Here is a 72,089-nt window from a genome sequence, read left to right as displayed (position 1 = left end):
TAACCATAAGATCCGGAGTGGGACGGAGTAGTCAAAAGTGTTTCCACCTCTCGTTCATCAACGGATGCGCTTTACCGTAGACACTTGTATCTGTCGGTGGCAAGCGGTAGGCTGGGGAAGCCTTAAGTCCCCACGGCACTGTCCGTAGACACTTGTCGCTCGAAGAACAAGCGGTAGGCTGGGGAAGCCTTAAGTCCCCACGGTATTGCGGTCTATGATGGGTTGCAGCTACCGGCGTAGGAGTGTATGGTAGAGCCCAGCACTGTCGTCGTGGTCGGGGTCCACCTTGAAATCTACAGGAATAATGGGACCGGCGTGGACCCAGGGTCGGGGCATGCAACAACGGGTGGGTGTTCGAGGTAGCGGAGGAACATGATTGGCTAGACCTTATACCGGGCCTCACACCATAGGAAGTGTGGACGGGGAAATTGCCCGGTTGGCACCAAGGTTAAGATCTCTTATGGGTAAAGCAACACACCTCTGCAGAGTGTAAAGAACCATGACCTGTCACTCCCTGTTCCGGGATATGGAACTGCGAACGCGGCCGGAAAGGAGCTCCATGAAGTTCTAGTAAACCGGTGAAGGCTGACGGACATAGTTCTTCTGAATAAAAGCAACCTTTTGAAGAAATGGTTATGAAAACCTGCATTGGTATTAGACTTTCTGGTCTAATGCGGTAGCTAGTGCATTAAACACCTCTTTCCTATAATGAACTTGTTGAGTACGCTCGTACTCATCCCACTCTTAAATCCCCTGCTTAGATATGAAGGCATCGAAGGAGGATCGACAGTGCAACTCGAAGGCCGAGGAGTCAACAACTACTTCAAGAGACAGGACCCTGTCAGAGGATTTAGATACCACATCCAACAAGGAGAAAACCTAGTTTAGCCATAGAAGGGAACTAGCTTCCTAAACCTAGCTCCTACTTAGCTAGAATCTATTCATAGCCTCTATAGCTAGTCAAATACTCTACAAATAGAGTTCGTGATAGTATTAGACTACGAGTCGTTCTTCTGGAGTTTATGTGCAGATTTACCTCATTGTAAAGTAGGAGGCTGTGATGATCTTATGTAACAGAGTCAATGTTGTAATTCTATAGACATGCCTTGGACCCGCATATGTTTCACATTTGTACCACTCTGAGCGATATAATACTAGTGGAACGGTGTTTCATTGGTGTTATATCAGACTTGCATACTACACCATGCAGTGGTATGCCGGGTCACCACAGTTGGTATCAGAGCAAATGCTTTGACCCTAGGATTGAAAACCTTTAAAGGAGACCTATAGGATTGGTAGTGTCTATAGGAAGTTGTCCTAGGTAAACCAAATAATTCTTATGACTTGAGATGGATATTCACTTGAGAATAATCCTGACACACTTGAGTCAACATTTCATACCTATCTTTCCTAAGTAAAGTTAGCTAATCCCAGACATGTAGCACACCATTACATTCTTAAAATAATAGATGAGTAGATCATAGTTGGTATACAATACATGGTAGTCCAAAGAGAGGATACAACCATAAGGAAGATATCCTATTGGAAGATGTGTACCAACACATGTTATGGTCAAGTAAGAGATATCCAGACCTATAATAGGAATAATATCAAGTGATGAAGATAATTAAGATATCCTAATAGAAGATGTATACCCAGACAAGTAATAGGGTAAGCAAAATTTATCTAAAATTGCGAAACAACTGATAGTAAGTAATAAAAACAAGTGATTTGAGGTAGAATAGATCATGATGAGTCAATCATGGGAGATGAGGAAGAGAGATAGGAATAAAATATGCCTACTTACAGGGTAGAGATAGAAATCATATATGATTCACCTGAGGATCATTATGTGATGAACATTTAAAGTAATTAGGAGAAGTACAATCAGAAGTCAAGTGCGAAACAATAGTGCAAGATTTGTGTTCCAAAACCATGGGAAGTGTGCCAAGCACATCAGAACCATAGCCTTATAGTACAATAACTTGGAAGTATAGGAGCTATATTCCAATAAGTTATGTGTCTAGGATAATGATGTTAGAAACAGACATATCATGTGAGGTAGTCCTCAACAAAATGGAAGTTAAGTAGTACTTCCAGAGAAAATTAGGTTAACTTTAACTATCCTAGACCACTATGTTTCAAGTTTATCTCATTGCAATTGTGCAATTAAGGTAAAGGGTGAGACAAATAGTAGAATCCCATATACTCGTGCTAAGTATCACGAAATAAACCTATCTTATGTGGTGTTATATACTACACATCTCAGCCTGATGTTTAGAGATGTCATACTCAACTAGTATATTCAGGCTTATGATGGTGTGTATTATATGCACAAAGCTGAATCTTCTTGGACTTTATTGGATTTTCATTGTTTGACTAGATCCATACATGAAGTTTGACGTTGATATGCAAATGCATGTTGCAATATCAAGTCCTTACTTGGTGCTATAGATCTAGAGGGTAATGGTAAACGTGTGAGGAAGTGACGAATTCGGAAGATTCTGAAGACAAGATGAAGGTTCATCAAATAAAGGAAACAAAGTTGTGGGAAGTAACCACAATACTCTGAAGGAAGTACCAATTAAAACTCATGCTTTACCTCAACAGAGGAGTACTTTAGTACATGAGAAGCATGAAGGTAAGAAATCTGGTGATTATGGTGAAGCTCAAGCAGATCCATAATTATAATAGAAGAGGGAATGCATGGGAAATCACTTAGGATATTATATTCATAGTGTCAGCTAGTGGTTTTCTTGCAACAATAAACCCTCGAAAAAGGAAGATGACCTATGTAACCATAGCAGATATAAGAAGACCATAGTTGATATCAGAAGACCATAACTGGTATAGCATCAATACTACGAGATAAAGTAGAAGATGTCTCGTCCAATTGATCAGAACCTATAATAGAATCCATTTTTAGATAACAAATAGCCACAATTGATATCAAGTAGTCCATAATTGGATTATTTGTACCAAGAAGTGGTTAATAAACAATGACCTATAATCATTCAGTCGAAGGATTCATGTCGGATGTCCACAATTGAGTGGATATACCACAAACATTCTTCGTGAGACCTTAGAAGAAGTGCAAACCCTAAGCTAGACCTAGACCAATATTCTAATCATAAGACCAATAGTTGGAAGAAAAGGAGTTGAAGAACATAAGTAAACTCTAAGGGGTAGAGTAAAGATTGAGTTGGATGTATAATGACTCACTACTTTAAGCTTGATAGAAGCAGAAGGTCTGAACTGAGAGGAAGTTCGATCTTATTTTCATAAGATTATCGAACACTACTTTCAGAAGGATGTCAGACCAGAAGCCGAGGTTTATACCTCAAGGAAGTAAGAAGTGGACTATAACTTGAGAAAGTGAGTAGTATTTACTCAGAAGTACGAAAGCTCAAGTAAGTTAAGCATAAAGAAGTTGGACGAAGAAAATACCATATACCAAATACAGCTCAAGAAGGCCAAAGACAGAAGGAAATTGACCATACCAGAACCACGGACTAACAGAATGATTCCTTTCATGGAACATAAATAACCCAAAATAGTTATAGGTATCAACTATAAACCATGATTGGATGGACTAAATGAGTCTAATCCATTCTTAGGGAAATAAACCATCATGACCATTCCCATGTTAAGTACCATACTTAGTACCATTATTGCATTTTTGGTAGTAAGGGAAAGCAAAGACCTATTTATCAATTAGTAGTTTATTATCAAATTAGTCCTCAGTAAGTCTAGCAGCACCAGAAAAAGTCCCATCATTGATTCTTCAATGAGAAAGGAAACAAGCATATAAAGTTGAAAGAAATCAAATAATTAAAGTTAGAAGCCATGGCTCAGAGACAGGTATTATTAGATACCAGAAAAAATCATAGAACTGGAATAAGAAACTAATGTTCAGAGACAAACCATAATGGATTCCAGGAAGAATCTGGACAAGGGATATATTCAATTATATCCAGTAAAATCCCCATGGAGTTCGAGAAAAGTCGTAGTCTGCACAAGTCAGATCCACACTTCGGAAACGTGAGAGAGAGCAAACTTCGAGGACGAAGTTTAGTTTAAGGGGTAGAGACTGTAATATCCCAGGTAATGGGGTTACAAAAATAGAGGAAACATATGTGTGCATTGCATTCATGCATAGAAAATCTGGGGAATTTTCGCGCTTTAAAGTAAAACAGTCACAGTAACTGAAGTTTCACTTGACCTTGGTGGAATTGAAGTAGCTCATCAAGTCAAGCGCTATAAACCTCAATGTGACTTTGATAAAACCTTGTTTTGGGTAAAGAATATTTGATCTAAGGGGTTAGATCAAATGGACCTAATAATCAACACAACAACACTTTACTCAATGATCAATTGCTTGATCTTATAAAAGATCATAACATGGAATTCCTTGCCATAACATATGAACCTACAATTAATTGGAAATCAAGTAACAATAATTGGAGAAACTAATCTTCACTTATTTTCTCCATGTCTTAAACTAATCCATGCTCATACCATAAACCCTATGATACCCATTCTACTTTAATCTTGAAAACAAGACAAGGAGATCCAACTAAGGAATATAATTCTTCTTTAGTTCAAATTATTATACATCAAACCCAGAGAGGTGAGAGCTCTATATTATTTATTAGAGAAGCAATAACAAACCTGGAGCTAAACCTTGGATATACATCCAAGTATTCAAATCATCATCTTTAAGAGGAACCCTAAAGTATTATTCAAGACATTCCTTAGAGAGAGACAACATTTATGTGGAACATAGAAAATGGTGATCATATCAATTTCTATGGAGCCTAAACCTAGGTTAGTATTAAAGTCCTTCCCCAAATAAGAGAGAGACCACTCATATCAATCTTAGTTTTACCTATTTAAGAATAAAGGATAATCATTGAACTAAAGTATTAGGAGATTAACCATTTCATCTTGGAGTGGTGAGACAACCTAATATCACATGAAATAATACCATATCCAGGAATTGATAAGGTGAGGAAGAGACTAATCCAATTAAGCTAGACAAATGGAACCTTAGCCTAGATACCTAAGGAGATATTAGGAGTACACCATAAACCCTAGAATAACTGTTCTTAAATGAGAGAGCTCAACCTATGGTGTTATACTCAAGATAATTGAGACAACCATAACCATGCCCATTCAAGAAACTATAAAAGAAAGTCTATATTTAGTTGATCAAGACAACACTTGATCTTGGGAGTGGGAAACCAAATTCATCAGAGATACCTTAGCAAGCCAAACCTTGATCATTATAAATTGAGTAATGATCATAAACCCTAAGAACTTGAGGTAAGGATATTAAGAACAAGTGGATCATGCCTAATCCATGACCATGCTTTGGAGAAATAGGATAATAATCCAAGTGCTAACACTTATATGATTAGAAGATATTATTCACCACATGAAATCATAGGGAGATCACTAATAAGCAACCCTAGGCTTATATCTCAATTCCAACTTGTGAATCACTTGGTGATCATAAGTAGAACCCTATCACATCTATATTCCATTTATTCCTCAAATTAAGTACCTAAGACAACCTTAGAGTGAAACTCCATACTTTACATGGTGAGAAACCATTAATCCATATGACCAAAGTTAACTATAAAAAGAACTATAACCAATGTAGTTACCTAAATGATGAATTGAGGTTAATAATAGAAGCCAATTGGTAGAAGATAAATCTAATTCTCAAACCTTAGTAATAAGAGAAGCACATGAAATATTAAGCAAGTAACCATCTTGTCTTGGTTAGGGGAGATTAAACTCTAGCACATGCAATATGTTGTCATCTCATCTTTACAACCTAGAATTATATCTCAACCTTAGTTTATCTATCACTATGGTGATCATAATATAAAGCTAGGCCCTAATTGAGAATTCAAACCAATTGCCATTAGGAGAATGTGATGTGCACCCTAGAATTGCTCATTAGCTAAATCCTATGCTTCACTAATTAAACCCAAGAAATATCTAGTGCTTAAACTCCCAATTAAATCCATGTGTGGTGATCAACCACTCATATCTGTAAACAAAGCCTAACCTTGAATAGAGTAATATCTACTCTAGTATCTTTTGGGTGTCATTAAAAATACAATAATAGTGCTAACCTTGAAATAGGGCTATAATTAAACCTAACTATCAATAGGTACTTAAAAGGGCCTATTTGAAAATAGTTTGGACCACCCTAAATCGATATTGAAAATTATACCTATATAGATGCTCATTTCCAATCCCTAATACCATTTATTAAACAAAGGTGTCATACACATATAAAATATTTTTAAGATCTTATAGGAAGTTATGTTATTATCTTTATATACTCCCAAAAGGATCCATACATTTAAAATCCTGCAAAACAGATTCAAATTAAAAACAGAATTCAAATATAGCAAATACAAAACAGAAAAACAGAAAACAGTAAAGAAAATAAGAAAAAGAGAGACATACCTATTGGGCTACCACAACCCAAAGAAGAAATCAGAGGAGCCCAAAGACCACGGCCCAACCGCCCCAGCCCAGCACAGCCCAAAGTGGCCCAGGTACCTCTTCGTTGGATAAGAGCGAGGACGAGGTCTCCACCTTCGTCTTCGTCTCTGCACGCGCGGGAGAGCGCCACGGCGACGGTGAGCTCCACGTCCCGGCCGTCATCTTGGACCGCGCGACCATCAACGACCACCCTGGACCCTATAAGTACTCGTCCGAAGCCTCCCGCGGCCCTGTTCTTCCTTTTTCCCCAAAATTGAAACCCTAGCCGCCCGGCCGATTCCCGTCGCCGACGTTTGGAGCCATCCCGAGCACCGCCGGGAAGCCCTGGAGCTCCGCCTCGTCTCCAGCAACCACCTCGTCGACGCGCGCATGCCGGGAAGTCACGAGGACGTCGAATCGCGACATCAAGTCCGCGCCGGTGACCACCAGACGTCGACGTTCACCATCGACTAAGGCCTCCCCAAGCCTTGCCGAGCACACCAACACGCTCCTGGTGAGCTCGTGGTCCTCCCAGTACTCCTATCTCCCTTAATTGTGCCCTGCATCGCCTTCGCGTCGATGGTCCGTGTGCGCCGCCGCAGCACATTGTCGCCGACCACGCTCCGGTGGCCATCTCCGAGCGGCGCCGCCTCCATATTGTTCAGCGCACCGAGCCGAGTCTCCTAAGCCCACTCCATCGCCCTCGCGCGTCCAGCAGCGAGAGCGCCGTCGTCGGCCACCTCGCAGGCCACTGTGCCTCTGGACATGCCACCAATTTGGACTTGGTCCACGCCTATGTGGCAGATGAGGTGGACACGACCCCGCTGGTCTGTGTCTCTGTGGGTAGATAGCCCGGGTAGATTTAGGATTTCTTTTGTTTCTATTTCAAATTCAAAGATTGCTGCAACTTCAAGTAAATTTAGAAAATTCATTACAATTCAGAAAAATACAAATTAGATATCAAAATGTTCCTAAAAAGAAAATCTATCCAATAAAAATATAATCTAGAATTTTTATTTTTAATAAAAAATTAATTATTTTAAACTCATTAATTAAGTCTTTTCTTTTATACTTGACTAGATGACCGGTTGCGCTATCGCGCAAACGGCGGAATTAGGTCAGGATTAATATCATAAGTTTTAGCTTATTTTAATATTAAGAATTAGCCAAAAAAAATCACTGGTTTGGTATATCACAGAAACACTATTCCATCGAGGTGTTGCAGGAAGATATGACAATTTATTACGCTATCACACTATTTTTTCAGCTATTATGCTTTTGTATAAGCTGCTCCACCATATTATGGTTATTGTACCAAAAAAGGTAGCATCACAAAATAAGCATAAAAGGATAATTACTATTGCAAGAAGTCGGTTTGAGATTTTAAGCCCCTTAACCGATAAACAATTTCCATCACTATTCTCAGCTGATACCCCTCACATCCATCGCGATTTGCGTTAAAACGGCTCTTCCTCTTAACCTATCTCTCGACCACCTCCCTCCATTCCCTCCACCCATCCACGACATCCGTTGCTCGCCACAAGGCTTACCTAACACTTGATAGAGGACAAACCATATTGAACATTTAAGAATCCTAAGATAACAGTAGGAAATTTTAAAGAAATGTCAGATCATCCTCTTCGAGGAGCCGCTTGACACGAGGGCGGCGACGCATCAGGCGGTGGTCAGCCGTTCCATGAAGGCACGCAGCTACAGGGAGATGTTGTGGAGGGAGACACCATGGTGGCGACATGCAGGAAGATGGCAAAGCTTCTAAAATCTTCTATAACTAAAGCCGATGTTTGTTTACTTCAAGTTTCCTCACTTTCAAACTGAGGCGATGGCATCGGCAGCGTATCCCCGCGCACTTTCGAATGGATTGACCTCACTTTCAAACTGAGGCAATGGCATCGGCAGCATGTCCCACTCACTTTCGAACGATTGACCGCCACAGATTGACCATATCTTTTTAGATTAATCGGTTTATTAGAAAATCCGTTTTAAAATATATATAATCCACCAATAATTTAGTGGCCACGGAGAACTAAACACGATTGAATTTAAATGGTTCCCACGATGTCATAGCTGCAAATTAAAATCTATTACTATATAAGTGAGTGATTTTGTTAATTCAACAGAAAATGGAATAGAACTCAAGGAGATATTAAGCACAAATTATAGGAGAGTGCAGTCTAAACACAATATCTTTAAAAAACACTTCAGAAAGGCCATAAGTTGAGTAAAAAAGTTTAACAACAGGCCAACGGTGCATAATCAAGCAGACCCCAAATAGTATAATCATGAGCTATGAATAATACATTACGCAGTTCACCACATCTCTTGTATCTTTGGAGAGTGAGGCTCAGCCGCTTCTCAGCTCCATCACGATAACCCCTGAGGCGAATGTGTTGAGCTAGACGTACACGACGCCCGTCGAGAAGCCCTATGTCGACAACAACATCGACAACATTAGAGCTGTAATCAGAGCATTCTTTGCTGTAACAGATTTACAGAGATCTTTGTCAAAGTTATTAGGCATTTTGATGTAAGCATCATATGCTCACAATGAGTCTAAAGCAATCAGGATAATTTTTTAAATTGGTAAGCACAAACAATGAAAACAAATAATGCGCTGTCCCTACCTCGATTCCATCCTTTGTCACTTTATTTGAAAATTTACAATATTGTCTAAAAATTGTGAAGCACATGCATACATAGCACTGATTAGCAATATATACAATATCAAGTCTACTCAAATAGAAAATCAGCCGCTGATAATTAATATTGCACATGAACCAGTTCCATTAGTGTACACAAAGATTGAAAACACAAGTGGAGGAAGAGCAAACTGACTCCGTACATCGGCACAAGTGGAGGAAGAGCAATGACGGAGGCTAACCATAGGGTTTCGCTTACTTTAGTACCGAAGGTTGGAGCAGAGCTCTTCCATCGAGTACAATAGTATCCGACGGGGCGTGTTATCGCATTGCTCAACGGCCCTTGTACTCTCATGTGGGTAATGCTCTCGATATCTCTTCCACTTTCCTTTGCGTAATCCACTTGCTATCACGGGAATATTATGGTTAAGTGGCTGCGATTTCTTATTTCGTCACTTGCACATTTGTCTTTCATCGCAATATTTAAGTGCTATGCACGGCGTTTTAATAACTTTCAAATAATACCCATTGCGCTATCGCGCAAATGGCGGAGGCTAACCATAGGGTTTGGCTTATTTTAGTACCGAAGGTTGGAGCAGAGCTCTTGCATCGAGTACAATAGTATCCAACGGGGCGTGTTACCACGTTGCTCATCGTAACCGTTGGTTTATTTCAATAATGGAGGCTATAGAGCATGTAGCTCTTTCGATGGCCGTCCCATGGCGAGCTATAGTAGTATTCAACGTGTTTTGTTGGAGGAAACGCCCTCGACAGCCCTTGCACTCTCATTTGGGTAATGCTCTCGATATCTCTTCCACTTTCCTTTGGGCAATCCAGTTGCCATCACCGGAAAGTGGTTGCGATTTCTTATTTCGTTACTTGCACATTTGTCTACCTATGCATGGAGTTTTAATAAGTTTGAAATAATGTTTTGCTGTGTCGTTCTTATGTGTAAGGTTCGATGGGAGGAATGTTCCCTAAGAAAAAAAAAACATTTAGGCCGACGTTTTTTTTTAAATTAGACGCAGCACGTCCCCTAACATGTCAGGTCAGACCCGGTGCAGAGGCAAAAGCGAGACAGTTAATCATAAGGTTTACACGGCTGATGTTTATTTAGTTGTCCAAGAATTCATTAGGTCGTCGTGACCCCTTAAGCCTATATAAGCATTTTTTATTAAAAAAAAACATTCAAGCAATTATATAAAGATAACACATGTATGCTGCAGAAGCGACAATTTTTTTTTTCATCCAACCATTTGTTAATAGAAAAGAGAAAAAAATGTGTATAACATAGAAGCCAATCTCATGTTTTTTGTGCCATCAAGACATTCAATAAGTACATATAAAGTGGTGTTATTTTCTTCAATTTGAATACACCAAGATCATAACTAAGAAGCAAAGAACAGATGTGAGCAGGCCACAAAAAGTGGTCTTTATCATACTCGCATACCAGAATTATTATACATCATAACCGCAGGTTCCTCCCATACTAAGCCTAACAAACAAAACAAAAAAAATTACGATCAAATATACAGCTGAGAAAATAGAACATACATAGTGACTATAAAAAAGGTGAGAATTATTAACCTTGCTATAAGGGCATGCGTGTGATCTAACTAATATGCACATGACCTATAGTTAATATAGCTTGTACTTTGGGAAAGGGGAAAATGCTAACAGTTTTCTTTTGGATCAAACAAATGCCAGAGACAACAAACTCAAATAATTAACTAAATTGGATTAGAACCTGTAGAAATGAAATTGTGAGGCAAAAAATGAGTCCTTTGTAGACGGTGACCTGCAGACAATAAAAACACGTTTTTGTCACAACTTTCCTCTGCTCATAAGAAAGAAAACAATCAACAAGTTAAGCAAAATTACAGCTAACATTGCAAGATGATAAAACCATGGACAATCACTTGATGCTGCAAAGATGTGAAGGAAAAAGGGCTCACCTTGCTGATGTGGCCTCAAAGATGGCCTTCTTGGGGAAGGCAGTAGTTGTGGACCTGGAACAGGAAATCGAGGATGTGGTTCTTCATGTATCATGTATCAAGGCAAGAAATTAATTTCAGGCCGATTAATTGTCGCAGCCCATTACTATGTCGAGTTTTGATTCTAGTACCATGTGTGTCAACTAATTAATTTGGGCCAGAGGGGTACTATTAAAAGACAAACCATTTTTTTAGCATACATCAAGTATTAAAAAACATTGGCAATGTACTAATATATTGTATCTCATCTTGTCAATTAATTCCTTTCCTTGATATATTCAGTTGAAACGTTCCAATAACGAAAGATTTCGTATTTAACTGAAAGGTGTAAGTACGTGAGAACCAATATTTTCAGCGGCTTCATCAACAAAAAGAATTAGTTATTTTCAAATTTCATGGTACAATAAGGACTATCTATCCCACCTCCCGTCTTAACATTCAGCTGACCCAACTAATAAAACAAACCGGTCTGATAATATGAATCAACATCGATGTTAAAGAGTATAAATGCTTCTTTCTACTCACCCTCCTTCTCGCTATTATTTTCCTTTCTATAATTTTTCCTGTTGATTCATGCCTTACAGGCTCACTACTAAACCATTCTGCAAAACAGCATTTCAAGAAACAAAGTTATAATCGCACTTAAGCATGGGACATAAAGCATAATGTAAAAAAAAAGCATGAAATAAATAATAACCTGGTCTTGGACCAAAAAGGAAGCTGTTTGGACTCAGAGTGGCAGCGATAAAGGCTCCTTGTGTTGGGTCAATTGGCATCATTGTCTCACCCTGTGATATTGGAGTAGGAGAGCTTAAATATGGCATGCCAGGTTGTACTGGTTGCTGGTAGTAAGGAGCCGAGAAGGAGAACTGCTGAGGGGAGTAGAGCTGACCATCTCGACTAACACCAGCCGGTACCGGTGTCGAGATAGGAGAATAAGGAGCATAAGGATCATAGCCATAGCCACCATGGTACATCATTGAAGGGTCCTCGTTGTATACAACCTTCAAGACAGGACATACTGAGAAAAGGAACACTTCCCTGATATTCCAGAAACTAAGCAAATCAACTTACTGCTGGACCCACTTCCAATCCTTCAGCACTCGCATAGGGAGGATATACATCCCATTCATTTGGAGGGTTCTCATATCCTGGACCTGCTTATATCATGCCAGACCCAACAATATCATTCACCAACTCAAGAATAAAGTTTCAAATTTTAGAAGACATTAAAATCGTCACTGCATCAGATACTCTCTTTAAAATAAAATTAGTGAACTTAGTCCAACACTATGTATACATCAAATGAGTATAAGTTTATTGTAATTATTTGTTCACTGAAGAGGACAACTGAATCTTAATAGGTCACAGGCAATTTCATAGTTAATACAAATAGATCTTCCAGTCAATCTATGCCCAGAGAGCATCTGATGGTACATTTTTCAATTATTATTCTTCTTAGTTTTGCCATAACTATGAATGTCACATACTTTCCTTCACATACAAGAGAAAAGATGTACAAATGAACATTAACAGTCAAAAAATGCAACCTCACATATGCAGCAATATTTTTACCTCACCTTGGTAATAGAATGGCTGTGCCTGAGGGGAATACAAGTGTTGTGGATATGCAGCATTATGTTCCCCACCTATGTTGGATGTTCCAGCTTGGCCTTGTACATCACTTGGTAGATTGATAACACTTGAATCGAGTGAAATGGTGGGTTTAACAGCTTGCTCATCCTTTCTAGGAATGGCCTGAGGTAGAAAATGAATTACAAAAATCAGCAATAAAGAAGAAATGGAGTCAAAGGGTTGTACTGAATATCTTTAAAAGCATCATCAATAATGACCTGCTCGTTAGTGTTACCAACAAGAACAGGTTTTTGCTCGACCTCCATTCTTGGCTCCGGTGAACTCATCGAGCCTAAAGCAGAAAGATTAAAAAAAATAGCTCAAGCTTCAAGAATGGTATTAGTGGTATCCTATGTAGGTTTATTCCAAAAGCAGTGTTGCACTTTGTAGAGTGCCAAAACAGTGAAAGCTCATTCCAAAGAACATGTTCTGTTAAATACCTTTTTTTTGGCTCTGCAGTTTTTAAACAAACGCCTCAATCCAAAAAAAAATACTGAGGCTAAAGTAAAGCTAAGCTTGCATAAATGGCTCAAAGCAGCAAATACAGATAGCATCTTCCCAGCATATTTATATACACATACCACAGAATCCCGTTATTCAATGAATGAACAGACCAAATGTTTTACGGAGTCACATGCATCACAGATGAATATTAATACAACAGTTATAAACACCGGCACTCCAAATTCGTGCAGTTAATCATTGGCTTCCTATTCTAGCCTACCTGATCATGAGGCTAATGGAAACAATCATGCATAATAAATGTATGTCATGTCCATCATTCAGTGTCGCTACTTGTTTTTTTGGTCAAACGACGCTATATCGCAATTGAGGCCTCACCAGGCAACTGGGCCTCTCACACTTGGATCAACGGGTTTCTATAGTGTGAAACAGACATCCTACCACTACCCTCAGCTTTAGTCAGACACGTACATCTATCAGGCATAACTGTGTATCCCAGTCATGTACATAAATCATGCCCGGACCACCGGAATTAAGTGCAGACCGCTACAGAAACCATGGACACCTGACACGATTTCCACATGATAGCAGCATCGTACCCAACCAATGGAGTGCTCATCGGTAACACATACACGCGAACCACAATAGTCAACACTCAACACATGTGTAATTATTCTGGTGAATGCACGAGGTCGAAGCTCAGGCAATTCATGATGGTCGAATTCAACAGCTGACTACCGATATACTATGGCAAGAGCTTGGCATGGTACCCGGCCATCAATTACGCATGAATTCGCCCACGACAAGGTGGCAGCTGGCAAAGAGCTCGCACATCAACTCAATTGCAGCAAGATCTATGACAGGGAATGGCCGTAACACATATATCATCAAACCAAGCAGCGGCACTGCAGCGGCGACCAGCGGCAATTGCACCAATACCGCGCAGCATCCAAGATCAGCAGGCCCGGGCACAAATCACCGGATCCAAATCTCACCCGCCAACGAACGAGACGGCCGACGAGCACACACAATTATATTATAAAAAAAGAAAACAATTCCGGCAAAATGAAAGCACTCACCGCCGGCCCTCTCCGATCCAGTGTGCGCCGATTCCATGGAGGATCCGTACGCGAGCGGGAAGATAAAACCGAGAGATCGACCAACCCAAATATGGGCTGCATGGTCAAAGCCTCAAAGGCGGGGACAACCTGGGTGCGTTTTGGGGATTGGACGACCAGATTGAAACACCCCTCAGGATGGTTTTGGGGATTCATTGCATAACCAAATATTTTAAACCTGTAAAAAATGTATAATCTGAAACGCCCCTCAGGATGGTTTTGGGGATTGGATGACCAAATGGAAACGCCCCTCGGGATAGTTTTGGGGATAGCAATTGGTTCACTGAAGCCACATTTTCTTGGCAAAGTTACATAGTTGAAGAAATTGATATCCAAATATTTTCAAGTGACCAATAATATATACCTTCCTAAGGCTGGATCTCTTCCATCTGAACCAAATCCAGTAAACCTGCAAAATAATCAGCAACACAAAAGGTATATAATTTTCACTGTTTGGATCAAATGTACAATTTTTGGAAGTGAACGTTCTTTTATGGATCAAATGCACAATTTTGCATGGTAAAGTGAAATCTCAAACTTCAGTGAGAAAGGAAAGACCAAACTTCAGTGGGAAACGTAACATATCAATATACAATTAATCAATCAAAAGCGCACCTTTTACAACACAAACAATAAATAAGATGGCTTAGAATTTACATGGATACATCCATACTATGTCTAGACGAAGGAAAAAAATCACCAATACAATAATACAAACAGATAGGCAAAGATAATAAATAGAAGCAAAAAAGTAACAGGGAAAACACAAATTTCCTGGCAAACATTACCATAGACATCATAAGCTGCTGAAGGTAAATCATCATAAGCTGCTGAACCGTAGGCATCTTCAGCAATATAGCTTCTGTGTCAAAAAAAAATCAGATAAACATTTTTTTCTAGAAGGTATTACAAGCCAAATATCCTATGAATAAAAAAATAAAGGTTAATCCAAATTTATGAGTATCCCGAAGGAGACAAGATGAACATTGTTAATATTTGGCTTAATTACTTGCAAATGCTTCCAAAACGAAAGTTGGAGAAGGGACCATAGCACACGCACCAGCAACGAATGCATTCCCTGGCCGAGTCCTCCTCAACCCAGGGGTCCTTGAATTCTCAAGATAGAGCTCTTCTATTCAGCAGCCGCTACGACACAGGGGTCAAGCCAATCTCAAGATCAATCACAGCCTGCCTTCTGTCACCGCCGTTGCAGGCCTAGACCGACGCCTTGCTGCTAGACATAACATGAGCAATGGATATTATCACTATGAAATTTAAGAAGGGGGCGAAGAAAGATGCAAAACCACAAGAAAATGGCACTGGCCTAAATGATTAAGCACAAAGCTACAGATGTAGTAACCACCTTTTCTATAACAGGAGGATCACATGTAGGAGCATATGCTGATGGCATGTGTGTGAAAAAAACTTCAAATACACACGAAAAAATTGCGATTAAGGAGCTTTTCATTCCATAGCAACAGGGTTACAATCAACGGAAAGGCAATTACAGATAAAATCAGGTGCATATTCAGTCCAAATGTACTTCTCCTTTCCTTACCATAGTATGAGCACAGAGATGTGCGGCAACATTGCCTACTCTTCAAATAAAAACAATAGGGAACCAAGAAAACCCCTTGCTAAGCTCCATTACATCATAGAGAATAGGTGCAATTTCCGAACGCTTAAAGTTACCATTGCTCAGCAGCTTTGAGAGCACCAGAGAATCAGTTTCAATAATTACTTTCTGAAACTTCATATCCCTCGCAAAGTCGCAAGAATCACACCATCTCGAATAGCATGAGCCTCCATAGAGAGGGCATTAGCTGCATTTGGGTAGAATTGGCCCTGGTGATCACAAGCAATGGATCCATAGGCCGCTTCCCAAGGCCCAGAACTGAAAGCCCCAAGCCCCCAACACCATTTGTTTTTGTCCAGCCAACATCAGGAGGGTGCAAGAGTAGTATTTATGTCCAGAATGACATGCTTGTACCCACTAAGTAGTTTGACCAGTAAAACTGGTTGTGAATTTGATGAGAAAATATTAACAACCACATTTAGGTTGTGAATTGAAGGAATCATAGAAAAAATAAAAGGGCAGAAGCACCTACTGGGCAGTTGGCTGCGGTGGAACTGCAACCTTCTTGTCCCTAGCCAACAGCTTCATATTTCCGTCAGCGGCAGCGGGCCAGGGGCACAACCAGATCACCTACTTGCTGATATTAGAGATGAGTGTGAATTTTATCTGCTAAAAACACATGTGAATAAGGACATGACCAATGAACCAATGACGCAAAGTAATGCAACCATAATAGAAATACTTTGAAGCAACGTTTTTCCCATTTTCAACCGTGCTAACACAGAATACTCATGTGACCCGTACCGAACAGCAAAAAATTAACTCTGACTCTGAATGCTAGTACTTTAAATGTATGTGTAACTTACTAATAATTATTATTTAATATCAAATGTAATAACAGTTACATGAACTTAATCTATGTCTGTACTTTGCGCATATGAGCCAAATACATTGTCAATACCATGTAAAATTAGGTTCATTACGATGCTGACAGGAAAAAAGCTTCATATATGAAGGCAGAGTTTTATTGTTTTAACGCTAAATCTAATTGATAGAAAGTGGCACCTCAAATACACTGTCAGCACTTCAAAATCATCGTATATGCAGCAAAGAATTTTTGCTAGACAGTAATGCTATTTTTTATTTCGTTTTTAGCAGCATACAGGGAATAAGGAACTATACATAACTTTCTAGGTACAGTTTGGAAGCAGACAACTACATGTACAACTTCATACTTGCTTTGACATCACTACAACCAACAAGAGAAATCAGATATACAGAAAAATAAATGACCAAATGTAGAAGTGCTTACTTCAGGTACCTGTCTGCAACGGCATCACCTTTGCTACGAAGAACAGATCCAACTCATCCTACTGGCCACCCTCCAAAAGTCCTCAGCACTCCATTCAACCTTTGCTACTGGATGTAGCAACTGAATCAAATGCAAAATACAAAAAATAAATTGGCACACACTCAAGATTTACCTATCAAATTCCTTATTATTGAAGCTAACATGCCAGAAAAATTATTTATCTTCTGCAATTGTGCATCGACCAAATTAACACGATCTTTCGTATTAAAGCGACCATGCCAGACAAATTCTTTATCTTGATATTAGTGAAAAAAACCTGCAAAGCTAGAGTAAGTAAACAAGTAATAATGAGAAAATATTCCATGGCAAAATATTTCAATACAATAATTGCATATGAACAAGACAATAGTATCTCAGAGGGGAAAATCCAAATAAATTACATAAATGGTAATTACAAATATAAATCGCTTAAAATGAGCCTATGAATTAGTAAATCACCTAGAGGGTGGAGAGGCCTGCTGATTGGCTGACAACCGTCTTGTACTCTAAACCTTCGGCAGCTAGCCGGGACACTGAGATTGCAGCAAACCTGGAGAAAATTGTACATGTGAGTCAGTAGCTTCTCACATATCTGATCAACTTGGCAATGGTTTTTAGGAAAGGGCGGAGTAATGATGAGGTGAAACTCCAATATACTACTCAATGGAGCGACTGAACCAAATGCAGATTAAATTATAATACACAAAGGAAAATGGGAAGGCTCAAGATTTACCTGTCCAATTCCTTTCCTGGTCAAGCGGATAGGTGTGATGAAGGTTCATCCGTGCACATCTCTTGACAGTAAAACAGAAGGAAAATATCATATCAAGATCTCCATCAATGCAAGGCAAACAAAGAGGCAAGAAACAAAGATTCGTTATTGATGCATATCCACTTTCAGTACATGGAAACAATATCACAAATGAGGTAGCCACAACATGCATGTATGTATGACAAATAACCATAAAACGCCATCCAACGGCTAACGAACACTTGCCGCTGGGAGTATAGAAATAAAGGGCAACCGCATAGCATGTCACTATTGCTGAAATAAGGCTCCCATTTTGAGTAAGCATACTTACCAAAGATGCAGAAAAGATAACTCGGAATAGACCTTCATTACAGATTGAAGGATAATATTAGCTTTAGAATATAGCAAAAATAACATATCCGTGCTGAAAGAACAAGACCTTTTTTTACGGTAACACTTAAAGCAAGAAGACAAGAACTAAATGGGAACCAAGCCTGAAGAAAGCATATTAACAAAACACGAAAAGATGAAGTTAGTAAAGAACTTGAGAGGATTCGGAGGCCCTTTGAAGATAAATAAAGTCTTGTCAAACCTGCCGATATCCCAAGATTGCTGCTCGGAAAATTGCATCATGTCATTCCCAGAAAAATAAAGAAACTCACTACTAATTGGCACCCTACATAATTCAATAGCAGGTCATTCCCAGACTTCCCAACAGTAGCAAGAAACATGTTTGCAGTCAGACCTATGCGTATATATCCAGCCAAAAATATTGTATATACAACAAATTGGTTTATCCATAATGAAGTGCACAAAGACCTCAGGTTTCCATCCAATAACTAAGCAAATAGCACCTCTCAGTCTCAATCTCAGTCCAAATCTCACACTGAGCCTGCACTACAACCAGAGAAAACGCATTAGCCTATGTGAACAATTCATTGAATCAATTATACAAATTCAAAGCAGATCCAAAGCAGAATACATCAATCACGTCATCTCCTCCCAGCCAGGAAGAGCACACCCCCTGCGTGCCATCCTCCTTGTGCATCTTCTCCCCATCGCCAACTCCGTCGCCATAAAGAAAATTAAAGAATGCAGTAGAATAAACAGGAGCACATACTTGTTGAATAATACAAATCGACATTAACAAGTACTCACTCCGGCCCTTTTTAATTGACTCAAATTTAGTACAAAGTTGTACTAAATCCGAGTCAATTAAAAGAGACCGGAGGGAGTATGCAACAATATCAGTGCCCTGCGGTATATGATCAAACTGAAATACCTAAAAAAAGGATAAAGTTCATACACCGAAATATTATCTCTAGAATACCACCTATTTTTTCCACGTGTATAAAGGTCCATCAAAGTGGTAACAAAATGCAAGAAGCCATTTAGAGAGCAGAACTTGGCACATGTTAATTCAGTGCCAAGGTCGCCATAGATAAAATGAGCTATTGCTTTGCCTGCAAAAGAATTTAGAAGTTTCAGCCAACAAAACATTGATAGGTGAATTTATAAGATAACGCAGAAGCTCATAGTCGATGGAAGCAAATGCTGGAGTACAAAGTTACTACTGACCATATTAATTACTCAAGTGTGACAGGTTACTTTTAATGCGATAGAAAACACAAGCAATGAAGGAAGCTCTGTTCAAGGAAGCATATTTGTGAGGAAAAATAACCAAAGATCATGACCTTCTCTGTTTTCCTAAGAAGGTTAACACCATATTTATGTACCAAGTATAAGGAAGGATGAAACGCTTACAGTCTGTTCAAGGAGAGATTCACTCTCACTTAAACCTCATTGCTATTCATTGTCAAACATTATAAGCAACCAGACCTCGGTAGTGTGTTTTTATTACTATATATGTACATGAAATAAAGATCCACATTAAGTATATAAGGCTTAACCTTTATGGTGTCTTGTTATTACTATATTTTACCTTCTTACTTGGTGAGGAAGCCCTTCCTCACCAAGTAAGAAGGTAAAATATAGTAATAACACGACACCATATATGGACAGAGGTAAATGAAGCAGACATGATGCATTATACTGTCTAAACACTGCCATCGAACCCCCAACCGCCCACGAACCTGTCCCCAATTGGCCGGAAACAAGACCAACAACAACACCGACCACAGATCTCTCGCAGCGACAAACATCTCGAACAGGAATACCAAAAAAAGTGTGTGAGGAGCAGGAGATTCTGACCTTGACATCGGCATCGAGTCCCATTCTCCCATATCTGCATGTCTGCTCCCTACCTGCTTCACCAAGCACAAAAATCTAATCATATGAGGAAGAAATGATGATTAGAACGATCTAGATTGGCAGCAAACCACAAGACAAATATATAGGGATTGCCTACCTTGCCGCTGACCACCAAACCCTCCACGAATCGGAAGGAGCTCAGCTTGTGAGGCCAATGGGAAGAGGGAGATGAGACACAACCCTAGACCATGGATATGCCATTTCTGCTCTAATGGCATCACACCTTGCAACCTCATCCCCATGGACGCCACCTGCCTCCGCCCCGCCTCCTGCTTCGAGGCTCATCTGCACCGCGGAATCGGCTCATGGACGGCGGCGAGCACAGGAAGCGGCGACGTTGAGGGAGGGGATCTCTCCTGGGCCGGTGAGGTGGAGGTGCCGGCGAGTTGTCCTGGCCGGTGAAGAGGGAGGAGTCAACAAGGTCACCTGGCCGATGGGGAGGAAGAAGCTGGCACCGGCCGTGGCGGCTACGCCTCACGTCGCACGAAGCGGCGGCGGCGGCGCTCCCTCTGGCGGCGGTCGTATTCACGTATTCTGCTCCCGCGCCTCACGTACGAGCATCCAACAGCCGCCGCCACCCTTGTGATCCCTGTCGTCGCTCCGCCGAAAGACGACCTCGAGAGCGGAGGAAGAGGATGGGGACGGGGACGAGGAGAGGAGTGGGCTTCGCCGAGAGGAGAGAAGAATCGGGGATTGGGGAGGAGAGGCCAACCCCGATCTAGGGTTTTCACCGCTTCACGCAACACGACCGAAACGAGCGACCGAAATGAGCGCCAGCCGCTGTCTCTTGCTGCCGGTCCCGCACAAAAATGGGCCCAAGCGTCATAGACAATTTACGAACAGCGGCATGTAACAGAAAAGTTACTGCAACGGACGGCTGAGGGGAAAAGTGGGGGAAAGATTTTACTGTGTGCGGTGAAATGGACGGACCAGATTGGTTTGCCCCTTTCAGATGGCCTGGTTGGCTGGGTAGTCTAGGGACATTTATAGGAGAAATTGAATTAAAATTTAATAAATAAGGAAAACTTTAAAAATTAAATAGAAACTAGTAAAGAAATAAAGAAAACTTTAAAACTAATTTCTTTATTTATTATTTTGTTAAATACTTATTAGAGGGAGTTAAACCCTATTAATAAATCTCTTAATTATTAATTCATTAAAAATAATAAAATGTCAAATCCAACATTATTTTTATTTCAAAGTTATTAATAATTTCAACTTGATAATGAAGTTCTTAACCTAAGAACTAAATAGTAATTATGAAACCTAGTTCCATTTTAAATAACCTTATGGTTTCATAATTCCATGTGAACACTAAAACCCTAATTCTATTATGAAACCCTAGTTCCACCATTTTATGTGTGAACCCTAAATGGTTTCCAAAATCTAAACACTAGATATAACATGAGATCATGTACTTCCTCTTGAATTCATAGAACCTTAATTAGCAAATTAATACTTGCTATGTTCACATAAAATCTAGGAGTCCTATTATCAATAATTTAATGTATGCATACCTACTCAACCTAGTTGATCAAGTAAGATCAACCAAATCTAAACCCTAGCTTCCATTACCAAAACCCTCATCTTTAATTATCCATGCCTAGCATCACACCATTGTGATGAACCCAAATAGCAACCATGCTTATTATCTTACATTACCTAACCATACTCCACTAAACCCTACTAGTGTGAAATACTTAGGAACCATCCCATTTAAGAACCAACCATTCTTTACTTAGGGAATTAAATAGCAAACCTAAACAACCTCAACCTAATTGTAATACTTCTTATTACTTAAGAAGTATGTTCTTCAAAAGTTATTCTTTTGAAGTAAATAAGGAGTAGCCATCAAACCTGCTTCATAGGATCTATAAACCCTAGCCAACTATCACCAATAAGATATACCACCTTGATAGCAACTATTGGTAATTAAGATGTTTAGGCTTAATTCAACCATACAAGCCTAGTAGCTGATGAATCCAACCAGGTTGTGATCCATCTACTACTTACTCCAGAAAACAATTAGAACCATAGAAAACCATAGAACCCCACCAACCTAATTACCATACTTGTTCTTTATCAAAGAACATGTTCTTCAAAAGTTATTCCTTTAAACTATATGATAATCCAACATTAACCATGTCATATAGTACTAAAACTGACCACTGTTCTTTACTTATTAACATTATGCCTATTATCATTCTTTGTGTGCTCCATTGATTACTATGCTTTATTATCTACCTGTTTATGATACCCAGTAATCACACCTGAATAAGAACCTTGTTTGTGAATCACTCTAAAAGTGCAACACACCCTGAACCAATCATTACAACTCACTGATCCTAAATCATCGGGGTTAGGTCACGCTTAGAGCGATTGCATCTCATTCTTATGCATTATTGCATCCTTGCCAATCTTTTAAACATCGTCCTTACCGGATGATGATGCTATTTCAGAATTTGGAGTTATTACGTATCGAAGACCTTGTCTGCATAATCTTGCAGTCAAGAAAGGCAAGTTCATCACTTGCTCATGTCATTTGAGTATTTCTATCAAATTACTTGCAAAGTACTATGATTATCACTATTGCATAAAAACCAAAACCATTATTTTCATAACTATGAATATGACTATGTGGTGGGCAATGGAACCATGGAATGTGTTGATATGGTGGAGGTTCCATTGCAAGGGTTTATATCCATCTAGGATTAAACAACAAATGTCGCCAGTGATTCTTGTGCCGTAATACCCGTGTTAACCATAAGATCCTGAGTGGGACGGAGTAGTCAAAAGTGTTTCCACCTCTCGTTCATCAACGGATGCGCTTTACCGTAGACACTTGTATCTGTCGGTGGCAAGCGGTAGGCTGGGGAAGCCTTAAGTCCCCACGGCACTGTCCGTAGACACTTGTCGCTCGAAGAACAAGCGGTAGGCTGGGGAAGCCTTAAGTCCCCACGGTATTGCGGTCTATGATGGGTTGCAGCTACCGGCGTAGGAGTGTATGGTAGAGCCCAAGACTGCTGCCGTGGTCGGGGTCCACCTTGAAATCTTCAGGAATAATGGGACCGGCGTGGACCCAGGGTCGGGGCATGCAACAACGGGTGGGTGTTCGAGGTAGCGGAGGAACATGATTGGCTAGACCTTATACCGGGCCTCACACCATAGGAAGTGTTGACGGGGAAATTGCCCGGTTGGCACCAAGGTTAAGATCTCTTATGGGTAAAGCAACACACCTCTGCAGAGTGTAAAGAACCGTGACCTGTCACTCCCTGTTCCGGGATATGGAACTGCGAACGCGGCCGGAAAGGAGCTCCATGAAGTTCTAGTAAACCGGTGAAGGCTGACGGACATAGTTCTTCTGAATAAAAGCAACCTTTTGAAGAAATGGTTATGAAAACCTGCATTGGTATTAGACTTTCTGGTCTAATGCGGTAGCTAGTGCATTAAACACCTCTTTCCTATAATGAACTTGTTGAGTACGCTCGTACTCATCCCACTCTTAAATCCCCTGCTTAGATATGAAGGCATCGAAGGAGGATCGACAGTGCAACTCGAAGGCCGAGGAGTCAACAACTACTTCAAGAGACAGGACCCTGTCAGAGGATTTAGATACCACATCCAACAAGGAGAAAACCTAGTTTAGCCATAGAAGGGAACTAGCTTCCTAAACCTAGCTCCTACTTAGCTAGAATCTATTCATAGCCTCTATAGCTAGTCAAATACTCTACAAATAGAGTTCGTGATAGTATTAGACTACGAGTCATTCTTCTGGAGTTTATGTGCAGATTTACCTCATTGTAAAGTAGGAGGCTGTGATGATCTTATGTAACAGAGTCAATGTTGTAATTCTATAGACATGCCTTGGACCCGCATATGTTTCTGTTGTACCACTCTGAGCGATATAATACTAGTGGAACGGTGTTTCATTGGTGCTATATCAGACTTGCATACTACACCATGCAGTGGTATGCCGGGTCACCACAGTATTGGAACAACTCATTTTTGGAATGAATCCAATGCATCTCCCGGAGTTCTCTCTGATTTCTCCGAGGATCTTGAATGAATCCCTAAGCATAGTATACCCTTAAGCATGCCACTCAATGTTTCGGGAATTCGTAGACATGATCGAGACACATATCTGATCAATGACCAATAGCTGGATCTAGAAACCCACAATGGTCCCTACGTTTTCCATGAAATAACCTTACCGCTTGAACCTTAAACATTGATTTCTATTCCCTTTGTCTCACGGTACTTGGTTTGTCCGAGATCGATCTTCAGTATATTTCCATACCTAGTTCGATCTCATTACCAATAAACACATTTACTCGTCCTCGTGACATTACATTCCCGTGACCTATTCACATGCTTGCAAACTTCGTATATGTAATCTCACCGAGTGGATCCAGAGTATATATCCGTCATGCGGACGGACAAATTTCAATCTTGATGCGTACGCCTTAACATACCCCTTCGGAATACCTGAGAGACACATTTATGATCACCCTGTTACAATGTGATGGTTGATGCAGTCAAGATAGCTTCCGGTGATAGTGATTATAAATGATCTCATGGTCTAAGGAGTAGGTTACTACGCTTGTAGTTATCGCAGTGTTAAACTTTGTGACAGGATCTCATTGCAATACTTATGTTGGGTCTGTATGTAGGGATTCGTTGCATAGAAAACAAAAAAATTCCTACCGCGAGAACGCAATCCAAGCCAAGATGCAATCTAGAAGACGGGAGCAACGAGGGGATGATCAAGACTAACCCTTGAAGATTTCCAAAGCCTATAAGAGTAGGCTCTTATTGCTGCGGTAGACGATCACTTGCCGCTTGCAAAAGCGCGTAGAAGATCTTGATCACGGTGCCACGATCGGGCAGCACCTCCGTACTCGGTCACACGTTCGGTGTTGATGAAGACGACGTCCTTCTCCCGTTCCAGCGGGCAGCGGAAGTAGTAGCTCCTCCTTGAATCCGGCAGCACGACGGTGTGGTGGCGGTGGTGGTGGAGAACTCCCGCAGGGCTTCGCCTATGCGCTGCGGGAGTATTATGTGGAGGAGGAGAGGCTAGGGTTTGGGGAGAGGGGAAGGCTAGGGCGCCGGCCAAGGGCAGCCCTAGGTGGTGCGTCCAAGAGTGGGCAGCCCCCTCCCTCTCCTCCTCATTATATAGGTGGAAATCCCCAAGTGTTGGTATCCAAGTCTTCGAATAAGACCCCAACAATGAAACCTCCCATAGGTGGGAAACCTACTCAAGGGGGGAAATCCCACTCAAGGTGGGACTCCCACCCCTTCCTTGGGGGGTTGGCCGGCCACCCTTTGGGGAGTCCACCTTGGACTCCTCCCCTTTAGGGTTGGCTGGTCATGCAAGGTGGAGTCCCTCCGGGACTCCACTTTCCATGGTCATTTCTTCAGGACTTTTCTAGAACTTTCTAGAACCTGCCATAAATGCACCGGATCATTTCCAAACTTGGAATATGACTTCCTATATATGAATCTTATTCTCCGGACCATTCCGGAACTCCTCGTGATGTCCGGGATCTCATCCGGGACTCCGAACAAATATTCGAACTCCATTCCATATTCAAGTTCTACCATTTCAACATCAAACCTTAAGTGTGTCACCCTACGGTTCGCGAACTATGCGGACATGGTTGAGTACTCACTCCGACCAATAACCAATAGCGGGATCTGGAGATCCATAATGGCTCCCACATATTCAACGATGACTTCAGTGATCGAATGAACCATTCACATACGATACCAATTCCCTTTGTCACGCGATATTTTACTTGTCCGAGGTTTGATCATCGGTATCACTCTATACCTTGTTCAACCTCGTTTCCTGACAAGTACTCTTTACTCGTACCGTGGTATGTGGTCTCTTATGAACTTATTCATATGCTTGCAAGACATTAGACGACATTCCACCGAGAGGGCCCAGAGTATATCTATCCGTCATCGGGATGGACAAATCCCACTGTTGATCCATATGCCTCAACTCATACTTTCCGGATACTTAATCCCACCTTTATAACCACCCATTTACGCAGTGGCGTTTGATGTAATCAAAGTACCTTTCCGGTATAAGTGATTTACATGATCTCATGGTCATAAGGACTAGGTAACTATGTATCGAAAGCTTATAGCAAATAACTTAATGACGTGATCTTATGCTACGCTTAATTGGGTGTGTCCATTACATCATTCATACAATGATATAACCTTGTTATTAATAACATCCAATGTTCATGATTATGAAACTAATCATCCATTAATCAACAAGCTAGTTAAGAGGCATACTAGGGACTCTTTGTTGTTCACATAACACACATGTATCAATGTTTCGGTTAATACAATTATAGCATGGTATGTAAACATTATCATAAACACAAAGATATATTATAATAACCATTTTATTATTGCCTCTTGGGCATATCTCCAACAGTCTCCCACTTGCACTAGAGTCAATAATCTAGTTTACATTTGTAAAGATATAACACCTTGGCCTTCCGGTGCTTTATCATGTTTTGCTTATGGGAGAGGTTTTAGTCAACGGATCTGACACGCTCAGAAACGTATGTATTTTGCAATTCATTTGCGTCTTAACGCATCACTCATTTTTCAAATGAGTTGGCATTAAATATGTTTGGTCTTCTGGTGGAACCTTAATTCCGCGGTCTGAAATATGTCACTAATATTGTCACACACAATATAGCTTCAAAGTTCAGACACTATCGGAACTACACCAAGTTCTCAATGAACTTCTTGACTTAACATCCTCAGTCATTGTCAAAACAATGACATACTCTGCCTTCGTTTGTAGAATCCGTCACAATATTTAGAACTCTTCTAAATCTAGCATAGACAACTTCTAGCTCATCGTGCTACCTTTTAAACAATACTTAGTCTAATTTGAGATTGAAATTTTATTTTCATATGTGACAAAACAAATATCGGTGCAACATCTTACAGCGATTTGTTTGTCATTTCCCATACAAAACTATATATATATATCCTTGGTTTCTTCTAAAGTACTCAAGGATACTCTTACTGTCGTCCAATGATCATCATATGAATCATTCTGGTATATGCTTATAACACTTTATAGTACATGACATCTGATTGTGTACATATTATTCGTGATCTATAATCACTCATGTGTTTTTACTCATTGAGTGTCAGATACACTCAAGTCTTGTTAAAACTTAACATGACAAGAATATTTTCTATATTGAACTATTCCAATATCTATTCTATGTACTTTGACTTAAACATATTATGTGTTTTAATCTATCTTTATAGATCTTGACACAAAATTTGTTTCTGTCTATATCCTTTCATTGAAGTTAATTTCTTCAATGAAACCTTTTAATCAAGTATATAATTACATCATTTATAACCAACTATATGTCATCTACATAAGTATTATAAATATGTCTCAGCGCTCCCACTTAATTTCTTGCAAATGCAAGTCTCTTCATCGTCTCTGATGAAATCAAAAACTCTTTGACTATTTCATCTGATGAAGATTCCAACTCCGTGATACTCACTTCATCCAATTGAAGTTCGTATACCTATCTAGTATTTTACGGACTAGCAAATCAATTGGTTGTATCTTGTATACACCTTTAATACACACTTCTGTTAAGTAGTGTATTATGCCATCCTACTACCATATCTCATAAAAGAAATATGTGGTGATTACTAGAATAATCCACATAGACTATAAGCATTGCTACGGAAGATATAATCTTATCGTAGTCAACTCTTTGAACTTTGTTTTAAACAACTTTTCAACAAGTCGAGCTTCTTCAAGGATATTTCATCCAAGTCCATTAATTTTATAGATCTATTTACTTTCAAAAAGTATTCATCTATCTTGGATTTCATGGCGTATAGCCATTTTAACGGAGTCAGTGCCCATCATAAATTCTTTGTTTGTAGTTGGTTTATCATTGTTCAAAATCAATCCTTTGTCCACAAATCATTTATTTGATCACAAAGTAAACCATACCTACAAGGTTCAATATGTACTTCGATCTCCATGGCTAAAACACTTTGTAGTCATGGGAGCCATGATCGTCGTGGACGCTTCCGAAACCAATTCCGATGCTGCGCTACTCTGATCATTATGCTCAAGTTCATAAACCTTATCAAATTATATTGTCCTCCCACTCAAAAACTTCACTAGAAACAATTTCTTGGAAATAAGAAACATTGGCAAACACTTTTGTCTTTGTCTTCATAGTGGGAAGAATTCCCAATCAATTCTCTGGGATAACCAACAAAGACATTTATCCAATTTTGGTTGTAAACTTATTTACTTATGCTATGCATACCAAAATTTAAGAAAGGACTATTAGGGTTCATACCCATGCCATAACTCGTATGGTGTCATTTCTACGGATCATGATGATGCTCTATTCAGTGTAAAAGCGGTAGTCAGTAAAGCATAATCCACAAAATATAATGGCATCAATATTTTATCTCATCATTGATCCAACAAGGTTTGGATACATCTCTCGGATACTATATCATCATTATGATACTCCAAGAAATGTGATTTGTAGAACAATTTCATGACTCTCTTAGATGTTCGCTAAAACTCGTAATTCAAATATTTCCACCATGATCCAATCATAGATATTTGACTTTTCTATTACGATGATTTCCACTTCATGCTGAAATTTATTTGAACCCATTCAAATGTTTCAAACTTCTTCCTTATCGAATATATCCACATATATATACTCAATTCATTGTTGAAAGTTTTCATGAAGTAGAAGAATCTTCCGCACACAACTATGCTCAGTGAACCATATACATCATTATGTATTTTTCCACTAAGTCTGTTGCCCGTTCAACTCTTGGCCTATGAACGGTATTTTAATCATTCTCTTTAGAAAAGATTTGCAAGCGCCAAATGATTCAAAAATCAAATGACTCCAAAAATCCATTTGTATGGAGTTCCTTCATGCGTTCCTTTCTAATATGACCTAAATGGCGGTTCCACAAATAAGTGGAATTCAAATCATTTGCCTTATGGCATTTTAGCGTCAGTGTTATGTATGTGTGTTTCACCATTAAGATTTATAATAACTTATCCATCATACATGGAGTAATGTCATAATTTGAACAACTCATTGTTTTCATTTGACCAGAGCAAAATAACAATTATTAAGTTCTTTATTATAAATTCTAAGGGCTAGATAGAATGCCAACGACGAACATAATAACACTTTATTTTGTTCTAGACGTGCATTCCTATCATATTCCTTGTCAGTCACTTAGGCCATTGTATTGTTGTATTGCGTTGTTTTGTATGACACTTCATACCAACCAATATAGTACTAATACCCAAGAATTTCATAGTGTGACCTAACTAGGAATACAACCATAACATGTATATCATTTATATACACCTGAGCTAGACTTTCTAGTCTTTTCTTTCTTTCTGCCAAAATATCTTTTGCATTTTCTCTTTTAGTTTTCCTCATTATTCAGAAAAATACTTCAACATCAATAACTTCTAGGTTTGTTGGTCTAATACCAATAACCTTGAGGTTCTTATTTTGAAGTTGATCATCATATGACAAGTGTTCTAGATTTCACTATTAGTAACTTTGTAATACGATGAACAATTTCACTCATAATTTTATCCATCAATTCATGACAACTTTCTGAGACCATGTCTGTACATGCTAGGCTCATAAAGTTTAACCTTAGTATTCGCATGTGCAAATCTGGCTTGCACCCGTTGTATGCACACGTAGAATCTATCACACCCGATCATCACGTGATGCTTCGATACGACGAGTCTTAGCAACGGTGCATACTAAGGATGATAACTTCATGGATATGCGAATATCGTTAGTGCCCCAATAGTTGGAGGATTGTGACGCCTGGCGTCTTCAACCTTCATACATTCCCATAAAACTTATGAGTTTATGTAGTCTCACCAAATTATATTCTATCATCTTGCAATAAGGTCTTAGATATCACATATATCTCATACCTTGATTATTTCTGAAAACTAAATTTTCAGCTCCTTACTTTTCAAACAGATTTGAACTTCAAGTTTTACGGAGACAAGATAACTTTAGTTACTAATTGAAACCATAGCTCTTTGAATCAACAATGTGAGGTTTACTAAAAGTTTGTAGTAGGACTTAATCAATTCTTGATTCTTTAACAATACGGTATCAATCCGTAAAGTTTCTTGTCAGATTTTAACAGTATTTCTATCTCAATTACAAGACTAGCGCATAGTAGTAAACGGATGCCAATACTACAAAATAAATTCAAAATACTACTCAGACTAAGTTCATGATAATTAGTTCATGTTTTAATCTAATTACTAATGAACTCCCACTTAATACAACATCCCTCATAGTTGTTAAGTGGTACACGATCCACATCCACTACACCAAAACCGATCATCACGTGAGATGATGTAGCTTCAATGGTGAACATCAACATGTTGATCATATCATCCATATGACTCGTGTTCAACCTTTCGGTTTCTGTTGTCCCGAGGCCATGTCTGTACATGCTAGGCTCGTCAAGCAAACCCAAGTATTCCGCGTGTGCAACATGGCTTACACCCGTTGTATGTGAACGTTGAGTCTATCACATCCGATCATCACGAGATGCTTCGAAACGATTTAACTGTACAACGGTGCATACGAGGGGAGAACACTTTATTATCTTGATATTAATGTGAGGGATCATCTTATAATGCTACCGTCGCGTTCTAAGCAAAATAAGATGCATAAAGGATTAACATCACATGCAATTCATATGTGATATGATATGGCCCTTTTGTCTTTGCGCCTTTGATCTTCATCTCCAAAGCACGGACATGATCTCCATCATCAACGGGCATGATCTCCATCATCGTCGGCGTAGCGTCAAGGTTCATGGCGCCGTCTTCATGGTTGTTCACCTCATGTAGCAACTATTACAACTACTTTGAAATACTACTCAACATGAAATTTAAAGACAACCATAAGGCTCCTGCCGGTTGCCACAATACAATAATGATCATCTCATACATATTCATCATCACATTATGGCCATATCACATCACCAAACCCTGCAAAAACAAGTTAGACGTCTCTAATTTGGTTTGCATATTTTACGTGGTTTAGGGTTTTCGAGAGAGATCTAATCTACCTACGAACATGAACCACAACGGTGATACTAATGTTGTCAATAGAAGAGTAAATTGAATCTTCACTATAGTAGGAGAGACAAACACCCGCAAAGCCTCTTATGCAATACAAGTTGCATGTAGAACGAGGAACAAGTCTCATGAACGCGGTCATGTAAAGTTAGTCCGGGCCGCTTCATCCTACTATGCCACAAAGATGCAAAGTACTCAAACTAAAGATAACAAGAGCATCAACGCCCACAAAACCATTGTGTTCTACTCGTGCAACCATCTATGCATAGACACGACTCTGATACCACTGTAGGGATTCATTGCATAGAAAACAAAAAAATTCCTACCGCGAGAACGCAATCCAAGCCAAGATGCAATCTAGAAGATCGGAGCAACGAGGGGATGGTCAAGACTAACCCTTGAAGATTTCCAAAGCCTATAAGAGTAGGCTCTTATTGCTGCGGTAGACGATCACTTGCCGCTTGCAAAAGCGCGTAGAAGATCTTGATCACGGTGCCACGATCGGGCAGCACCTCCGTACTCGGTCACACGTTCGGTGTTGATGAAGACGACGTCCTTCTCCCGTTCCAGCGGGCAGCGGAAGTAGTAGCTCCTCCTTGAATCCGGCAGCACGATGGCGTGGTGGCGGTGGTGGTGGAGAACTCCGGCAGGGCTTCGCCTATGCGCTGCGGGAGTATTATGTGGAGGAGGAGAGGCTAGGGTTTGGGGAGAGGGGGAGGCTAGGGCGCCGGCCAAGGGCAGTCCTAGGTGGTGCGGCCAAGAGTTGGCAGCCCCCTCCCTCTCCTCCTCATTATATAGGTGGAAATCCCCAAGTGTTGGTATCCATGTCTTCGAATAAGACCCCAACAATGAAACCTCCCATAGGTGGGAAACCTACTCAAGGGGGGAAATCCCACTCAAGGTGGGACTCCCACCCCTTCCTTGGGGGGTTGGCCGGCCACCCTTTGGGGAGTCCACCTTGGACTCCTCCCCTTTAGGGTTGGCTGGTCATGCAAGGTGGAGTCCCTCCGGGACTCCACTTTCCATGGTGATTTCTTCCGGACTTTTCTAGAACTTTCTACAACCTGCCATAAATGCACCGGATCATTTCCAAACTTGGAATATGACTTCCTATATATGAATCTTATTCTCCGGACCATTCCGGAACTCCTCGTGATGTCCGGGATCTCATCCGGGACTCCGAACAAATATTCAAACTCCATTCCATATTCAAGTTCTACCATTTCAACATCAAACCTTAAGTGTGTCACCCTACGGTTCGCGAACTATGCGGACATGGTTGAGTACTCACTCCGACCAATAACCAATAGCGGGATCTGGAGATCCATAATGGCTCCCACATATTCAACGATGACTTCAGTGATCGAATGAACCATTCACATACGATACCAATTCCCTTTGTCACGCGATATTTTACTTGTCCGAGGTTTGATCATCGGTATCACTCTATACCTTGTTCAACCTCGTCTCCTGACAAGTACTCTTTACTCGTACCGTGGTATGTGGTCTCTTATGAACTTATTCATATGCTTGCAAGACATTAGATGACATTCCACCGAGAGGGCCCAGAGTATATCCATCCGTCATCGGGATGGACAAATCCCACTGTTGATCCATATGCCTCAACTCATACTTTCCGGATACTTAATCCCACCTTTATAACCACCCATTTACGCAGTGGCGTTTGATGTAATCAAAGTACCTTTCCGGTATAAGTGATTTACATGATCTCATGGTCATAAGGACTAGGTAACTATGTATCGAAAGCTTATAGCAAATAACTTAATGACGTGATCTTATGCTACGCTTAATTGGGTGTGTCCATTACATCATTCATACAATGATATAACCTTGTTATTAATAACATCCAATGTTCATGATTATGAAACTAATCATCCATTAATCAACAAGCTAGTTAAGAGGCATACTAGGGACTCTTTGTTGTTCACATAACACACATGTATCAATGTTTCGGTTAATACAATTATAGCATGGTATGTAAACATTATCATAAACACAAGGATATATTATAATAACCATTTTATTATTGCCTCTTGGGCATATCTCCAACACTGTATCCATCACATCATTTATCCAATGGCATGTGACCCCTTTATCAATTGACATAAATATCCATGATCACGAAACCTTAATCATCGGGTAACCACTGGACTAGTTGACTAGGGATTTGCTTTATTTACATACCACACTGATACGTCTCCGATGTATCGATAATTTCTTATGTTCCATGCCACATTATTGATGATATCTACATGTTTCATGCATACTTTATGTCATATTTATGCATTTTCCGGAACTAACCTATTGACGAGATGCCGAAGTGCCAGTTCCTATTTTCTGCTGTTTTTGGTTTCAGAAATCCTAGTAAGGAAATATTCTCGGAATTGGACGAAATCAACGCCCAGCATCTTAGAATCACACGAAGCTTCCAGAACACCCGAGAGCCGCCAGAGGAGGGCCCTGTGGGCCCCAGACAATAGGGTGGCGCGGCCCAGGCCTTGGCCGCGCCCCCCTAGTGTGTCACCGCCTCGTCGACCCTCCGACTCCGCCTCTTCGCCTATTTAAAGGTCCCTGACCTAAATCTTCGATACGGAAAAGCCACGGTACGAGAAACCATCCAGAGCCGCCGCCATCGCGAAGCCAAGATCTGGGGGACAGGAGTCTCTGTTCCGGCACGCCGCCGGGACGGGGAAGTGCCCCCGGAAGGCTTCTCCATCGACACCGCTGCCATCTCCACCGCCATCTTCATCACCGCTGCTATCTCCATGAGGAGGGAGTAGTTCTCCATCGAGGCTAAGGGCTGTACCGGTAGCTATGTGGTTAATCTCTCTCTCCTATGTACTTCAATACAATAATCTCATGAGCTGCCTTACATGATTGAGATTCATATGATGATGCTTGTAATCTAGATGTCATTATGCTAGTCAAGTGGATTTTACTTATGTGATCTCCGGAGACTCCTTGTCCCACGTGTGTAAAGGTGACAGTGTGTGCACCGTGTGGGTCTCTTAGGCTATATTTCACAGAATACTTATTCACTGTTATGAATGGCATAGTGAAGTGCTTATTTATATCTCTTTATGATTACAATGTGTTTTGTATCACAATTTATCTGTGTGCTACTCTAGTGATGTTATTAAAGTACTCTATTCCTCCTACACGGTGTAAAGGTGACAGTGTGTGCATCGTGTAGTACTTGGCGTAGGTTATGATTGTAATCTCTTGTAGATTATGAAGTTAACTATTGCTATGATAGTATTAATGTGATCTATTCCTCCTTGGGATTTCTATTTTCGTGCCCTCAGGTCCTTAGTTGTGCTCAGTTTTCCCCAGCTCGTTAGTTTTTCCTCAGTTTTCCCCTCCCTCTAGTTTGAAACCCCTCGCAGACGCTCGGACGGGAGGGTTGCCGTCAGGTCAGAGGCCTTACCGTTACCGTTAATCTGACGGGTGGGGCTGCACAGAGGGCAGTTCCTCTCTGACCCGTCTCGTGTTGACAAATGGGGCCGCTCTATTGGGCTGCCGCAGCCAATGACCAGTGGGGTCATCTATTTTTCAGGAAAAGTCATATATTGCCGCTCTGAGGGGCTGCCGCAGCCAATGACCAGTGGGGTCGTCTATTTTTCACGAAAAGACATATATTTGCCGCTCTGTGGGGCTGCCGCGGCTAATGACCAGTGGGGTCGTCTATTTATTTATAGAAAATCATATATTGCCGCTCTGTGGGGCCTCCGCAGCCAACGACCGCTGGGGTTGTCTATTTATTTAGAGAATATAATATAGAGCCGCTCTGTGGGGCCGCCTCAACCCATGGCAGGTGACTATTTTCGTAGCTTAATTTAAAGTGACTCTTATGCTAAACATTGTGCATAATATATAGAAAATAGCTAGATCTCTAAATATATAGAAAATAGCTAGATCTCTAAAGGGGATGGATGCATGGCTTCACGTCGTCATCACTTTCATCGTCAGTATCTTCGTCGTCTGAGTAGTAGTACTTCCTGCACATTGTTCCATCGAACACCTTCACTGTGAGCACATCATCGCCTTCATATTTGAAGTGTACGTAGCAGCCGAAATCCACACCGTGCGCGATGGCGAAATTCTCCCAGCCCTTGTCGAGATACATCCGGCCTTGTCCGTCAAATAGGACCTCCACGGTCCAGACGAGGACCGCATGATCAGCTGCTCGCAGATACACCTTAGCTGGCTCCTGGCCGTCAAGATAGTCCGCAAACTTTTTTGGGAGTGCCTGCAAAGAGATCGAGCGCCGATCGTTTGAAATTAAAGGTTTTTTAGAACATGCCCATAATTAATCACATGCATCATATATGTGGGAACGCATACGTACCTTCTTGACCAAAGGGTCTTCATAGATGACGATGAAGAACTCCTCTATGATCAATGGCAGTGTTGACGACGGTGGTGGTGGCAATGATGATGATCCACCACCCCGGCCGCCCCTTCCCCTTCCCCTTCCCCTTCCCCTTCCCCTTCCGTTCCGCGTCCGAGACGTGGAAGCCATGGCAATGGATGATCAAGTGTATGTGAACGAAGAAGAGAGAGGCAGAACCTATTGACACAAGGGATGGCCGTTGTGGGTGTTTATAAGGGAGAGATGACCGTTGTAGGGGTTTACACAATAAATTAAGGAGGAGGTGACCGTTGTGGGGGTTTACACAATAATTTAAGGAGGAGATGACCGTTGTGGGGGTATATATCTCAACAAAAAAGTAATGCGGACTATCTTGACGGAAATGGAACTTCGTGATATAGTTTATCATTTTACCGTGAAAAGTAATGCCTAAAAGAAATGGTAATTCGTGATAGTTTATCATTTACCGTAATGGCTACAACAAATCGTTGATGGTTTATCATTTTTTGCATGAAAAGTACTGGCTACAAGAAATGGGTGATGGTGTATCATTTTTTGCGTGAAAAGTAATGGCTACAACAAAATCGGTGATGGTTTATCGTTTTTTACGTGAAAAGTAATGGCTACAAGAAATGGGTGATGGTGTATTATTTTTTGCGTGAAAAGTAATGGCAACAACAAAATCGGTGATGGTTTATCGTTTTTGGCGTGAAAAGTAATGGGTACACGAAATGGGTGATGGTGTATCATTTTTTTTTGCGTGAAAAGTAATGGCTACAACAAAATCGGTGATGGTTTATCGTTTTTTGCGTGAAAAGTAATGGCTACAAGAAATGGGTGATGGTGTATCATTTTTTGCGTGAACAGTAATGGCTACAACAAAATCGGTGATGGTTTATCGTTTTTTGCGTGAAAAGTAATGGCTACAAGAAATGGGTGATGGTGTATCATTTTTTGCGTGAAAAGTAATGGCTACAACAAAATCGGTGATGGTTTATCGTTTTTTGCGTGAAAAGTAATGGGTACACGAAATGGGTGATGGTGTATCATTTTTTTGCGTGAAAAGTAATGGCTACAACAAATCGGTGATGGTTTATCATTTTTTGCGTGAAAAGTAATGCCTAAAAAGAGTTTATAATTTAGCTCGTGAAAAATAATGCAGAAAACCAAACTTTGCGTGAAGCTAACCGACGACAGAGAGAGAGAGAGAGGGTGGTGGCCCCGACCAGAGAGAGAGATAGGGGTTATCCTGCCCGTTAGATCATGCGATCAATGGTCGGCGGGCACGATCCGCGTGACATGGGCTAGACCAATCAGGGCAATGTTGGGCGTCTGTGAGAGTTTGTGAAGGGAGAGGGCAAAACTGAGTAGTATCAAGAAACCAAGGGCAAGTGAGTAGTAAACAGACTAAGGGATTCAAATATGAGATTTAAAAAATGGAAAATGCGTGTTTTGTACAATGAAACCCATCTTGGCCTACCTCAAACTATTTGCAATACAAATCTACATGAGTGTGAAAATTATGGCCTCATTCAGACAAAGTATGTTTTGGGGAAAGCTGTTTTGGGTAGGGCTTATTGTGGAAAACCATGCACCTTCATAGCTACTAGGTGATTTGAGAAGTGGCAATTTGTGGTAAAACTTTATTTATCTACGATTTATCTATGATTTGAGAAGTGGCAATTTGTGGTAAAGACTCCATGAGTAAGTGCCACTCTTTTTCGGATTTTTTTGCACATTAAATGACTCATTTAACTAGTTAATCCCATTTGTTGACTCTCTGTTGACCAGCCACTTGAGGGTAAAACTGAGTATATTGCACTAGCCAGTATTAGCACTCGAGGGGAAAATTGAGCACACAAAAAATGCTAGTATAAGACTTGAGGGTATACCTGAGTATATCTAAATTTCCAGGGTTAGACTCGAGGACACGTGCAATTGTTGACGCGTAGACGCGGGTCGCGGTGGAGAAGTCTAGACGTGCAATCGTGGACGCGTGTCGCGTTGCAGAAGTCCAAGACGTGCAGACGTGCACCTGTGCACGCGTAGGACGCGGGTCGCATTAACCACCCCTCGCCTTTATAGACGCCTCCTCGCACTCTCTCTGTCACTCTCACTCGCTCACGCATCGCCAACTCTCTCACGTCCCATCATCTTCTCCAAAGCAAAAAACCCTCTCCCTCTTCCTCTTCCTCCGCCGGAGAGATGGACAAGGAGAATGCCAATCCCATCGTCGAGGTAGGCTCGAAGCGCGACGCCTCCATCTTCGGCGTCGTCCCCTCTACGGACGTCGCCGTCGCCGCCGCCGTCGCCGGTGCATCGGAGGCTGCTGCCGTCGATGGCAGTCAGATCCCAGCGGGATGGGACCCCTACGACCCCGTGCCGTACGTCCCGCCCCCGAACCCCTACGACACCTCCCTGGAGGACCCATGGAACGAGGTAACTACGGTTTGCTTCCTTTTTTGTTCCCCATTCCTTTTTGAACCCTATTTTTGCTGGTGTAGATGGATCTGTAGATGGATGAGTATTGGGCTAATATTTGCGCCGATTTTATTCCATTTTGTTTTGATCACTTCTTGATTTCGTTTAAGATTTGGGGTTCGGCTGTTCGGTTAATTTATGCAAGTAATATTGGATCTCAATTAGTTAATTTATGCAAGTAATCATGGGATCTCAATCAGTTATTTTATGCACTAATCAAAAGATATCAACCGTTTAATTTTGCAAATAATCTCGAATGTGTTCAAGTTCAGATCTAGTTCAGATCTAGAATCTGTTTCTTTGCCTATGATGAATGGTTGGGCACAAATTTTTACAGGGAGGGTTCAGCGAACCATTGCTGTGTACAAATCTGTTGTGCATGAGCTTTAGTTCGCTTACACCTTCCCTGTAGATATATAATCATGTCCACTCTAACTGAGCCTGACTCTATTTTTCTTAACTTTGTTATCATGTACGTTAGTCATCGTTGCAACTCATTCACTAGTTTCTGTTTGATATGGATCAGATGTCTGGCAGCGACGTCGGCAGCGACGAGGAGGAGGAGGACGTCAAGACTCGCCAGTCTTTGCGGAGGCTGCAGTCGGCCAAGACATCTCCTACTTCGCCAAGGAGGTCTACAGGTGCCCCTTCTGCACTAGGAGACTCGGCGCCACGGACTTCAACTGCCTCGTCACGCATGCTGAGAACATCAGCACCACCTTCCCCAAGGTCGGCACGACGGTGAACGTCCACTCCTTCCGCGCCAAGCACAGGGCGCTCGGCATGCACCTCCGTAGCTTGCAGCGGGTGGAGATCTCCGCCGGGCGCATGCCTCCGCTCAAGCCCAAGGCTCCCAAGGGGAGCAAGAGCAACAAGTGGAGGCAGAGCCAGATGGAGTAGGCGGAGTCCTGGACGTGTGCTGCTGCTGCTGCCTCCTAGTTTGTTGTTGGGATCCCTTTGTTGTTAGCTAGGGATCCCTTGTTGTTATGTTAGTATGATGGTGCTGTGAAGAACCTGTTACTATGTTGGCTGCTGTGTATGCAGCTTATTATCTATCCATATTATCTAGGGATTATCTATCCCTAGTCTACTATATTTTGTTGGCCGTACTTAGTTTTCTTGATTTACTTTGACTGTGAATTTATCGTACATTATCCTGGAGATTTGCTTCTAGATTTAACTACATACATATGGACCAGAGGGAGTACTAGATTTGCTGCCATATTGGGCAAACAACGAGGACCAAAAGGCACAAATAATTGAAGAAAGTCAGAAATGCAAGCTTCTCTAGATTTTATACTAATTTGGTGAAAAGGACAGAGAGAAAGAGGGAAAAAGGTGCACTTAATAATGCCAATTTGGGGCCGAGAGAGACAGAACCCAGCTCCTGCTCACGTGCAACCAAATGCTTCTCGTCCTGTCCCACGCGGTCCCTTTCTACCAGCCCCACGCGACGCGGGCCCACACGACGCGGCCCCACACGTGACAGAACGGTCAACTAAACGGGAATCCTGCCGTCTGAGCTGCTTCTGCGGGTTTCAAACAAGGGCTTGGGGAAAACTGAGGAAAAACTAAGGAGCTGGGGAAACTGAGTACAATTAAGGACCTGAGGGCACGAAAATAGAAAGCCCTTCCTCCTTTCGTAGCGTGAAGGTGACAGTGTGCATGCTATGTTAGTACTTGGTTTAGTTGTGTTGATCTGTCGTGCACTCTAAGGTTATTTAAATATGAACATCGAATATTGTGGAGCTTGTTAACTCCGGCATTGAGGGTTCGTGTAATCCTACACAGTTAGTGGTGTTCATCATCCAACAAGAGAGTGTAGAGTCTAGCATTTATCTATTTATTCTGTTATGTGATCAAAGTTGAGAGTGTCCACTAGTGAAAGTATGATCCCTAGGCCTTGTTCCTAAATACTGCTATCGCTGCTTGTTTACTGTTCTACTGCATCTGTACTATCCGCTATATTACCACCATCAACCACACGCTAGTCCTGGGCAGCAAAGCACTTTTCTGGCGCCGTTACTACTGCTCATACTTATTCATACCACCTGTATTTCACTATCTCTTCGCCGAACTAGTGCACCTATTAGGTCTGTTGGGGACACAAGAGACTTCTTGCTTTGTGGTTGCAGGGTTGCTTGAGAGGGATATCTTTGACCTCTTCCTCCCTGAGTTCGATAAACCTTGGGTGATCCACTTAAGGGAAACTTGCTGCTGTTCTACAAACCTCTGCTCTTGGAGGCCCAACACTGTCTACAAGAATAGAAGCACCCGTAGACATCAAGCACTTTTCTGGCGTCGTTGCCGGGGAACGAAGGAAAGCTACACCATTTCCTCCCTCGTCAACTACATGCCAGCAAGCACTTTTCTGACGCGGTTGCCGGGGAGGAAAGGTAAAAGGCACTCATACTCCGGTTCCAGGTAACTAAGTACTTTTCTGGCGCCATTGTGTGTGTGCTCGAAGCTATTTCCTTTAGATCCTGCAATTGCATCTTTTTGTTTCTTGTTTACACTAGTTAGACATAATGGAAAACAACAAAAATATGAGAGATCTTTATGAACTTTATCTTGAATTAGGACATGATGTGTTTGAAGAGAGAATTAAAAAACCCATGGAACTTTATATGCATGCTAATGGGAATGTTATTAATATGAATGTTTTGAACACTATTGTTGCTAATGCTATGGAAAATTCTAAGCTTGGGGAAGCTGGTTTTGATGAGCATGATCTTTTTAGTCCCCCAAGCATTGAGGAGAAAATTTACTTTGATGATACTTTGCCTCCTATTTATGATGATTATAATGATAGTAGTCTTTTGGTGCCGCCTGTTATGGAGGATAAATTTGATTATGATTACAATATGCCTCCTATATTTGATGATGAGAATAATAATGATAGCTACTTTGTTGAATTTGCTCCCACTACAACTAGTAAAATTGATTATGCTTATGTGGAGAGTAATAATTTTATGCATGAGACTCATGATAAGAATGCTTCATTTGATAGCTATATTGTTGAGTTTGCTCATGATGCTACTGAAAGTTATTATGAGAGAGGAAAATATGGTTGTAGAAATTTCCATGTTACTAAAACACCTCTCTTTTTGCTGAAAATCTTGAAGCTGCAGTTGTTTTATCTTTCTATGCTTGTTGCACTATGCTTCATGAATTTGTTTATTTACAAGATTCCTTTTCATAGGAAGCATGTTAGGCTTAAATGTGTTTTGAATTTGCCTCTTGATGCTCTCTTTTGCTTCAAATATTATTTCTTGCGAGTGCATCATTGAAACTGCTGAGCCCATCTTAATGGCTATAAAGAAAGAACTTCTTGGGAGATAACCCATGTGTTTATTTTACTACAGTAATTTTGTTTTATATTTGTGTTTTGGAAGTTGTTACTACTGTAGCAACCTCTTCTTATCTTATTTTATTGCATTTTTGTGCCAAGTAAAGTCTTTGATAGTAAGGTTCATACTAGATTTGGATTACTGCGCAGAAACAGATTTCTTTGCTGTCACGAATCTGGGCCTAATTCTCTGTAGGTAACTCAGAAAATTATGCCAATTTACGTGAGTGATCCTCAGATATGTACGCAACTTTCATTCAATTTGAGCATTTTCATTTGAGCAAGTCTGGTGCCTCAATAAAATTCATCTTTACGGACTGTTCTGTTTTGACAGGTTCTGCCTTTTATTTCGCATTGCCTCTTTTGCTATGTGGGATGGATTTCTTTGTTCCACTAACTTTCAGTAGCTTTAGGCAATGTCCAGAAGTGTTAAGAATGATTGTGTCACCTCTGAACATGTGAATTTTTAATTGTGCACTAACCCTCTAATGAGTTGTTTTGAGCTTGGTGTGGAGGAAGTTTTCAAGGATCAAGAGAGGGAGATGATACAATATGATCAAGGAGAGTGAAAGCTCTAAGCTTGGGGATGCCCCGGTGGTTCACCCCTGCATATTTCAAGAAGACTCAAGCGTCTAAGCTTGGGGATGCCCAAGGCATCCCCTTCTTCATCGACAACATTATCAGGTTCCTCTAGTGAAACTATATTTTTATTCCATCACATCTTATGTACTTTGCTTGGAGCGTCTGTTTGTGTTTGTTTTTGTTTTTGTTTGAATAAATGATTGTGTGGGAGAGAGACACGCTCCGCTGGTTCATATGAACACATGTGTTCTTAGCTTTTAATTTTCATGGCGAAGGTTGAAACTGCTTCATTAATTGTTGTATGGTTGGAAACGGGAAATGCTACATGTAGTAATTGGTAGAATGTCTTGGATAATGTGATACTTGGCAATTGTTGTGCTCATGTTTAAGCTCTTGCATCATATACTTTGCACCTATTAATGAAGAAATACATAGAGCTTGCTAAAATTTGGTTTGCATAATTGGTCTCTCTAAGGTCTAGATAATTTCTAGTATTGAGTTTGAACAACAAGGAAGATGGTGTAGAGTCTTATAATGTGTACAATATGTCTTTTATGTGAGTTTTGCTGCACTGGTTCATCCTTGTGTTTGTTTCAAATAACCTTGCTAGCCTAAACCTTGTATCGAGAGGGAATACTTCTCATGCATCCAAAATCCTTGAGCCAACCACTATGCCACTTGTGTCCACCATACCTACCTACTACATGGTATTTCTCCGCCATTCCAAAGTAAATTGCTTGAGTGCTACCTTTAAACAATTCAAAATTTATCACCTCTGATTTGTGTCAATGTTTTATAGCTCATGAGGAAGTATGTGGTGTTTATCTTTCAATCTTGTTGGGCAACTTTCACCAATGGACTAGTGGCTTCATCCGCTTATCCAATAATTTTGCAAAAAGAGCTGGCAATGGGATTCCCAGTCCCAAATTAATTAACAAAAATAGACACTCCTTCATGGTATGAGATTGTTGGCAGGCACCCGAGGATTCGGTTAGCCATGGTTTGTGAAAGAAAGGTTGGAAGGAGTGCCACCCAAAAAAATAAAATAAAATGGGAGCCGCTCTTTGAAGGTTTGTCTGGCAAGGGGGTTAGAGTGCCCACTACCATTCGTTGACAACAACAACCACCTCTCAAAACTTTATTTTTATGCTCTCTTTATGTTTTTAAAATCAAAGCTCTAGCACAAATATAGCAATCGATGCTTCCCTCTGCGAAGGGCCTTTCTTTTACCTTTTATGTTGAGTCAGTTCACCTATTTCTCTCCATCTCAAGAAGCAAACACTTGTGTGAACTGTGCATTGATTCCTACATACTTGCATATTGCACTTATTATATTACTTTATGTTGACAATATCCATGAGATATACATGTTACAAGTTGAAGGCAACCGCTGAAACTTAATCTTCCTTTGTGTTGTTTCAATACCTTTACTATGAAATTATTGCTTTATGAGTTAACTCTTATGCAAGACTTATTGATGCTTGTCTTGAAAGTACTATTCATGAAAAGTCTTTGCTATATGATTCATTTGTTTACTCATGTCATTTACCATTGTTTGGATCGCTGCATTCATTACATGTGCTTACAATAGTATGATCAAGGTTATGATGGCATGTCACTCCAGAAATTATCTTTGTTATCGTTTACCTGCTCGGGACGAGCAGAAACTAAGCTTGGGGATGCTGATACGTCTCCGACGTATCGATAATTTCTTATGTTCCATGCCACATTATTGATGATATCTACATGTTTTATGCATACTTTATGTCATATTTATGCATTTTCCGAAACTAACCTATTGACGAGATGCCGAAGTGCCAGTTCCTGTTTTCTGCTGTTTTTGGTTTCAGAAATCCTAGTAAGGAAATATTCTCGGAATTGGACGAAATCAACGCCCAGCATCTTAGAATCACACGAAGCTTCCAGAACACCCGAGAGCCGCCAGAGGAGGGCCCTGTGGGCCCCAGACGATAGGGTGGCGTGGCCCAGGCCTTGGCCGCGCCCCCTAGTGTGTCACCGCCTCGTCGACCCTCCGACTCCGCCGCTTCGCCTATTTAAAGGTCCCTGACCTAATTCTTCGATACGGAAAAGCCACGGTACGAGAAACCATCCAGAGCCGCCGCCATCGCGAAGCCAAGATCTAGGGGACAGGAGTCTCTGTTCCGGCACGCCGCCGGGACGGGGAAGTGCCCCCGGAAGGCTTCTCCATCGACACCGCTGCCATCTCCACCGCCATCTTCATCACCGCTGCTGTCTCCATGAGGAGGGAGTAGTTCTCCATCGAGGCTAAGGGCTGTACCGGTAGCTATGTGGTTAATCTCTCTCTCCTATGTACTTCAATACAATAATCTCATGAGCTGCCTTACATGATTGAGATTCGTATGATGATGCTTGTAATCTAGATGTCATTATGCTAGTCAAGTGGATTTTACTTATGTGATCTCCGGAGACTCCTTGTCCCACGTGTGTAAAGGTGACAGTGTGTGCACCGTGTGGGTCTCTTAGGCTATATTTCACAGAATACTTATTCACTGTTATGAATGGCATAGTGAAGTGCTTATTTATATCTCTTTATGATTACAATGTGTTTTGTATCACAATTTATCTGTGTGCTACTCTAGTGATGTTATTAAAGTACTCTATTCCTCCTGCATGGTGTAAAGGTGACAGTGTGTGCATCGTGTAGTACTTGGCGTAGGTTATGATTGTAATCTCTTGTAGATTATGAAGTTAACTATTGCTATGATAGTATTGATGTGATCTATTCCTCCTTTCGTAGCGTGAAGGTGACAGTGTGCATGCTATGTTAGTACTTGGTTTAGTTGTGTTGATCTGTCGTGCACTCTAAGGTTATTTAAATATGAACATCGAATATTGTGGAGCTTGTTAACTCCGGCATTGAGGGTTCGTGTAATCCTACACAGTTAGTGGTGTTCATCATCCAACAAGAGAATGTAGAGTCTAGCATTTATCTATTTATTCTGTTATGTGATCAAAGTTGAGAGTGTCCACTAGTGAAAGTATGATCCCTAGGCCTTGTTCCTAAATACTGCTATCGCTGCTTGTTTACTGTTCTACTGCATCTATACTATCCGCTATATTACCACCATCAACCACACGCTAGTCCTGGACAGCAAAGCACTTTTCTGGCGCCGTTACTACTGCTCATACTTATTCATACCACCTGTATTTCACTATCTCTTCGCCGAACTAGTGCACCTATTAGGTGTGTTGGGGACACAAGAGACTTCTTGCTTTGTGGTTGCAGGGTTGCTTGAGAGGGATATCTTTGACCTCTTCCTCCCTGAGTTCGATAAACCTTGGGTGATCCACTTAAGGGAAACTTGCTGCTTGATACGTCTCCGACGTATCGATAATTTCTTGTGTTCCATGCCACATTATTGATGATATCTACATGTTTTATGCACACTTTATGTCATATTCGTGCATTTTCTGGAACTAACCTATTAACAAGATGCCGAAGTGCCAGTTCCTATTTTCTGCTGTTTTTGGTTTCAGAAATCCTAGTAACGAAATATTCTCGGAATCGGACGAAATCAACGCCCAAGTTCCTATTTTCACCGGAAGCATCCAGAACACCCGGGAAGGACCAGAGGGGGGGCACTGGGCCCCCAGACCATAGGCCGGCGCGGCCCAGGCCCTGGCCGCGCCGCCCTATGGTGTCGTCGCCCCTTCGACCCTCCTGCGCCGCCTCTTCGCCTATATAAAGCCCCTGGATCGAAAACCCTGATACGATTGGCGAAAACCACAGAAACCTTCCAGAGCCGCCGCCATCGCGATGCCAAGATCTGGGGGATAGGAATCTCTGTTCCGGCACGCTGCCGGAGCGCCGAACGGCCCCCGGAAGGCGTCTCCATCGACACCGCTGCCATCTCCACCGCCATCTTCATCACCGCTGCTGCTCCCATGAGGAGGGAGTAGTTCTCCATCGAGGCTCGGGGCTGTACCGGTAGCTATGTGGTTCATCTCTCTTCCATGTACCTCAATACAATAATCTCATGAGTTGCTTTACATGATTGAGATTCATATGAGTTTGTATCACTACTATCTATGTGCTACTCTAGCAATGTTATTAAAGTAGTTCTATTCCTCCTGCACGTGTGTAAAGGTGACAGTGTGTGCACCGTGTTAGTACTTGGTTTATGCTATGATCATGATCTCTTGTAGATTATGGAGTTAATTATTGCTATGATAATATTGATGTGATCTATTCCTCCTACATATGCATGAAGGTGACAGTGTGCATGCTATGTTAGTACTTGGTTTAGTCTTTTGATCTATCTTACGCTAAAGGTTACTAAAATATGAGCATTATTGTGGAGCTTGTTAACTCCGGCATTGAGGGTTCGTGTAATCCTACGCAATGTGTTCATCATCCAACAAGAGAGTGTAGAGTATGCATTTATCTATTCTGTTATGTGATCAAAGTTGAGAGTGTCCACTAGTGAAAGTATGATCCCTAGGCCTTGTTCCTAAATACTGCTATCGCTGCTTGTTTCTTGTTTCTTTGCGTTACTACCGCTTTGCGTTACATCGCTTGTTTCTTGTCTGGGCAAAGCACTTTTCTGGTGCCGTTGCTACTGCTCATACTTATTCATACCACCTGTATTTCACTATCTCTTCGCCGAACTAGTGCACCTATTAGGTGTGTTGGGGACACAAGAGACTTCTTGCTTTGTGGTTGCAGGGTTGCATGAGAGGGATATCTTTGACCTCTTCCTCCCTGAGTTCGATAAACCTTGGGTGATCCACTTAAGGGAAAACTTGCTGCTGTTCTACAAACCTCTGCTCTTGGAGGCCCAACACTGTCTACAGGAAAGGAGGGGGAACGTAGACATCAAGCTAAATTTCTGGCGCCGTTGCCGGGGAGGAAAGGTAAAAGGTACTCACACTCCGGATCTCGGCAACTAAGCTATTTTCCGCCATTGTAAGTACTCAAAGCTATTTCCTTTAGATCCTGCAATTGCAACTTTTTGTTTCTTGTTTACACTAGTAAGGCATAATGGAAAACATCTGTGAGCTTTTTATTCTATTTCCTGAGTCAAGACATGAATGGTTTAATGCGAAAATTAAAAAACCTATGGAATCTTATTTGCATGCTAGTAGCAATGATATTAGTATGAACGCTTTGAACACCATTGTTGATAATAATATAGAAAGTTCTAAGCTTGGGGAAGCTGGTTTTCATGATCTTTTTAGTCCCCCAAGCATTGAGGAGAAAATTTTCTTTGATGATACTTTGCCTCCTATTTATGATGATTATAATGATAGTGGTCTTTTGGTGCCACCTACTATGGAGAGTAAATTTTGTTGTGATTATACTATGCCTCCAACACTTGATGAGAATAATAATGATAGCTACTTTGTTGAATTTGCTCCCACTATTACTAATAAAATTGATTATGCTTATGTGGAGAGTAATAATTTTATGCATGAGACTCATGATAAGAATGCTTTATGTGATAGTTATATTGTTGAGTTTGCTCATGTTGCTACTGAAAGTTATTATGAGAGAGGAAAATATGGTTGTAGAAATTTTCATGTTACTAAAACACCTCTCTATGTGCTGAAATTTTTGAAGCTATACTTGTTTTATCTTTCTATGCTTGTTGCATTATGCTTCTTGAACTTGTTTATTTACAAGATTCCTTTTCATAGGAAGCATGTTAGGCTTAAATGTGTTTTGAATTTGCCTCTTGATGCTCTCTTTTGCTTCAAATACTATTTCTTGCGAGTGCATCATTGAAACTGCTGAGCCCATCTTAATGGCTATAAAGAAAAGAACTTCTTGGGAGATAACCCATGTGTTATTTTGCTACAGTACTTTGTTTTTATTTTGTGTCTTGGAAGTTGTTTACTACTGTAGCAACCTCTCCTTATCTTAGTTTTGTGTTTCGTTGTGCCAAGTGAAGCCTCTAATCGAAGGTTGATACTAGATTTGGATTTCTGCGCAGAAACAGATTTCTATCTGTCACGAATCTGGGATGTTTTCTCTGTAGAAAAATCAGAAAAATATGCCAATTTACGTGCGTGTTCCTCAGATATGTACGCAACTTTCATTGGTTTTGAGTTTTCTGATCTGAGCAACGGAAGTATTTATTAGAAATTCGTCTTTATGGACTGTTCTGTTTTGACAGATTCTGCCTTTTATTTCGCATTGCTTCTTTCGCTGTGTTGGGTGGATTTCTTTGTTCCATTACCTTCCAGTAGCTTTGAGCAATGTCCAGAAGTGTTAAGAATGATTGTGTCACCTCTGAACATGTGAGTTTTTGATTATGTACTAACCCCTCTAATGAAGTTTATGAGAAGTTTGGTGTGAAGGAAGTTTTCAAGGGTCAAGAGAGGAGGATGATATACTATGATCAAGAAGAGTGAAAGCTCTAAGCTTGGGGATGCCCCGGTGGTTCACCCCTGCATATATCAAGAAGACTCAAGCATCTAAGCTTGGGGATGCCCAAGGCATCCCCTTCTTCATCGACAAATTATCAGGTTCCTTCTCTTGAAACTATATTTTTATTCAGTCACATCTTATGTGCTTTTCTTGGAGCGTCGGTTTGTTTTTGTTTTTTGTTTTGTTTGGATTACATCATGCTTGTGTGGGAGAGAGACACGCTCCGCTGTTGCATATGAACACATGTGTTCTTAGCTTTTAGTATTCATGGCGAAGTTTCTTCTTCGTTAAATTGTTATATGGCTGGAATTGGAAAATGATACATGTAGTAATTGCTATTAATGTCTTGGGTAATGTGATACTTGGCAATTGTTGTGCTCATGATTAAGCTCTTGCATCATATACTTTGCACCCATTAATGAAGAAATACATAGAGCATGCTAAAATTTGGTTTGCATATTTGGTTTCTCTAAGGTCTAGATAATTTCTAGTATTGAGTTTGAACAACAAGGAAGACGGTGTAGAGTCTTATAATGTTTTCAATATGTCTTTTATGTGAGTTTTGCTGCACCGGTTCATCCTTGTGTTTGTTTCAAATAAGCCTTGCTAGCCTAAACCTTGTATCGAGAGGGAATACTTCTCATGCATCCAAAATACTTGAGCCAACCACTATACCATTTGTGTCCACCATACCTACCTACTACATGGTATTTTCCGCCATTCCAAAGTATATTGCTTGAGTGCTACCTTTAAAATTCCATCATTCACCTTTGCAATATATAGCTCATGGGACAAATAGCTTAAAAACTATTGTGGTATTGAATATGTAATTATGCACTTTATCTCTTATTAAGTTGCTTGTTGTGCGATAACCATGTTCACTGGGGACGCCATCAACTATTCATTGTTGAATTTCATGTGAGTTGCTATGCATGTTCGTCTTGTCTGAAGTAAGAGCGATCTACCACATTATGGTTAAGCATGCATATTGTTAGAGAAGAACATTGGGCCGCTAACTAAAGCCATGATCCATGGTGGAAGTTTCAGTTTTGGACATATATCCTCAATCTCAAATGAGAAAATTATTAATTGTTGTTACATGCTTATGCATAAAAGAGGAGTCCATTATCTGTTGTCTATGTTGTCCCGGTATGGATGTCTAAGTTGAAGAATAATCAATAGCGAGAAATCCAATGCGAGCTTTCTCCTTAGACCTTTGTACAAAGCGGCATAGAGGTACCCCTTTGTGACACTTGGTAAAAACATGTGCATTGTGATGATCCGTAGTCCAAGCTAATTAGGACAAGGTGCGGGCACTATTAGTACACTATGCATGAGGCTTGCAACTTATAAGATATAATTTACATGATACATATGCTTTATTACTACCGTTGACAAAATTGTTTCATGTTTTCAAAATAAAAGCTCTAGCACAAATATAGCAATCGATGCTTTGCCTCTATGGAGGACCATTCTTTTACTTTTATTGTTGAGTCAGTTCACCTATTTCTCTCCACCTCAAGAAGCAAACACTTGTGTGAACTGTGCATTGATTCCTACATATTTGCTTATTGCACTTATTATATTACTCTATGTTGACAATATCCATGAGATATACATGTTACAAGTTGAAAGCAACCGCTGAAACTTAATCTTCCTTTGTGTTGCTTCAATGCCTTTACTTTGAATTATTGCTTTATGAGTTAACTCTTATGCAAGACTTATTGATGCTTGTCTTGAAGTGCTATTCATGAAAAGTCTTTGCTTTATGATTCACTTGTTTACTCATGTCATATACATTGTTTTGATCGCTGCATTCACTACATATGCTTTACAAATAGTATGATCAAGGTTATGATGGCATGTCACTCCAGAAATTATCTGTGTTATCGTTTTACTCGCTGGACGAGCAGAACTAAGCTTGGGGATGCTGATACGTCTCCGACGTATCGATAATTTCTTGTGTTCCATGCCACATTATTGATGATATCTACATGTTTTATGCACACTTTATGTCATATTCGTGCATTTTCTGGAACTAACCTATTAACAAGATGCCGAAGTGCCAGTTCCTATTTTCTGCTGTTTTTGGTTTCAGAAATCCTAGTAACGAAATATTCTCGGAATCGGACGAAATCAACGCCCAAGTTCCTATTTTCACCGGAAGCATCCAGAACACCCGGAAGGACCAGAGGGGGGCACTGGGCCCCAGCACCATAGGCCGGCGCGGCCCAGCCTGGCCGCGCCGCCCTATGGTGTCGTCGCCCCTTCGACCCTCCTGCGCCGCCTCTTCGCCTATATAAAGCCCCTGGATCGAAAACCCTGATACGATTGGCGAAAACCACAGAAACCTTCCAGAGCCGCCGCCATCGCGACGCCAAGATCTGGGGGACAGGAATCTCTGTTCCGGCACGCTGCCGGAGCGGGGAAGTGCCCCCGGAAGGCTTCTCCATCGACACCGCTGCCATCTCCACCGCCATCTTCATCACCGCTGCTGCTCCCATGAGGAGGGAGTAGTTCTCCATCGAGGCTCGGGGCTGTACCGGTAGCTATGTGGTTCATCTCTCTTCCATGTACCTCAATACAATAATCTCATGAGTTGCTTTACATGATTGAGATTCATATGAGTTTGTATCACTACTATCTATGTGCTACTCTAGCAATGTTATTAAAGTAGTTCTATTCCTCCTGCACGTGTGTAAAGGTGACAGTGTGTGCACCGTGTTAGTACTTGGTTTATGCTATGATCATGATCTCTTGTAGATTATGGAGTTAATTATTGCTATGATAATATTGATGTGATCTATTCCTCCTACATATGCATGAAGGTGACAGTGTGCATGCTATGTTAGTACTTGGTTTAGTCTTTTGATCTATCTTACGCTAAAGGTTACTAAAATATGAGCATTATTGTGGAGCTTGTTAACTCCGGCATTGAGGGTTCGTGTAATCCTACGCAATGTGTTCATCATCCAACAAGAGAGTGTAGAGTATGCATTTATCTATTCTGTTATGTGATCAAAGTTGAGAGTGTCCACTAGTGAAAGTATGATCCCTAGGCCTTGTTCCTAAATACTGCTATCGCTGCTTGTTTACTGTTTTACTGCGTTACTACTGCTGCGTTACTACTGCTTGTTTACTGACCTGGGCAAAGCACTTTTCTGGTGCCGTTGCTACTGCTCATACTTATTCATACCACCTGTATTTCACTATCTCTTCGCCGAACTAGTGCACCTATTAGGTGTGTTGGGGACACAAGAGACTTCTTGCTTTGTGGTTGCAGGGTTGCATGAGAGGGATATCTTTGACCTCTTCCTCCCTGAGTTCGATAAACCTTGGGTGATCCACTTAAGGGAAAACTTGCTGCTGTTCTACAAACCTCTGCTCTTGGAGGCCCAACACTGTCTACAGGAAAGGAGGGGGAACGTAGACATCACTGCTGTTCTACAAACCTCTACTCTTGGAGGCCCAACACTGTCTACAAGAATAGAAGCACCCGTAGACATCACACACGTGTAGTAATATTTCACTTAATACAGTTATAGCATGTCATAGAACTTATTATAAATATTAGAGATATGATAATAAATACATCTTTATTATCTACCTCTGGGGCACATCTCCAACACCATCTCCTCTATCAGCCCCCATTGAATGGAGATGTTGACGACGTGGCGCCACTTCTCCTCGTTGGTTTCCTCACGGGCATTGGGGCCGTCCTAGATCTTCTTGAGCGACTTGTAGGACATAAGGATGGCCCTCTGCCCCGCCAACTTCTCCTCCGGGTTAGGTCCATCGTCGACCGCCTTCTTCGTTGCAGCCGCTGCCTCCTGCCTCATGCCGGTGCTGCTTCTTTGTGTCGAACGCCGTGTGGGATGCCTCCTCCTTCGTCACCTCCTGTTTTGCGTCATCCATGAACTGCGCGTTCAGCTCCAGGTCCTCATCGATGCATGTCATCATCATCGTTGGCATACTCGTCGAGCTCGAGGATGTCGGCCGGGCGAGGCGGAGGTGGAGGTGCATGGCCGCCGCCGGTGAGGCTCAACATCGCGTAGGTGGTGGCTAGGTGGTGGCGAGGCATGTTTTCATGAGGTAGACGGAAGGATTGTCGGCGGCTGTAGTAGCGATACCGAGCGGATGCGATCTTTTATAGCTGATGACGACGCGTGAAGATGCTGCAATCTTTTTGGGGACGGTTCGGGGGCCGCGAGTACAGTTGTTCCGAATCCCAAAGGCGCGCCAAAGCAGTGCCATGTTCCATGCACCCAAAGAAACCGAGCGTAGTACTGCTCAGGGCATCTCCAGCAGCGCGACGCATTTCGGACGCTCAAAAGTGGTCGCGAGCGTCCGTTTGCGTCGCCCCGCGGAAGCCAAATTGACCGCAAGGGGCGAAATGTCCGTTTGCGTCGGGGGCTACCTCCAGCGGTCCGACGTATTTTGGACATGCAACTGTTTTTTTTGTGCTACTTCTTTACAGTTTATAGTTGAATGATCAAGTTTTAAACGCGAAAAAGATGTACTCATGATATCATGTTGGTCCAATCGAATAGATTATAGCCTAAACAATTAACCGGATACGTCAATCGACTAGATTCAAACATATTTAACATACAAATAAGAAGAAATTTAAAAATATATAAACTAAAACTATTTTTTGGCCTTCTTGTTCGAAGGCCCTGCGTCGTCGTCGTCGTGGAAACTCCTCCGCCTCTTGTTCGTCACCTCGTCGTCGGAACTGGAGGACGACGCGCCCGTCGAGGACTTGAAACTGGAAGAAATGGCGTCTTCCTCGTCGTCGTCGGTGAACGGACGACGATGCGCCGCCCGCGCCAGCGTCCTGGACTTCTTCCTTGCCGCCGCCTTGTCGTCTGCCTTGCTGTCGGAGTCCTCCTCCTCCTCCTCCTGGCCCTCCTCCTCGTCGTCCGCGTCGCTGGCAACGCCGCCTCCGTCCTCCTCCTTGCCTTCGCTGCCATTGCCGCCTCCCTCCTCCTCGTCCTCACTCGGTGTGGAGGTAGGGTAGTTGGGCGTGGAGCCCGGATCGCTTGCCGTCGCCGGCGATTCCCACCAATGCAGGAATACGGGCGACTTGCCCTCGCTCTCCGAGTCGGACGGCATCGTGTAGTCGCTCATGACGTGCCGGTGTTGAAGAAGAAAAGAGGATGAAGAAGGAGGCGGTTGAACTTGGATTACCGTAGACGCGGGGGTTATAATGTGCGCGGATTAACGACGGCGCGTAAAACGAAGAGGCCGGCGGTTGCTCTTCTGCGGCGGTTCGCCGCTCCATTGCGGCGGTTGGTCGCCGGCGGTTGTGAATTGGAGGCCGATCGAACCTAGGTCGCTGCCATGAGGGCCCGTGGGGACGCGAGCGGACGCTCGGAGCGACCGCCGAGCGTCCGTGGAGACGCAAACCTGACGCATATTTGGGCCAGGTTTGCGTCTCCGCGGACGGCCCGGTCACTTTGCGTCGCCCCGCTGGAACAGGCCCCAGACGCATTTCCGGTCACGGCGGACGAAAACGGTTGCTCAGCGTCCGTTTGCGTCGCGCCGCTGGAGATGCCCTCACTCACTCAGGATGGATGGACTCACATTAATGAATGACCAATGGAATATGAGCCATAGTACTCAGGTTTCAAGCGGGGCGGGATATCCCGCCAGTCCGCTAGCCCGCCCCGCAAAATAACGCCCGCGCGGCGTCGCATCCCGCCCCGCTAAGTATGTGCAGGATGGAGCGGTAAAACCCGCTCGGCCCGCTGAAAGCCCGCTCAGCCCGCTACCGCCCGCGAGATGCCCTTCGGTCGAAGCCAGTCAGAGTCCCAGTCGCTCCCCCGTCCCCGCCCTCCCGCCGCCGCACCTCCCTCTCCCCGGACGCCGCCGCACCTCCATCTCCTCGGCCGCCGCCGAACGTCCCTCTCCCCCAGCCGCCGCCCTCCCCTCCCTCGTTCCCGATGCCCCAACCTCGCACTTTCTGATGGTGGGGTCGACGGCGGCGCCGCCGCCATCTTCACATCCAGACCGCCCTGCTGGAATCGTGGACGGAGAAGCTTTTCCTCCTCCGCCTGACGGTCCTCCGTCACCAACTGCAACTGGCGTTTTGTTGCCGTCCTCTGTACAAATCAGTGCCCAAGACCATCTCCAACTCCAAGATATGTGACACAAGATCCTCCACTGTTCGATGTTTGATCAAGATCTGATGACCTGTTCGATGGATTTGGCTTGTAACCGGTTCCTCGGAGCTTCAGTGAGAGTCAATTGATGTGTAGTTCAGTTTGATATTAATAAATGCTTACATGATACGAAGTGCATAATTGAAGGATTGAAGAAATTTTAGCAATGGCAGCCTATTCTAGATGATATATCTGTGGTTATTATTATTACAAGGAAACAAGGGTAAAATCTTGAGTTATCTTCACAGGTAGAAAGCATAGAGAGCATAGAGGACCAAGTCTCATTTGTTATCATTTAGGGATTATGTTCAGTAATATATATACAACTTGTAATACATGTGATGCTTTGATGCAAGCCTACCACTTGTAATATCTACGGAGACTGATGCACCACTAGAGCTAATAATTTCTTGATGTCAATTGGTTATTTTTTCTAATTACTACATTGATCAACAGATCGACTTATAAGAGTCAAGGTGGAGGAGGTTTCTGAAGATGGCAATGTTCAGACTCAAGGTGGGGTTGGGGGTGCGCTGCAAGGAAGGAAGAAAGGAGCAACCATGACACCCGGCAAATGTTCTAAGGATGGCAATGTTCAGACTCAAGGTTATCTTATATGCAATGCAGTACAATTTTTTAAATAGCTGTGAGATCCATTATCTCAGTACATTGTTTAGCTTATTGTGTGTAAGTTATTGACAATGTAACTGCAGCAGGTGTTTCATTACCGTCAACTTCCTAGTTAAGGTTCAATGGCTGGAATTGGAACAGGGGGGGAATTTTCTTTATCTCCCTAGTTAAGGTTCCTTGTTATTGGTGACAGGAACTTGAAGAAGAGAACCATGGATGACAACCTTCTGGAGTGCCTTCAATCTGTGAACATTTGTTTGGTCAAATAAATTCAGTTGTGAACTTACAGCCTGTAATACTGATGCTTTTCATGAGTCTCAGTTGAACATTTGTTTGATCAATTAAATTGTAACTTGATGATTCAGTAGTAAAGTACTGCTAAGCATTTTGTTTAATTCTGTAACTTGATGATTCAAAGCACACATCAGAGTGCTAACTAGTTCTTCCTAATCAGCTATCTAGCTAGCTCTTCCGAGCGATGAGAGCGATCAGGCAGCTAGCTATCCCCTGCCGAGTCCCGCGCTGATTCGTATGCCGAGCGATCACGCCGATCAGGCAGCTAGCGGGATATTGCGGGATGATTTGCGTATATGTACAGTCCCGCGCTAGGTGCAGCGGTTTTTTGCGGCACACCGCGCTGTCCCGCGCACGACGAGCTGTCCCGCTGAGCTCTGTAGCGAGCAGCCGCATCCCGCCCCGCTTGAAACCTTACCGATAGTACTATGGACGTGCCAACTCACAGAGACAGCGGCGCCGGTGGCCCACGACGCAGCCAGTCAGTCACGCGCCCAACAGCCATCCAGTAGTATCCCATGTCGCCAAGGACGGCGGGCGGGGCCTCACGAGGAACCTGTCCGTCCGGGTCGCACGTTCACACCACTGCCACCGCCCACCAAACCACGCACGCCAACCGGGCCAAAAGATATGCTAAAAACCAAAACAAAAAGAAAAGTGAAAACCGGCAGGAGGCTCCCTCCACGATCACGCTTCACGCCCCGTGCCGTGACCCCACTAGTTCATCCCCAGATCCAAACCCACCCCATCAATCCATCATCAACACCCGTCCACCCCACTCGCATCCCTCTCCACCTCTCTCTCTCTCCCTCTCTGCTCTCGCCGCTGCGTCGCGCTCGGACGCGCTGCACCCGGCGGCTCCTCCCTCCGCCACCCGTCCCAGGTCAGGCCCCCGTCCCCCTCCTCCCTCTCCACGCTCCAATGCCGCACCGCCGGCGACGACAGCGGCCTCTGGTGCCGCTACTCTTTGCGTTTTGCTTCGATGCGTGCTCTGCTGCTACTAGCAGTGTGGTTCGAGCGGTTGGTTTTTCCAGCGACGCCCGATCTCGTCGCTCGCTGCTCCCTTCGGTTCGTCACGCACAGCGGCATGGGTAGCGCTTAGTTGGACGGCAAGCGTCTATGCATCATGACTTGGTTCACGGCGCAGCACCACCTTTCTGTACGGTAGATTTGGTTCCATCGACATGTGTGTGTGTATCCGAGTTCGCGCAATGCAGGCACGGGATCATGGATGGATGGGTGCGTGCTCTTGCGTTGCTGCACTCTGCAGCCTACGTACAAATCCAGCCGCAAAAGGGAGGAACAAAAAAAGGGATGTGAAAAAAAAACATGCCCCTTCCTGGCTTCCTGTTGAACTAGATGCGTACAAGTAGCAGGTTCCTGTGTACGTGGGGTGTTGTTTTCTGCCGTTTTTGCTCTTTCAGATTCCACATCCGAATTCCTGCATACTGCATACTGCTATAAATCGTACCCAACAGCCACGGCTCTGCTGTGGTTTCAACGGGAGTATCTGCTAGCCATGGTTGGATACACTACATACCCTGTACTGTGCTGGTTTGTTGCATCACATCACACTACCAGGAACCAACTACACACACCATAAAACGGTTCTGCAGAACGTAGAAAGGGAAATGGTCGACTGAGACCGGTGAACAAGAGAAAATGGTGTGCGTGCCATGGTTTCTTGACCCACCCTTGTGTGCCTTGCTGCTTGAGTGGCCTATTTGGTCCATATGCTTGCTTGGGGGAGCATATGATACGAGGCTTCTCATTTGCCTTTTATGACCACTTCTAGCAACGTACCAAATTGCATTATGTGTTCATTCTCGAGTTCCTCTTCAGTTCAGACTTCTGGTTAGCATTCAGAAATTGTTTCCTGAAATCCCCATTTGTTACGTCCTTGATAGCTTAGCAGAGAAATACTTAGTACCCAGTTATGTGCTCCTTTGCGTTGTCATTGGTTCATTGGTTGTTGCCTCAAGAAAGGGTAACGAGGGACTGCATTCAATTTATTGGTCCTCTTACAGCACACGAGTTATAGTGCTGTTGCGGACCACAGATTTGGCCTCAGGGGACCAAATTCTGTAATAATGGTCTTCATGGTGCTGCCTTGCCCGTTTTAAGAGTTTGGTGCACAGTAACTGTCGCACATCATATGTTTTCTGCTATATATGAGGTTGTCAAATGGCTCAACACTCCTAGATACAAATATGTCAGCCTGTAATTGGGCACGTTAGCGGTGGCCCACCAAGTGTCCGCCTATGTGTCTAGATAATATACTCCTGCTGCAGATTTGGCCTCAGGGGACCAAAATCTGTAATGGGCTTCATGGTGCTGCCTTCCGCGTTTTAAGAGTTTGGTGCATAGTAACAGTCGCGCATCATATGTTTCCTGCTATATATGAGGTTGTCAAATGGCTCAACACTCCTAGATACAAATATGGCAAATGCGTCCTACTATACATCTCTGCTAAGTTTTCAACTCCTTGGCCAAGTATCTGTTGTCAGTTGTCACCAAATATGATGTTACTAGGATTTTCCGGAAATATTCACTCATTAGCTTTTAGGTTCTATTATCATGCCTAGGGCTTGTTTCCAAGTTCGTTGATGTAGGATAGACTCTTTATTTCTCTTCTGGAATGAAAATCAGAGATGGCCATAAATACATACAGAAGAGTATTTCCTAGGAACTACTACGAAGTGCTTGTATGCTCCATTGGCAGTATGAAAGCCTCACTAGTAGCCTCCTTTGAGCTTATCCATCTTTCGGTTTTGTTGTCTGAAGTTATCATTATGAGCTACAATGAATTTCTTTACAAAACGTGACAATGTTATACTGTCCTAATCTGCATATTTTTTTTTTATTTTCTATTGTGAGCACTTAAGACATGCTGCCATGCATCAATGTTGTTGGTGGATTACGCTCACTGTTATTAGGGTAGGAGATATTGCAAGTCGCTTGTCAGTTGCAAAATCTCAAGGTTAAGATATGGCATGTCACTTGTCAGACTGCCAGTTTCAAAATTTTAGGGTAATCTGGTTTCTAATATCTATCATTGGCCATATTAAGGTCTTACTGTTAGGTTTGTCAGCGGCTGGCGGAAAAAGAATGCTTGTACAAAGAAGATAGACATGGTTTCTATTATAATTGGTTACTTGTAAGTGGTTTCTATTAGGTTTGTCAGCGGCTGGCGGAAAAAGAATGCTTGTACAAAGAAGATAGACATGGTTTCTATTATAATTGGTTACTTCTAAGTGGTTTCTCTTATATGGGATAGTTTGTAGAACGGTATGATGGTTTCAACAAGCATGTCCGATCTGATTGTTCTGTAACATTCCACTTTCGCCAAAAGTACTTTTAATATTTGTGTACTACTCCAGAGGTGGAGCATGAGAGCACCTCTGACAGGTTTTATATTGTTACAGAATGCATATACTGAATGTCAATATGTATTTGATGGTTAATTTGCTGTTTATTATGAATAAATTAAGCTCAGCAATTCACAATCTCACCTTTATTTTTGTTTATCTTTTTCAGCAGTTGTAAACATGCTTCATCATTCAAATAGCCGCCACCAGAGGAACAGAGGATCAAAAATCAAAACGCTACTCAAGGTCACTCTACTTTTAGGTGTTGCTGTTTGGCTTGTGTACCAGGTGAAGCATTCTTATGATAAGAAAACTGAGTACCTCAATGCTACTGAGAACCAGCTTTCCCATGATGATAGAAGCATGTTCCAGGGTAGGAAAGAAAGGGTGGGTGGTTATGGTGTTGGTGATGTGGATAAGGCCATAGAGGATATTGATGTGATAAGCAATAAAGATGAAGAGAAGAGTGGAGAAACTGTGTTCGAGAAAGACAATACCGACTCCCACGATGATGATGCGGGGAACGCAGAGAGATCAGAAGCTGAAGAAGAACAAGCCAGCCGTGCAGATGGTAATGCAGAAGCACATGGTACTGACTCCCACTCAGCAGCAGTCAAGCTTGATGCTGAATCCAACTCATCTGATGGTGAGACTAAAAGCGAAGTCCATTCAGTTGAAGATGATGTGCCTCAAAACAAGGATGGCCAAGAGGGAACCGCTGGTGAAGAGGTAAATGGAACAACTCATGAAGAAAAGGAGCAAAGTGATTCAGATCAGATCAATGCAAGCAGCAATGGATCAGATGGAGAGCAAGCTGAGAAAAAGGAGGAGGTGGAGTCTCAAGCTGATTCTGGATCCCTTTCTGATGATACCAAGGCTGGAACCAGTGACGAGCATTCCACCGAGACGCTTCCAGATGAAACAGGCAACATACCGGCGGTACACACTGAGAATCCTCAAAATGGTGCAAGTGAAAACCCAGGAGATAGCAGCAGCGAGGCTGTTCATGTAGAGATTGGATCTGAACATGAAGGGGCGAAAGCATCATCTGGGACTGCATCTGGTGATGCTGAGAAGGGTAATTCTGTGGAGTCTAATCCATCTGATGGCATCTTCGTAGAAGAAAAGGCTGAGACTGCATCTGGTGGTGACGAGAAGGGTGCAGAAACTGGTACAGCTAATGAGGCATCAGGCGTCAAAGAAGCAAACCCTGAGGAAGGCAATGCTGCTACAGAAGTTCGCACTGACCAGGCCGCAAGTACGCAGACAGAGAACCCCCAAGAGGCATCTGCTGCTGAAGGCACAAATGGTTCTGTAGAAGAGATAAAGCCTGTGGAGAACCAGGTTGATGGAGCTACAAAAGCATCGAGCAATGGTGATCAGGAAGATATCAAAATTGAAACCAACACATCAACCAACAATGAACACAGTGAGCATCAGAGTGTTGACGCCAGTTCTGGGTCGACCGGCTCAAGTGACAGTGGCCCTGAGCAAACTGGAAAGACGGAGACCCAGTGAGTGATAGCACGAAAAGCATATGGACATTGTTCAGTATACGGGATTGTTCATGGACACGAAGAGGAGCTACTACTGCACATAGGAGGATTGATAGTTCAGGTTGGGGTTACATCTTTAGTTGATATTTGCTGATGCAGAACCGTGCCAATTGTACAGACTACGCGATCCATGCTCTGAAAGACAATTTGCATGTTGTGTGTTTCTTGTCAAGTTGTTACTTCAACCATGTGATTTTAATCTCTGCAAGTTAATCTCTTCATTTTCTTAGATACCATGCTTGCGACCTCTGTCTCTTAATATAACTGTGAGCAGACGAACAGTTAACTGCTTGCCTGCTTCTTTGCTATTGCTACTATGCTGCTGCTGTTTTCCCCATGTCCTTTTTGTGTTCCTTCCATACTTGGTCGACTTATGAAAAGGTATTGTGTATGTTACAAGATTGCATCTTAAGCAGGAAAATCAGGATTCGGGCCATTTCTCTGTCTTTCCATAAGTTTGTAGTTATTGCTCATGTTCTTGTTAGCAGTGCCACTATTTTTTTTGGATTTTTTTTCTTCTAAAACGACCAAATAATTGCTAACTGAGCTGTACAACATCAAGTCTAACTGTTCATTTTGTGACCTAGTGCTCCTTGTATATTCTTTGACAAAAGATTATCTGTTTCACCTTAAAATTTTGTATAAGAAAATGTTCATGGGACCCTTGTAAGTACTTGAAGTCTTGAACCCCAATTCTACAAGAACCCACTGTTCCACAATTCTAAATTGCGGAGGTCTCTCAGATTTTCTTGTTCTCGTGCATGCATGGTTTTATACGTTATCTATGCAATTTTCCTGATAGCCGTATCTCTCATATATAACCGAATTTACAAGTCCAGATCTGATTCATTATGCTGAGTAGAATCAAGTAATATTCTCAATGTTTATAGAATTCAAACTTAAACTTTGGCTGTGCATAAATTCTGAACTTGTTCAATCTCTAAATCGCTAGAATGCATAGCAAATGTATAGACAAACTCACACATCATCCAAGTATAACTAAGACTTGATTATAAGTCCACATGGAAGCTAAGAAAGAGGTCCAGACAATAAAACGGTACGTAGTAGCACAATCTGAAACAACAGTAGACAGGTTCAGACGAACCAAAAGTGCACTAGCAGACTACAGAGACACTTCAACTGCATCCAGGCAACAAGCCACGCAGCAAGATACATACGAGTTCATATGAATAGGCACACTGGATGGTACTACATCCAGAGACATAAAAGTTCGAATAACCAGGGACAAGGTAGACCAGCTCAACTGAACGCGTCCAGCTCGAAACGAAAACCTGCATAAACAAAAAAGGATAATGTGAGTACATGAGACTGTCAGACTTAGAAGAAACACGGGGAATACTGTGAGAGAATAACTTGGGAGTGTCTAACCAAAATGCAACTTGATCTAGCTATTGGAATGTTGGAAGAATTTGCTAATAACACGAAACTGAACAGAAGGTTTCAGAGGTAATTTAAAAGGCAAAAATTTGACCATTTATTTGATCTTCAAATAACGAAAGAACAACTTTGTTAGTGTTAAACTGTCCCTTTACGAAGACAGGAATAGAACCCTGCTGAAGTTCTACCACCAGTACTGGCTGGACTTACACAGACCTGCTAGTTTTGTTAACCAAGCAATAAGTTCCTACTTAATACTTTCGGTTGCAGTGATATGCTCTCCGCCCTGTCTATGTTGTCGCCATGGGCATGCTGCTGTGGCGACCAAGCACCTGTAGTTATTGACCCAGCAGATGGGCTCAGCAAGGTTGCTATTGGGCACCTGTTAGAGTAGAGACTGGGTACCAGGGACTCTATGTGTTATGGTTGGCTAGAAGAATGTAAAAGTAGTGCAAAAAGATACAATATCAAATGCTGCATTGTTGTATTTTAGCTTTTTTATGAAATTATGTTATTGCATTTACATGCTGAATAGTGACTACCAAAAGATAATAACCATAAAGATAGGTAATGGTTACTTACAGGCAAACCGAGTTTACTGGATGTCAATTTGCTCAGAAGGTACTCCATGAGTACAGAGGATCGTTAAAATATGGTGAAGCCTTGCATCTTCCTTTGTGTCACATATGATTTTGACTACCTTGAGATGATTTGATATAATTGATGGTACACTTGAATTGTAGCTTTCATCTGTTTCGGTGACAAGCTGTTCCTATAGCAAACAAAAATATTTTACTGAAGTCAACAGAAGGTACACGGCAACTTCAAAGATATAAACTATCATACTTGGAGAATATATACCTCCCGAGTTTCAAAATGAAGCTGCAGCGTAAGCACCTCTAGAATTGGTGAGTGGTGAAGAAAGTAAACCAGTACAGTGAAGTTATCAACCATACACCACTGATTGAGCAGGAGCGTTTTTAGCTTGCCAAAAAACGGGTAGCATTTCAAATAATTTCTGTAAACAATCTGGACAAAATGAAGAAGGTTAAAGAAGAATTCATGGTTTAACTTAACAAGGCGTAAATACACTGGACAAAGTGAAGATGGTTAACGAACAATAGAAGGTCTAACATGCATGATGTTTTTGAGAAACAGAAGTACTCATTGGAAACTTTCTGCAGGTTTATATTTTGACAGTAATTAAACGTAGGCATATATAGAGATTTATATCATATGCTGGACTTCAGAAACTACTCAGAAGTGTAGCTGAGATTAAGATCTAGTATATCCCATACGCTTTCAATAGTATTACCCCTGTCCTATAATATAAGACGTTTTGCAAGGCTATTTTAGCCTACCAATATATCTTATAGTTTGGAACAGAGGTAGTATATGTGATTAAAGTGTCAAGTACTGGTATGTGATATGCATCAAGCCAACCATAGGTGATGTAATGCTACAAACATTAAGATTCAAACATACGAATCGGTGAAAATATGAAATGCTCACAGGGAGGTAGTTTGATATGCTTATATTTATGGATATAACCATAAATGGGACATAGCATATAGCAAACAGAAACATGAGAAGCAAAAGTCAGAGCATACCATGTTATCTTCTGTTGTCAACTCCAAATTCATAGCACCTGACAAGCTTTTGAGAACCACAGAACTGTCATTGTTTCCAGTTTGAACAGTGCATCCCTCACATGATCGATTACCACAGCTACAACAGTCCATGCACTCTCCTATGTATGCTCCTCCAAGCTTAACGGATGCGGTTACCAGTGATGGCATGCTCTCAAGGAAAGGAGCCAAACCGCTGAATGCAACTAGTTGAAAACTAGTAAGATTTGGGGCAAAAATGCGTATGCGCGCATAAAAGCCGCGCAAAACTGAGCCATCAATCTTTAGATGTCGTAATGATTTGGATGAGATATTCGCGAAGATCTGACAGTTATTTAACTCCAACACCTCTAGCACCTGACAGCTCGAAAAATCCAGACAGCGTCCCTCAAACTTTACGTCGTAGAACTCTACCCTCTTCAAGTGTGAGGAGACGAGAGTCATGTTGGTTACCCAGCAAACAAAACGAACTCGTAGCACTTGGACTCGATTGGATACAGCGTGCTTGAGCCACGGTTCCATGCGCCGGAATTCGCCGTCCCTCCGATCGAAGTCGCAGCTAGGATCGGGATCGTAGTGAACAGCAGAACTGATGTCACAGACATTCAGAGGCACTGGGTCGCGGAGGCGAATCAGCTCGTCCACAAACGTGCTCAAGCCATGCGCACCCTCGAAGCTCTCAGGGTCGCTGATGCGCAGGGCGGGCACGGACTTCCAGAACGTGCGCCAGCTCTTGGCGAGGACGCAGGTCCGCACAGCATCCCGGGAAGGCAAGAACGACATGAGGTACCTTCGGACGTCGTCCGGGAGGGCGACGATGGGGTCCTCGCCGCCAGCCACTACCATATCCGTGTTCCCCTCGTCATCAGCCCTGTCGGACATTGCTTCGAACTGGTTGGCCGAGCCGGAGCTGCGAAGTTGTTTCATTGTTAGCAGACCGAGCGCATCCGGCCAGAATGCCAGATGGAGAAGGAGAAGTTGGACAAAATCAAAGATTTACCGTTTCACATGTAGGCCGACAGAAGACCTGAGTGCTCCTCCACCTCCTCAATGGTGCTCACTTCTCCGAGCAGGGTTATGTCCTCTCCTCCCCGACGGGCGACGGTGTTCGCTTCTCCTTCTCCGAGCGAACCAAGAGGCGAGGTCTCTCCCCAGTTCCCACTCCTCAGCTTGTGATATATTGTGATAGAAGGGCACATCCCAGATCGAAAGTGTTTATTGCCACAACTACCAGTAGCACCTCGAACTACCAGTAGCACCTCGACCCAACGCTAGCTTGTGTAGCCCGTGCACTGTCTATACTCCATTCACCACGTCGCCTTGAGCAGAGAGAAAGAGTGACAAGACGACTCAAGCCAGAAAAGTGACAAGACGACATGGCAGACGAGAGACTGCTCGACACGGCATGCATGGCAGAGGGAGGAAATTGCAAAATTCACCATTGCTACTTATTTTACATGATTTTCTCACGTACCATCAACTATTCATGTACGGAGTAATAGGAGGTTGCTTGCTGTCGAATTCTATTCAATTTCTGAATGTTGACTCAATAGGTAGCCTGGGCTGAATCCGCTCGGACGGCCCGGCCCGAGATTTTCGGGCCGGGCCGGGCCGGGTCGGGCTTGCACTTCGGGCCGGGTTCGGGCCTGAAATCTGAGCCCGAACGTCGGGCCGGGCCGGGCTCGGGCCTTCATTTTCGTGCATTTTAGCCTAGTCGGGCCGGGCTTCTCGGGCCGGGCCGGGCTTTTTGCTCGTTCGGGCCGGGTTCGGGCTTAAATTACAGGCCCGACGGTCGGGCCGGGCCGGGCTCGGGCCTGAATTTTTACCCGTGGGCTTTTTGAAGCCCGGCCCAAAACCCGGCCCGGCCCGAACTTTGCCCAGGTGTACAAGGGGATAACTAGGCGAGTTAAAGCATCTCCGGTCACGTCACTCAAAGTCGGTTCATATTCTGTACAGTAGACATTTAACCGGTCCGCCCGATGCGGCCAATACGGTGTTCTGCGTAGGTCATTTCTGCTCCACAGGGGATGCTGCGGGCGCATCGGACAGAGCGTGGAAACGCGTCGCTAGTGGCGGGCCCGACGTGTCATTGACAGGGAAGTCTAAAACATGTCGCCTACCTCTGGTCAAGCGACGTTACCGTGAATTTCTCAGGCGGCGTAGTAAGTGCCTCTTCGCGCATGGCCTCGTGACCATCCGTGCTAGCGTTATTGCCAACGCTCCCGCCGCCAATTCGCCCGTCGCCGCTGTATAAAGAGTCACCCCCTCCTTCCTTCTCGTCCCTTCCACATACCATTTGCGCTGCGCCGCTCTCTAGACCGCGCCTCCTTCCTTCACGTCCCTTCCCAGATCTCGACGTTGTACTACTAAAGTTCTAATTTATATTAATATCATATCAACCCTCTTAAGGCTTCTTTGTGTATATGTGTGTAGTTTATGTGTATATATATGTGTTTTAAAATTTCTCAAAAAATAAAAAACTTCAAAATTTTCAATAGGAAATTCAAAATTTTCAAAAAAATACAAATTTCAAACAATGTAAACTTTTTACACAAATTACAAAAAATGTAAAAAAACAAATTTCAAAAATGTAAAAATTTAAATTTAAAAAGGTTATAAAATTTACAAGTTTCAAAAAATGTAAAAAATTAAAATAATTTTTTGAGAAATTCTAAATTTTTAGAAAATTTCAAAGAAACTAAATTTTTCCCAAAAAAAGAAAAAAAATCCTTAAAGTTCAAAAAATGGAAAAGAATCTAAAAAATTCTAAAATTTCAAAATAGTCTAATTTTTTTAAAAAGACCATTTTAAAAAATTAGAAAAAATTAAAATATCAAAATTAATTTTATTTTAATTTTAAAAAGAACTAATTAAAAAATCAAAACAATCCTAGAAGTTAAAATTGGAAAAGATTCTAAAAATTCTAAAATTTCAAAAAAATCTAAATTTTTAAAAAATCTAGAATTTAAAAATCCAAATATGTTTTTCGCGGCGCATATATCAATATGCGCTACAGAAATACACAATATTGTGGTGCATATAGCGCATCTATGGCGCATATGGTTTGCATGCGTCACATAAATATTTTTGTGGAGCACGCCTTTTTTAAATGCGCCACAAAATTCATTTCTATCTATAAGCGTTTTCATACTAGTGATTGATTAGTAGACCAACACTTGCTTGGTAACTCCTAATCCTCTTTCTTCTCGGTTCTTGCTCCTCTACGATCTTGACCTTCTTTCCTCTAATGGTCACACTTCCCTCTTTTCTCTTGGTCACTGTCAATGTATCTCTACCATTGACACACAACAGATTATATAGTGGTATATCATTTGTGCGGGTAGTAATGGACACGTATAAACAATCTGATTCACCTTTGGTAGATATGTTGGCATTGACACATATGATGTGGTGATGACCAGAGGTCATGCGACATCATGCGCCACAGAAATATTTTTGTGGAGCACGCCTTTTTAAATGCGTCATAAAATTCATTTCTATCTATAAGCGGTTTCGTACTAGTGATTTATTAGTAGACCAACACTTGCTTGGTAACTCCTAATCCTCTTTCTTCTCGGTTCTTGCTCCTCTACGATCTTGACCTTGTTTACTCTAACGGTCACACTTCCTTCTTTTCTCTTTGTCAGTGTCAATGTATCTCTACCATTGACACACAACAGATTATACAGTTGTATACCATTTGTGCGGGTAGTAATGAACACGTATAAACAATCTGATTCACCTTTGGTAGATATGTTGGCGTTAACACATATGATGTGGTGATGACCAGAGGTCATGCTGCATCAATTTCACTTAATCCTAGAGACATGGCTCTGTACTTTGCTTCTTTAGTTGATCTTAATATTACTGGTTGTTTTTTTTTGCTTCTCCATGCTACCAAGCCCCCCCCCCCCCAACAATTACACAATAACCATAAGTTGACCTATCGTCTAAACAACTTATCCATTCGGCATCACTATAACCATCAACTATTAGATGTTCATTTGCTTAAAACTATAACCTTTTTGTGGAATTCCTATTAAATATCTTAATATTCGGTGAACAACATCCATGCATCCACTTCTTGGATAATGCATATATCTACTCACTACACCAACTGCACATGCAATATCTGGTCTTGTGTGACACAAGTATAACAATATTTCTACCACTTTCTGATATCTCTCCTTGTCTATGAGTTTACCGCATTGAGTTGTTACCTTCTGATTTTGATCCATGGGTGTTGGAGTTGCACGACATTCCATCATCCCCATATCACTAAGAAGGTCCAAGACATACTTGCGTAATGATAGAACTATTCCCTTGTTTGACCTTGCCACCTCTATTCCAAGAAAGTATGTAAGTTCCCCAGATCTTTGACTTCATAGTCTTAGCTTAAACAATTCTTTACCCATGTTATTTCTGGTGCATCATCTCCTGTCATTATAATGCCATCCACGTAGAATACTAGAATTGTTATTTACTTTTTTACTTGATCTAAAAAGAAAAAGTATTTTTTCGGACTTTCCTTGTAAAAGGAATTTATTAAATCCAAATTCTGAAAAAAAGAATAAGGGGATCTTGAATGTCTATAGAATACAATGTGGTTTCCATTACATTGTCCATGCCCCATTTCACACACAACTCTTCTAAATCGATCAAACCAAGATCTAGGAGATTGTATTAATCCATAGAGCGTCTTCTTTAACCTGCACACTTTACCTTAAGCTAGTCCCAGTGAATCTCCATTTAATCTCCTTCTTGTAGATCACCATGTAGGAATGCATTTTTCACAACCAACTGGTGTAAGGGTCATCCAAAGTTTGTTACACATGAGATTGAGACCCTCACTATATTCATTTTTGCCACATGTGTAAATGTTTCATCATAATCGATCCCATATGCTTGACTATATCATGTAGCTACCAATCTTTCTTTGTACGTATCTCTCTATCTTTCCTGCATATATATGTTTTATAGTATAGACCCATTTACAATTGATTGCATTATTTCCTCTAGGAATAGTAGCCAATTCCCAAGTATTGTTCTTCCTCAATGCCTCCAATTCTTATTTCATAGTTGCAAACCACTTCTGATCTCGCTTGGCCGCCCTCCAATCTATTGGAATTGCAATTGACTGGAGAGACGCTAAAAAATGCCTTATATGATAGGGATAAAGCTTCATATGATAAATAGTTAGTGATGTTGTGTACCAAACCATATATCTATTGATTTATTTGAAGGTAACTGCTCTTGTCCCCTTCCTTAAAACAATAGGCAAATCAAATGATTCCATTGTATTGCCAGATACCTTTCTTCAGGCAAATCAGCCTCAACAACCCGTAACCCCCTTGCGGTTGTTGCTCCCCTTTTCTTCGGCATGGTGCTCCACCTGTTCTTCCATCCTTGGTCTCCATGAGTACACATGATGATCGTGGTCTTCATTTGGCTTTGGAAAACTTCTAGCGTGTTGCAGTTCTGGTACAACAAGTGGTATAGATCCAACAATCAGAGGTTGTTGAAGATGTTGTTGCTCTACCTGAAGAGAGTTGATGTTGCTTGCACTGCTGCTACTTTCACTCTCCCCCTCTTAACTAACAATATTCGGTGGTTGGTCAAGCCCTTCAAATATAGCATTCATATCTATTTTTTCACCATAAAGGGGGTTAGGTTCCGAGAAAGTAAAATCAAGACTTAGAAATGTGCGGCATTTATAGGGACTCCAACATTTATATTCTCGTTTTCAAGTAGGATAGCCAATGAAGATGCACTTGATAGCTCTGGGGTCAAGTTTTGTCACCGAGGGCATGTGATCACGAACAAAGCAAGTGCAGCCAAACACATTGGGAGGAACCACAAACTTGTTCTCTCCTAGAAATAATTCACAAGGAGATTTCATATCTTGCATTCTTGAGAGGGCATGAGATTGATAAGAAACATAGCTGTCATCATTGCCTCACTCCAAAAGAATTGAGGGAGATTCATGGTATACATCAATGATGGATCCACTTCTAAAATGTGGCGATTCTTCCTCTCTACCACTCCATTTTGAGGTGAAGTGTCTAGACATGATGTCTGATGTAGAATACCATGATTAGACATGAGGTCTGAGCATTTCTGCGTGCACGTTGAAGTGGCTTTTAACATATGCATAGAAATACTGGAAGCAATAAAGCACTTCGTCCTTAAGCTTCACAAGGTAAACCCAAGTCATTCGAGAATAATAGCCAGTGAATGTGACAAAATACTTAATCCCACTGATAGAGGAAATAGGACATGTCCACACATCTGAATGCACAAGCAGAAACGAGGATATACTTTTGAGCCCCTTGCTAACATAGGTGTTTCTACTATGTTAAGCATACCCAAATGTTGCACACTTAAGATTGTTCTTATCAATTTCACTCATTACATATGTAAAGACTTTAATCATTTTTTCAAAAGCAACATGTCTCATTCTACAATGATGCATCATAGCAATTTTCTCCTTCTCCAGTTGTGATGCAACTAGTGTGAACCTCCTAGCTTGCGTGATTCATCACGGTCCATGTACAGAAGATATCTATGCCTGGTTTCGGAATCTTCCTTCCGCTCAATCTCTCCTGTATAAAAAATATGTATCTATCAATGTTTACACGACAATATATTTGACCAACCAATGCACTTAGAGAGAATAGATTCACAGGAAATGCAAGTACGTGTAGGACTAACTATAGCTTAATATTTCTCGTGCACTGAACAACTCGAATTCCTTTGATTGGGTGGGTTGCACGCACCATCAGCAATCTGAATTTTTTCTTGATGCATTGGAGTGACTGCCCTATATGATTCAAACTCTCCAATGCTACCAGCAACATGTTTGGAGGCTCCGGAGTCTAGTATCCATTCTGAATTTAATCTATGTATAGATATAAGGGCACTTTCCGTCTTACATTCATCTGAACAGACAAAGTGGGCATAGTGTTCAAAACTTGCATCTATTTGCTACTCTAGCTCCCATCTTCACTTCACTTTGGCATGAACTAGACTGTTGATGTCTACGGGTGCTTCTATTCTTGTAGACAGTGTTGGGCCTCCAAGAGCAGAGGTTTGTAGAACAGCAGCAAGTTTCCCTTAAGTGGATCACCCAAGGTTTATCGAACTCAGGGAGGAAGAGGTCAAAGATATCCCTCTCAAGCAACCCTGCAATCACGATACAAGAAGTCTCTTGTGTCCCCAACACACCTAATACACTTGTCAGATGTGTAGGTGCACTAGTTCGGCGAAGAGATAGTGAAATACAAGTGGTATGAATGAATATGAGCAGTAGTAACGGCGCCAGAAAAGTGCTTGCTGGCGTGCAGTTGATGGTAGTAATATTGCAGGAAGTAAAGGTGCAGTAAAACAGTAAACAAGCGATGATTGCAGTATTTGGAAACAAGGCCTAGGGATCATACTTTCACTAGTGGACACTCTCAACATTGATCACATAAATAAATAAGTTCTCTTCCTTTGTGCTACATATACTCTTGTTTGATAATGAACACCATTCGTTGTGTAGGGCTACAAGAGCTCCCTCAAGCCGGAGTTAACAAGCGCCACAACATTCGGCATTCATATTTAAGTAACCTTTAGAGCATAATAGATCTTTGCAACTTAAACCGAGTACTAACATAGCATACACACTGTCACCTTTACACTATGAAGGGGGAATAAATCACATCAATACTATCATAGTAATAATTAACTCCATAACCTACAAGAGATTATGATCATAACCTACGCCAAGTACTACACGATGCACACACTGTCACCATTACACCGTGAAGGAGGAATAGACTACTTTAATAACATCACAAGAGTAGCACATAGACTAATAGTGATACAAAGCTCATATGAATCTCAATCATGTAAGGCAGCTCATGAGATCATTGTATTGAAGTACATAGGAGAGAGATTAACCACATAGCTACTGGTACAGCCCTTAGCCTCGATGGAGAACTACTCCCTCCTCATGGGAGACAGCAGCGTTGATGAAGATGGCGGTGGTGTCGATGGAGAAGCCTTCCGGGGGCACTTCCCCGTCCTGGCGGCGTGCCGGAACAGAGACTCCTGTCCCCCAGATCTTGGCTTCGCGATGGCAGCGGCTCTGGAAGGTTTCTCGTACCGTGGCTTTTCTATATCGAAGATTTATGTCAGGGAGCTTCTTATAGGCGAAGAGGCGGAGTCGGAGGGGGTACAGAGCCGCCACACAATAGGGGGGCACGGGCCCTAGCCTGGCCGCGCCAGCCCCTTGTGTGGGCCCCCTGTGGCTCTCCTCTGGTGGCTCTCGGGTGTTCTGGAAG

The 72,089-nt window shown here is 42.0% G+C and overlaps 3 protein-coding genes and 1 long non-coding RNA gene across 7 annotated transcripts; 2 read left to right on the top strand and 2 right to left on the bottom strand.

Annotated features, from left to right (window-relative positions):
• Positions 1-10,416: 10,416 nt before the first annotated feature.
• Positions 10,417-14,414, bottom strand: LOC127313125 (uncharacterized). 2 transcript variants are annotated; one of them, XM_051343669.1, is made up of 9 exons: positions 14,332-14,414; positions 13,009-13,082; positions 12,736-12,913; positions 12,230-12,312; positions 11,853-12,159; positions 11,681-11,757; positions 11,117-11,170; positions 10,909-10,959; positions 10,417-10,656 (listed from the first exon to the last, which is right to left on the bottom strand). In XM_051343669.1, the coding sequence occupies exons 1-7, from the start codon at positions 14,366-14,368 to the stop codon at positions 11,132-11,134; spliced, it is 795 nt and encodes a 264-aa protein (XP_051199629.1). In that variant the 5' UTR covers positions 14,369-14,414; the 3' UTR covers positions 10,417-10,656; positions 10,909-10,959; positions 11,117-11,131. The 2 variants fall into 2 exon arrangements, with proteins under 2 accessions (XP_051199629.1, XP_051199628.1); XM_051343668.1 differs by having other exon boundaries at positions 11,117-11,757.
• A 40,911-nt stretch (positions 14,415-55,325) lies between these two features.
• LOC127311851 (uncharacterized) lies at positions 55,326-55,924 on the top strand. Its single transcript, XR_007857933.2, has 2 exons — positions 55,326-55,497; positions 55,608-55,924. It is a non-coding gene; the product is annotated as an uncharacterized lncRNA (long non-coding RNA).
• Positions 55,925-56,545: 621 nt separating this feature from the next.
• LOC127313118 (uncharacterized) lies at positions 56,546-60,968 on the top strand. 2 transcript variants are annotated; one of them, XM_051343663.2, is made up of 2 exons: positions 56,546-56,698; positions 59,356-60,968. In XM_051343663.2, exon 2 carries the CDS (start codon positions 59,364-59,366, stop codon positions 60,699-60,701), a length of 1,338 nt encoding a protein of 445 aa, XP_051199623.1. In that variant the 5' UTR covers positions 56,546-56,698; positions 59,356-59,363; the 3' UTR covers positions 60,702-60,968. The 2 variants fall into 2 exon arrangements, with proteins under 2 accessions (XP_051199623.1, XP_051199622.1); XM_051343662.2 differs by having other exon boundaries at positions 56,551-56,698; positions 59,353-60,968.
• A 756-nt stretch (positions 60,969-61,724) lies between these two features.
• LOC127313117 (putative FBD-associated F-box protein At5g56440) lies at positions 61,725-65,018 on the bottom strand. 2 transcript variants are annotated; one of them, XM_051343661.2, is made up of 5 exons: positions 64,766-65,018; positions 63,748-64,675; positions 62,999-63,166; positions 62,720-62,903; positions 61,725-62,031 (listed from the first exon to the last, which is right to left on the bottom strand). In XM_051343661.2, the coding sequence occupies exons 2-4, from the start codon at positions 64,645-64,647 to the stop codon at positions 62,733-62,735; spliced, it is 1,239 nt and encodes a 412-aa protein (XP_051199621.1). In that variant the 5' UTR covers positions 64,648-64,675; positions 64,766-65,018; the 3' UTR covers positions 61,725-62,031; positions 62,720-62,732. The 2 variants fall into 2 exon arrangements, with proteins under 2 accessions (XP_051199621.1, XP_051199620.1); XM_051343660.2 differs by having other exon boundaries at positions 62,720-62,909; positions 64,766-65,013.
• Positions 65,019-72,089: the final 7,071 nt, after the last annotated feature.

This window comes from Lolium perenne, chromosome 7 (assembly GCF_019359855.2).
Source record: "Lolium perenne isolate Kyuss_39 chromosome 7, Kyuss_2.0, whole genome shotgun sequence".
Taxonomy (NCBI): Eukaryota; Viridiplantae; Streptophyta; class Magnoliopsida; order Poales; family Poaceae; genus Lolium; species Lolium perenne.
Note: the sequence above shows the minus strand (reverse complement) of the source record. Positions and strands in the feature narration are given on the sequence as shown.

Bases quoted from the DNA above. Each gene is read 5' to 3' on its own strand.
- LOC127313125 (XM_051343668.1), bottom strand. From the start codon at position 14,368: ATGGAATCGGCGCACACTGGATCGGAGAGGGCCGGCG. The intron at 12,313-12,735 runs GTGAGGTAAAAA...TGATATAAGCAG, and splicing joins ACAGCCATTCTATTACCAAG to GTCCAGGATATGAGAACCCT. The intron at 11,758-11,852 runs GTTATTATTTAT...GCTGTTTTGCAG, and splicing joins CCTTTTTGGTCCAAGACCAG to AATGGTTTAGTAGTGAGCCT.
- LOC127313118 (XM_051343663.2), top strand. From the start codon at position 59,364: ATGCTTCATCATTCAAATAGCCGCCACCAGAGGAACAGAGGATCAAAA.
- LOC127313117 (XM_051343660.2), bottom strand. From the start codon at position 64,647: ATGTCCGACAGGGCTGATGACGAGGGGAACACGGATATGGTAGTGGCT. The intron at 63,167-63,747 runs GTATGCTCTGAC...CATTTTGTCCAG, and splicing joins TGACAACAGAAGATAACATG to ATTGTTTACAGAAATTATTT. The intron at 62,910-62,998 runs GTATATATTCTC...TGTTTGCTATAG, and splicing joins TTCATTTTGAAACTCGGGAG to GAACAGCTTGTCACCGAAAC.